The sequence below is a fragment of the Pleurodeles waltl genome, chromosome 7 (genome assembly GCF_031143425.1).
Source record: "Pleurodeles waltl isolate 20211129_DDA chromosome 7, aPleWal1.hap1.20221129, whole genome shotgun sequence".
NCBI classification, from domain to species: domain Eukaryota; kingdom Metazoa; phylum Chordata; class Amphibia; order Caudata; family Salamandridae; genus Pleurodeles; species Pleurodeles waltl.
In genome coordinates, this window is record NC_090446.1 from 944,546,562 (window position 1) to 944,618,650 (window position 72,089).

Consider the following 72,089-nt stretch of genomic DNA (forward strand, 5'->3'; position numbering starts at 1 on the left):
TATGTGTCACTGGGATCCTGCTGGTCAGGACCCCAGTGCTCATAGGTTTGTGGCCTATATGTATGTGTCACTGGGACCCTGTCACACAGGGCCCCAGTGCTCATAGGTGTGCATGTATATGTTCCCTGTGTGGTGCCTAACTGTCTCACTGAGGCTCTGCTAACCAGAACCTCAGTGGTTATGCTCTCTCATTACTTTCAAATTGTCACCAACAGGCTAGTGACCAATTTTACCAATTTACATTGGCTTACTGGAACACCCTTATAATTCCCTAGTATATGGTACTGAGGTACCCAGGGTATTGGGGTTCCAGGAGATCCCTATGGGCTGCAGCATTTCTTTTGCCACCCATAGGGAGCTCTGACAATTCTTACACAGGCCTGCCACTGCAGCCTGAGTGAAATAACGTCCACGTTATTTCACAGCCATTTTACACTGCACTTAAGTAACTTATAAGTCACCTATATGTCTAACCTTTACCTGGTAAAGGTTAGGTGCAAAGTTACTTAGTGTGAGGGCACCCTGGCACTAGCCAAGGTGCCCCCACATTGTTCAGAGCCAATTCCCTGAACTTTGTGAGTGCGGGGACACCATTACACGCGTGCACTACATATAGGTCACTACCTATATGTAGCTTCACAATGGTAACTCCGAATATGGCCATGTAACATGTCTATGATCATGGAATTGCCCCCTCTATGCCATCCTGGCATAGTTGGCACAATCCCATGATCCCAGTGGTCTGTAGCACAGACCCTGGTACTGCCAGACTGCCCTTCCTGGGGTTTCACTGCAGCTGCTGCTGCTGCCAACCCCTCAGACAGGCAGCTGCCCTCCTGGGGTCCAGCCAGGCCTGGCCCAGGATGGCAGAACAAAGAACTTCCTCTGAGAGAGGGTGTGACACCCTCTCCCTTTGGAAAATGGTGTGAAGGCAGGGGAGGAGTAGCCTCCCCCAGCCTCTGGAAATGCTTTGTTGGGCACAGATGTGCCCAATTCTGCATAAGCCAGTCTACACCGGTTCAGGGACCCCTTAGCCCCTGCTCTGGCGCGAAACTGGACAAAGGAAAGGGGAGTGACCACTCCCCTGACCTGCACCTCCCCTGGGAGGTGTCCAGAGCTCCTCCAGTGTGCTCCAGACCTCTGCCATCTTGGAAACAGAGGTGCTGCTGGCACACTGGACTGCTCTGAGTGGCCAGTGCCACCAGGTGACGTCAGAGACTCCTGCTGATAGGCTCCTTCAGGTGTTAGTAGCCTTTCCTCTCTCCTAGGTAGCCAAACCCTCTTTTCTGGCTATTTAGGGTCTCTGTCTCTGGGGAAACTTTAGATAACGAATGCACGAGCTCAGCCGAGTTCCTCTGCATCTCCCTCTTCACCTTCTGATAAGGAAACGACCGCTGACCGCGCTGGAAGCCTGCAAACCTGCAACATAGTAGCAAAGACGACTACTGCAACTCTGTAACGCTGATCCTGCCGCCTTCTCGACAGTTTTCCTGCTTGTGCATGCTGTGGGGGTAGCCTGCCTCCTCTCTGCACCAGAAGCCCCGAAGAAATCTCCCGTGGGTCGACGGAATCTTCCCCCTGCAACCGCAGGCACCAAAAAGCTGCATCACCGGTCCCTTGGGTCTCCTCTCAGCACGACGAGCGAGGTCCCTCGAATCCAGCGATGCTGTCCAAGTGACCCCCACAGTCCAGTGACTCTTCAGCCCAAGTTTGGTGGAGGTAAGTCCTTGCCTCACCTCGCTGGGCTGCATTGCTGGGAACCGCGACTTTGCAGCTACTCCGGCCCCTGTGCACTTCCGGCGGAAATCCTTCGTGCACAGCCAAGCCTGGGTCCACGGCACTCTAACCTGCATTGCACGACTTTCTAAGTTGGTCTCCGGCGACGTGGGACTCCTTTGTGCAACTTCGGCGAGCACTGTTTCACGCATCCTCGTAGTGCCTGTTTCTGGCACTTCTCCGGGTGCTACCTGCTTTAGTGAGGGCTTTTTGTCTTGCTCGACGTCCCCTCTCTCTGCAGGTCCAATTTGCGACCTCCTGGTCCCTCCTGGGCCCCAGCAGCGTCCAAAAACGCCAAACGCATGATTTGCGTGTAGCAAGGCTTTTTGGCATCTTTCCGGTGGGAAAACACTTCTGCACAACTCTCCAAGGCGAGTGGGATCCGTCCACCAAAGGGGAAGTCTCTAGCCCTTTTCGTTCCTGCAGAAACCTCAGCTTCTTCTGTCCAGTCGAAGCTTCTTTGGACCCGCAGCTGGCATTTCCTGGGCATCTGCCCATCTACGACTTGCTTGTGACTTTTGGACTTGGTCCCCTTGTTCCACAGGTACCCTAGATTGGAAATCCACAGTTGTTGCATTGCTGGTTTGTGTCTTTCCTGCATTATTCCTCTAACACGACTCTTTTGTCCTTAGGGGAACTTTAGTGCACTTTGCACTCACTTTTCAGGGTCTTGGGGAGGGTTATTTTTCTAACTCTCACTATTTTCTAATAGTCCCAGCGACCCTCTACAAGGTCACATAGGTTTGGGGTCCATTCGTGGTTCGCATTCCACTTCTGGAGTATATGGTTTGTGTTGCCCCTATCCCTATGTTTCCCCATTGCATCCTATTGTAACTATACATTGTTTGCACTGTTTTCTAAGACTATACTGCATATTTTTGCTATTGTGTATATATATCTTGTGTATATTTCCTATCCTCTCACTGAGGGTACACTCTAAGATACTTTGGCATATTGTCATAAAAATAAAGTACCTTTATTTTTAGTATAACTGTGTATTGTGTTTTCTTATGATATTGTGCATATGACACTAAGTGGTACTGTAGTAGCTTCACACGTCTCCTAGTTCAGCCTAAGCTGCTCTGCTAAGCTACCATTATCTATCAGCCTAAGCTGCTAGACACCCTATACACTAATAAGGGATAACTGGGCCTGGTGCAAGGTGCAAGTACCCCTTGGTACCCACTACAAGCCAGTCCAGCCTCCTACATTGGTTGTGCAGTGGTGAGATAAGTGCTTGAGACTACTTACCACTCTTGTCATTGCACTTTTCATAAGAGAAAAATATACAAAACAAGGTCAGTGTATATACACATAGCCAAAAAAGTTTAGCATTTCCTCTTTTCACTCTTTTCTAAGTGCTGAAAAGTACTTCTAAACTTTCAAAAAGTTCTTAAAAGTTTAAAAAGTTTTTTCTGTCTTTCCAAAAAGTTCTGAAAACTTTTTTTCTCTTTTTCTATCACTTTAACTCTCTCTAAAAAAATGTCTGGCACAGGAAAAAATGTTGAACTGTCCAAACTTGCATATGATCACCTTAGCTGGAAAGGAGCAAGGAGTCTCTGCATAGAGAGAGGTTTGAGTGTAGGGAAGAATCCTTCCTTAGAACTGTTAATTAATATGCTTAGAGTACAGGATAAGGCCATAAGTGACCAATCTGTAGAAAAAGTAGCTAATGGTTCTCAATCTGATCCAGGGACTCCCCCAGGAAAAGGTTCAGGAAAGAAACTTCTCAGCCTGCCCATTACTAGACAGTCTAGCATAGTTGGTACAGAGGTTGAATCACACCATACTAATGGTGTGCTCTCACATTATACTGGTAGCCAAGCTGTTAGGGTGCCCTCTGTAAGGGACAGGTCTCCTTCTGTTCATTCCCATCATACCTCTGTATCTAGAAATGTCCCTCCCACCCACCCTGATGACAGATTGTTAGAAAGGGAGCTCAATAGATTGAGAGTGGAACAAACCAGACTGAAGCTTAAGAAGCAACAGCTGGATTTGGATAGACAGTCTTTAGAAATAGAGAGGGAAAGACAGAAGTTGGGTTTAGATACCCATAGTGGCAGCAGCAGTATTCCCCATAGTCATCCTGCAAAAGAGCATGATTCCAGGAATCTGCACAAGATAGTTCCCCCTTATAAGGAGGGGGATGACATTAACAAGTGGTTTGCTGCACTTGAGAGGGCCTGTGTTGTACAGGATGTCCCTCAAAGGCAGTGGGCTGCTATCCTATGGCTATCATTTAGTGGAAAAGGTAGGGATAGGCTCCTTACTGTGAAAGAAAATGATGCCAATAATTTTACAGTTCTTAAGAATGCACTCCTGGATGGTTATGGCTTAACCACTGAACAGTACAGGATAAAGTTCAGAGAGACCAAAAAGGAGTCTTCACAGGACTGGGTTGATTTCATTGACCATTCAGTGAAGGCCTTGGAGGGGTGGTTACATGGCAGTAAAGTTACTGATTATGAAAGCCTGTATAACACAATCCTGAGAGAGCATATACTTAATAATTGTGTGTCTGATTTGTTGCACCAGTACCTGGTAGACTCTGATCTGACCTCTCCCCAAGAATTGGGAAAGAAGGCAGACAAATGGGTCAGAACAAGGGTGAACAGAAAAGTTCATACAGGGGGTGACAAAGATGGCAATAAGAAGAAAGATGGTGAAAAATCCCAAGATAAGCATGGGGATAAGGGTAAAACCAAAGATCCCACTTCAAATCTTAAACACTCTTCAGAGGGTGGGGATAAAACAAATTCTTCCTCTTCTTCCCAACCTGCACACATTAAAAAGCCTTGGTGCTTTGTGTGTAAAAACAGAGGCCATAGGCCAGGGGATAAGTCCTGTCCAGGTAAACCCCCTGAGCCTACCACCACTAATACATCAAGCTCTAGTGCCCCTAGCAGTAGTGGTACTAGTGGTGGGACTGCTGGCAACAGTCAAGCAAAGGGTGTAGTTGGGTTCACTTATGGGTCCATAGTGGAAACTGATGTAATCAGTCCCAAGACAGTTTCTGTCACACCTAGTGGCATTGGCCTTGCCACACTGGCTGCTTGTCCCCTTACAATGGATAAGTACAGGCAGACAGTTTCAATAAATGGTGTTGAGGCCTTGGCCTACAGGGACACAGGTGCCAGTTTCACTTTGGTGACTGAAAACCTAGTGCACCCTGATCAACACATCATTGGACAACAGTATAAGATTATTGATGTCCATAACTCCACTAAGTTTCTTCCCTTAGCTATAATTCAGTTTAGTTGGGGTGGAGTTACTGGCCCTAAGCAGGTGGTGGTATCACCTAGCTTACCTGTAGACTGTCTCTTAGGTAATGACCTAGAGGCCTCAGGTTGGGCTGATGTAGAGTTTTATGCCCATGCAGCCATGCTGGGCATCCCTGAGGAATTGTTCCCTCTCATTTCTACTGAAATGAAAAAGCAAAGGAGAGAAGGCCTGAAAACTCAGGAACCCTCTCCATCAACAGGTAAAAAGGGTATCACAGTATCCCCTAACCACCCTACCATTCAGGATACCATTCCTGTGGTGGGAGAAACCTCTCCTGGGGTGGCACCTGTTCCAAGGGAATCATCAGTTGGCAAAACTGTACTCCCTGAGGTGGAAGTACCTCTCTGTGGGATAACTAACATTGGTGAGAAAAAGAGCACCATTTTAGTTAACATGGAGCATCCCTCCAACCCTCCCAGAGAAACTTTAGTGCAGAAACTCTGCACTGCCTCACAACACTTAGGACAGCATCCCTGCCCTAGTGTGGAGCTTATAGGACAGCATCCCTGCCCTGCTCCAACCCAAGAGAAACAGCATCCCTGATCTCTCTTCCAGCCATATGGACAAAGTTTTTGCCCAGCTATGGCTTTTCTGAGACAGCATCCCTGTCTGGCATTTCCATCACTACAAATAGGTTCAGTGGACAATTCCCACTGCTCTAAACTAAAACTTACTGATAGAAACTCTGAAAATACATCTTCACATTGTTGCTTAGCTAAAAAACTTCAAACAGGGTGGTTTACATCCCCACAGGGAAGTAACCATATAGTGGATGATAAAGGGAGTAACCAGTCTATTGCAGAGCTACTCTCTACTTATCACCACTTAGACAATAAAGTCTCAACTGGCCAAGGTTAGCCTTATTGTCCTTCGTTTGGGGGGGGTTGTGTGAGAAGGTAGCCTCTTTCTAGCCTTGTTACCCCCACTTTTGGCCTGTTTGTGAGTGTATGTCAGGGTGTTTGTCACTGTTTTCACTGTCTCACTGAGATCCTGATAGCCAGGCCTCAGTGCTCATAGTGAAAACACTAGGTTTTCAGTATGTTTGTTATGTGTCACTGGGATCCTGCTGGTCAGGACCCCAGTGCTCATAGGTTTGTGGCCTATATGTATGTATCACTGGGACCCTGTCACACAGGGCCCCAGTGCTCATAGGTGTGCATGTATATGTTCCCTGTGTGGTGCCTAACTGTCTCACTGAGGCTCTGCTAACCAGAACCTCAGTGGTTATGCTCTCTCATTACTTTCAAATTGTCACCAACAGGCTAGTGACCAATTTTACCAATTTACATTGGCTTACTGGAACACCCTTATAATTCCCTAGTATATGGTACTGAGGTACCCAGGGTATTGGGGTTCCAGGAGATCCCTATGGGCGGCAGCATTTCTTTTGCCACCCATAGGGAGCTCTGACAATTCTTACACAGGCCTGCCACTGCAGCCTGAGTGAAATAACGTCCGCGTTATTTCACAGCCATTTTACACTGCACTTAAGTAACTTATAAGTCACCTATATGTCTAACCTTTACCTGGTAAAGGTTAGGTGCAAAGTTACTTAGTGTGAGGGCACCCTGGCACTAGCCAAGGTGCCCCCACATTGTTCAGAGCCAATTCCCTGAACTTTGTGAGTGCGGGGACACCATTACACGCGTGCACTACATATAGGTCACTACCTATATGTAGCTTCACAATGGTAACTCCGAATATGGCCATGTAACATGTCTATGATCATGGAATTGCCCCCTCTATGCCATCCTGGCATAGTTGGCACAATCCCATGATCCCAGTGGTCTGTAGCACAGACCCTGGTACTGCCAGACTGCCCTTCCTGGGGTTTCACTGCAGCTGCTGCCAACCCCTCAGACAGGCAGCTGCCCTCCTGGGGTCCAGCCAGGCCTGGCCCAGGATGGCAGAACAAAGAACTTCCTCTGAGAGAGGGTGTGACACCCTCTCCCTTTGGAAAATGGTGTGAAGGCAGGGGAGGAGTATCCTCCCCCAGCCTCTGGAAATGCTTTGTTGGGCACAGATGTGCCCAATTCTGCATAAGCCAGTCTACACCGGTTCAGGGACCCCTTAGCCCCTGCTCTGGCGCGAAACTGGACAAAGGAAAGGGGAGTGACCACTCCCCTGACCTGCACCTCCCCTGGGAGGTGTCCAGAGCTCCTCCAGTGTGCTCCAGACCTTTGCCATCTTGGAAACAGAGGTGCTGCTGGCACACTGGACTGCTCTGAGTGGCCAGTGCCACCAGGTGACGTCAGAGACTCCTGCTGATAGGCTCCTTCAGGTGTTAGTAGCCTTTCCTCTCTCCTAGGTAGCCAAACCCTCTTTTCTGGCTATTTAGGGTCTCTGTCTCTGGGGAAACTTTAGATAACGAATGCACGAGCTCAGCCGAGTTCCTCTGCATCTCCCTCTTCACCTTCTGATAAGGAAACGACCGCTGACCGCGCTGGAAGCCTGCAAACCTGCAACATAGTAGCAAAGACGACTACTGCAACTCTGTAACGCTGATCCTGCCGCCTTCTCGACTGTTTTCCTGCTTGTGCATGCTGTGGGGGTAGCCTGCCTCCTCTCTGCACCAGAAGCCCCGAAGAAATCTCCCGTGGGTCGACGGAATCTTCCCCCTGCAACCGCAGGCATCAAAAAGCTGCATCACCGGTCCCTTGGGTCTCCTCTCAGCACAACGAGCGAGGTCCCTCGAATCCAGCGATGCTGTCCAAGTGACCCCCACAGTCCAGTGACTCTTCAGCCCAAGTTTGGTGGAGGTAAGTCCTTGCCTCACCTCGCTGGGCTGCATTGCTGGGAACCGCGACTTTGCAGCTACTCCGGCCCCTGTGCACTTCCGGCAGAAATCCTTTGTGCACAGCCAAGCCTGGGTCCACGGCACTCTAACCTGCATTGCACGACTTTCTAAGTTGGTCTCCGGCGACGTGGGACTCCTTTGTGCAACTTCGGCGAGCACCGTTTCACGCATCCTCGTAGTGCCTGTTTCAGGCACTTCTTCGGGTGCTACCTGCTTCAGTGAGGGCTCTTTGTCTTGCTCGACGTCCCCTCTCTCTGCAGGTCTAATTTGCGACCTCCTGGTCCCTCCTGGGCCCCAGCAGCGTCCAAAAACGCCAAACGCACGATTTGCGTGTAGCAAGGCTTGTTGGCGTCTTTCCGGCGGGAAAAAACTTCTGCACGACTCTCCTAGGCGAGTGGGATCCGTCCACCAAAGGGGAAGTCTCTAGCCCTTTTCGTTCCTGCAGAAACCTCAGCTTCTTCTGTCCAGTCGAAGCTTCTTTGCACCCGCAGCTGGCATTTCCTGGGCATCTGCCCATCTACGACTTGCTTGTGACTTTTGGACTTGGTCCCCTTGTTCCACAGGTACCCTAGATTGGAAATCCACAGTTGTTGCATTGCTGGTTTGTGTCTTTCCTGCATTATTCCTCTAACACGACTCTTTTGTCCTTAGGGGAACTTTAGTGCACTTTGCACTCACTTTTCAGGGTCTTGGGGAGGGTTATTTTTCTAACTCTCACTATTTTCTAATAGTCCCAGCGACCCTCTACAAGGTCACATAGGTTTGGGGTCCATTCATGGTTCGCATTCCACTTCTGGAGTATATGGTTTGTGTTGCCCCTATCCCTATGTTTCCCCATTGCATCCTATTGTAACTATACATTGTTTGCACTGTTTTCTAAGACTATACTGCATATTTTTGCTATTGTGTATATATATCTTGTGTATATTTCCTATCCTCTCACTGAGGGTACACTCTAAGATACTTTGGCATATTGTCATAAAAATAAAGTACCTTTATTTTTAGTATAACTGTGTATTGTGTTTTCTTATGATATTGTGCATATGACACTAAGTGGTACTGTAGTAGCTTCACACGTCTCCTAGTTCAGCCTAAGCTGCTCTGCTAAGCTACCATTATCTATCAGCCTAAGCTGCTAGACACCCTGTACACTAATAAGGGATAACTGGGCCTGGTGCAAGGTGCAAGTACCCCTTGGTACCCACTACAAGCCAGTCCAGCCTCCTACAGTACAGGAGTTTTAAAGTTAACAATTTGACAGCTTTGCTAAAGATTCATACTGTGTAAGTTGTTTGATACTTTCGAGTGCCCACTTTGGTCTCCCCGTTCTGGAGTTAGCACAGCTGTGGGTTCAGCGTATAATACTGTACTCACCAATTGGGCCACCAAGTCTTTCCACAGTAAAACTGCTGATTCTTGTGTTTTACTGTCAAGGCATGTAAAATACATATCCTGTCTGTGCCATAAGTTGCAACCTGCCGTTAGGGCTTGGTAAGCCTGCCAGAGGGTTGGCTTACACACATGTATAGGGGAAGTGGTGGCTTTGTCATTGCTTTCATTGGCAAAGATGGGGTAGCAGTGCAGCACTGCTCTGCCAGTTTGCAGTGGTGGACTGGGTGACTTGTTGTACTTGGGGGACACTCTAGGGTGGCACAATCAGTCCTTCAATCCCTGGGGTGCCCCTCTAACTTACATGACCTGGGTGCCATTTACTAGGGACTTACAGGTGAGTTAACCATTTCCAATAGGGTATAGCCAATTCAACACACACTTTAGAGTCAGGTCACTGGCACTGAGGTCTGATTAGCAGGCCTCATTGCATTCTTTTAATAGAAAATCCAGAAGCATCAGTTGAAAAACATGGGCAGTGACCATACAAATAGAGACATTTCCTTGCAATTATCTAACCTGACTTTGGTTCTGTACCTCTCAAAAATCCTTATTTATTTGGGTTTGTTTATGTAAGCAGGGCAAAAACAGCAAGCGAGTGAAATCAGTAAGCCTCAATAGCCTTATTTTTAGAAAAGTATAGGTTGAGCATGACCTCAATTAAAAACTCCCTGGCTTGATGTGCTGTGAATGAACCATACAACTGTATCACAGGGGTAGAGTTTAGACCCATCCACTCATTGTCAGAAACTGAAAAAGGTTAATGATTTGGGTGGCCTACTGTTTTATACCTTTTCAAACTTATGATGTCAAAAGAGGCATCAATAAGTACACTGTGCAGCCACTGCTTTTTTAACTTAATTTTATCAGCTACACAAGCCTACACAAACGAATTAGGACTGACACAGGAGTTCCAACTTTGAGAATTACTAGCAACTGTGAGAATTGGTACCAACTATGCAAATTATAAGCAACTGGCTTCACTGGGCATGTAGTGATCTGCCTTCTCTTCAGGTATGTAAGTAGCCCTTTGTTCTGACCTTAGTCTCTGTTGCCAGACACTACACCCATAATACTGTTATCGGCTATTCCCCGTGCTTTCCCTGAGTCTCTGGCAATCTGAGCTGGATCATTATATCATATCTTTAATGATAGCTGATTTCAGCTTCCTCGCCATGCACCACTCCTTCTAGGCATTTCTGCAGATGGCACAGCGGTGATGGTTGGAACGTGGAGTGGCTGTGGTCCGTTGAGCAGAGGTCAGAGTCACAAACAAAAGTTGCCACCCAAACAGAGAAATGCTCGTTAGATAACGTAAGGCAGTGGTACACACTCGCAAAACCAAATAACGATGCTTTTGATGACGACTGACAATAATACTAAGCATGTGAATCTAGCTACTGTTTCCTCACTTCATCAGTCCCTTTATTGATACGGCCAACACTCCAAGTACTCATCTTCATTATAGGGATTCAGTGTTTCTCATTGTGAGAAGGTAGCCTCTTTCTAGCATGGTTACCCCCAGTTTTGGCCTGTTTGTGAGTGTGTGTTAGTATGTTTTTACTGTGTCACTGGGATCCTGCTAGCCAGGACCCCAGTGCTTATAGATAAAAACCTATATATCAGTATGTTTTCCCTGTATCACTGGGATACTGCTAGCCAGGACCCCCGTGCTCATAGTTTGTGGCCTGAATGTGTATACCTGTGTAGTGCCTAACTGTGTCAGTGAGGCTCTGCTAATCAGAACCTCAGTGCTTATGCTCTCTCTGCCTTTAAATCTGTCACTAGAGGCTAGTGACTACATTTACCAATTTCAATTGGCACACTGGAATACCCTTATAATTCCCTAGTCTATGGTACCTAGGTACCCAGGGTATTCGGGTTCCAGGAGCTCCATATGGGCTGCAGCATTTCTTTTGCAACCCATAGGGAGCTCAGACAAACCTTTACACAGGACTGCCATTACATACTGAGTGAAATAACGCACACGTTATTTCACAGCCATTTTCACTGCACTTAAGTAACTTATAAGTCACCTATATGTCTAAACTTCACTTGCTGAAGGTTAGGTGCAAAGTTACTAAGTTTGAGTGCACCCTTGCACTAGCAAAGGTGCCCCCACATAGTTCAGGGCCATTTCCTCGGACTTTGTGAATGCGGGGACACCATAACACGCGTGCATTACATATAGGTCAATACCTATATGTAGCTTCACAATGGTAACTCCGAATATGGCCATGTAACATGTCTAAGATCATCGAATTGTCCCCCATTCCAAATTTGGGATTGGGAAGCCAATTCCATGCATCCTGTGTGCCCCACTATGGACCCCCAGTACTGTCAAACCAGCTCTCTGGGGTTTTCTCTGCAGCTATAGCTGCTGCCACCCCACAGACAGGGTTCTGCCCTCCTGGGGTCTGGGCAGCCCAGTCCGAGGAAGGCAGAACAAAGCATTTCCTCTGAGAGCAGGATGTTACACCCTCTCCATTTGGAAGTAGGTTTTAAAGGCTGGGGAAATGCTTTGAAGGACACAGATGGTGCCCTTCTTGCATAAGCCAGTCTACACCGGTTTAGGGAACCCCCAGTCCCTTCTCTGGCCCGAAACTAGACAAAGGAAAGGGAAGGGACCACTCCCTTGTCCATCACCACCCCCGGGGTGGTGCCCAGAGCTCCTCCAGTGTGTCCCAGACCTCTGCCATCTTGTTTCCCTAGGTGTGAGGGCACTCTGGAGGACTCTGAGTGGCCAGTGCCAGCAGGTGACATCAGAGACCCCTCCTGATAGGTGCTTACCTGACTAGGTGGCCAAACCTTCTCTGAGGGCTATTTAGGGTCTCTCTAGTGGGTTTTCCTCAGATAACGACTTGCAAGAATTCCCCAGAGTTCCTCTGCATCTCTCTCTTCGACTTCTGCCAAGGATCGACCGCTGACTGCTCCAGGACGCCTATAAAACTGCAACAAAGTAGCAAGAAGACTACCAGCGACATTGTAGCGCCTAATCCTGCCGGCTTTCTTGACTGTTTCCTGAGGGTGCATGCTCTGGGGGCTGCCTGCCTTCACCCTGCACTGAAAGCCACGTAGAAATCTCCTGTGGGTTGACGGAATCTTCCCCCTGCTCCAGCAGCCACCAAACTTCAGCTTCACCGGTACTCTGGGTCCCCTCTCATCCTGACGAGCGTGGTGCCTGGAACACAGGTGGTAGACCCAAGTGACCCAGACTGTCCAGTGGTCCTACTGTCCAAATTTGGAGGAGGTAAGTCCTTGCCTCCCCTCACCAGACAGTAATCCTGTGCACCGCGTGAACTGCAGCTACAAGGGCTTCTGTGCACAATTCCACGAAATTCTGCATGCTCAGCCGTGCCTAGGTCCCCAGCACTCTGTCCTGCGATGCTCAGCTCCCTGAGTTGATCTCCGGTGTCATGGGACCTCATTTTGCAGTGTTGAGACGACCACCATGTTCAGACTTCTTGAACACATGTTCAAGGACTTCTGCAGGTGCTTCCTACTTGTGTGTGGGCTCTCTACATTGCTGAGGGCCCCTTCTGTCTCCTCTCTCAAGTGGCGACATCCTGGTCCTTCCTGGGCCTGGGCAGCACTCTTTTTCTTTAACTGCAACTCTTGCAGCTAGCAAGGCTTGTTTGCAGTATTTTGCCAAGGAAACAACTCTGCATCCTCCACCATGCTGTGGGACATCTTCTGCACAAAGGAGAAGTTCCTAGCACCTTTCGTTGTTGCAGAATCTTCAGCTTCTTCCATCAGGAGGCAGCCATTTTGCACCTTCATCTGGGGTTTAAAGGGCTCCTGCCCCCCCCCCGGACACTTTCGCGACTCTTGGACCTGGTCCCCTTCCTTTGCAGGTCCTCAGGTCCAGGAATCCGTCTTCAGTGCTTTGCAGTCTGTTGTGGTCCTTGCAAAATCCCTTATCTCGACGTTAGTGTGTTTCTGGGGAAATAGTAGTACTTCACTCCTACTTTCCAGGGTCTTGGGGTGGGGTATCGTGGACACCCTTAGTGTTTTCTTACACTCCCAGTGAGCCCCTACACACTACACTAGGCCTGGGGTCCATTTGTGGTTCGCATTCCACTTTCTTAATATATGGTTTGTGTTGCCCCTAGGCCTATTGCATCCTATTGAATTCTACAGTGTTTGCACTTCTTTCTGACTGTTTTACTTACCTGATTTGGTCTGTTGTGTATATTTTGTGCATTTTACTTACCTCCTAAGGGAGTATATCCTCTGAGATATTTTTGGCACATTGTCACTGTAGGAGGCTGGACTGGCTTGTAGTGAGTACCAAGGGGTACTTGCACCTTGCACCAGGCCCAGTTATCCCTTATTAGTGTATAGGGTGTCTAGCAGCTTAGGCTGATAGATAATGGTAGCTTAGCAGAGCAGCTTAGGCTTAACTAGGAGACGTGTGAAGCTACTACAGTACCACTTAGTGTCATATGCACAATATCATAAGAAAACACAATACACAGTTATACTAAAAATAAAGGTACTTTATTTTTATGACAATATGCCAAAGTATCTTAGAGTGTACCCTCAGTGAGAGGATAGGAAATATACACAAGATATATATACACAATAGCAAAAATATGCAGTATAGTCTTAGAAAACAGTGCAAACAATGTATAGTTACAATAGGATGCAATGGGGAAACATAGGGATAGGGGCAACACAAACCATATACTCCAAAAGTGGAATGCGAACCACGAATGGACCCCAAACCTATGTGACCTTGTAGAGGGTCGCTGGGACTATTAGAAAATAGTGAGAGTTAGAAAAATAACCCTCCCCAAGACCCTGAAAAGTGAGTGCAAAGTGCACTAAAGTTCCCCTAAGGACAAAGAAGTCGTATTAGGGGAATAATGCAGGAAAGACACAAACCAGCAATGCAACAACTGTGGATTTCCAATCTAGGGTACCTGTGGAACAAGGGGACCAAGTCCAAAAGTCACAAGCAAGTCGGAGATGGGCAGATGCCCAGGAAATGCCAGCTGCGGGTTCAAAGAAGCTTCGACTGGACAGAAGAAGCTGAGGTTTCTACAGGAACGAAAAGGGCTAGAGACTTCCCCTTTGGTGGACGGATCTCTCTCGCCGTAGAAAGTCGTGCAGAAGTGTTTTCCTGCCGAAAGAACGCCAACAAGCCTTGCTAGCTGCAAATCGTGCGGTTAGCGTTTTTGGACGCTGCTGAGGTCCAGGAGGGACCAGGAGGTCGAAAATTGGAACAGCAGAGAGAAGGGACGTCGAGCAAGACAAGGAACCCTCTCTGAAGCCCATAGCACCCAGAGAAGTGCCAGAAACAGGCACTAAAAGGATGCATGAAACGGTGCTCACCGAAGTTGCACAAAGGGGTCCCACGTCGCCGAAGACCAACTTAGAAAGTCGTGCAATGCAGGTTAGAGTGCCGTGGACCCAGGCTTGGCTGTGCACAAAGGATTTCCGCCGGAAGTGCATAGGGGCCGGAGTAGCTGCAAAAGTCGCGGTTCCCAGCAATGCAGCCCAGCGAGGTGAGGCAAGGACTTACCTCCACCAAACTTGGACTGAAGAGTCACTGGACTGTGGGGGTCACTTGGACAGAGTTGCTGGATTCGAGGGACCTCACTCGTCGTGCTGAGAGGAGACCCAAGGGACTGGTAATGCAGCTTTTTGGTGCCTGCGGTTGCAGGGGGAAGATTCCGTCGACCCACGGGAGATTTCTTCGGAGCTTCTGGTGCAGAGAGGAGGCAGACTACCCCCACAGCATGCACAAGCAGGAAAACAGTCGAGAAGGCGGCAGGATCAGTGTTACAGAGTTGCAGTAGTCGTCTTTGCTACTATGTTGCAGGTTTGCAGGCTTCCAGCGCGGTCAGCAGTCGATTCCTTGGCAGAAGGTGAAGAGAGAGATGCAGAGGAACTCGGATGAGCTCTTGCATTCGTTATCTAAAGTTTCCCCAGAGACAGAGACCCTAAATAGCCAGAAAAGAGGGTTTGGCTACCTAGGAGAGAGGATAGGCTAGCAACACCTGAAGGAGCCTATCACAAGGAGTCTCTGACGTCACCTGGTGGCACTGGCCACTCAGAGCAGTCCAGTGTGCCAGCAGCACCTCTGTTTCCAAGATGGCAGAGGTCTGGAGCACACTGGAGGAGCTCTGGACACCTCCCAGGGGAGGTGCAGGTCAGGGGAGTGGTCACTCCCCTTTCCTTTGTCCAGTTTCGCGCCAGAGCAGGGCTAAGGGGTCCCCTGAACCGGTGTAGACTGGCTTATGCAGAATTGGGCACATCTGTGCCCAACAAAGCATTTCCAGAGGCTGGGGGAGTCTACTCCTCCCCTGCCTTCACACCATTTTCCAAAGGGAGAGGGTGTCACACCCTCTCTCAGAGGAAGTTCTTTGTTCTGCCATCCTGGGCCAGGCCTGGCTGGACCCCAGGAGGGCAGATGCCTGTCTGAGGGGTTGGCAGCAGCAGCAGCTGCAGTGAAACCCCAGGAAGGGCAGTTTGGCAGTACCAGGGTCTGTGCTACAGACCACTGGGATCATGGGATTGTGCCAACTATGCCAGGATGGCATAGAGGGGGCAATTCCATGATCATAGACATGTTACATGGCCATATTCGGAGTTACCATTGTGAAGCTACATATAGGTAGTGACCTATATGTAGTGCACGCGTGTAATGGTGTCCCCGCACTCACAAAGTTCAGGGAATTGGCTCTGAACAATGTGGGGGCACCTTGGCTAGTGCCAGGGTGCCCTCACACTAAGTAACTTTGCACCTAACCTTTACCAGGTAAAGGTTAGACTTATAGGTGACTTATAAGTTACTTAAGTGCAGTGTAAAATGGCTGTGAAATAACGTGGATGTTATTTCACTCAGGCTGCAGTGGCAGGCCTGTGTAAGAATTGTCAGAGCTCCCTATGGGTGGCAAAAGAAATGCTGCAGCCCATAGAGATCTCCTGGAACCCCAATACCCTGGGTACCTCAGTACCATATACTAGGTGTGAGAAAGTAGCCTCTTTCTAGCCTTGTTACCCCCACTTTTGGCCTGTTTGTGAGTGTATGTCAGGATGTTTGTCACTGTTTTCACTGTCTCACTGGGATCCCGATGGCTAGGCCCCAGTGCTCATAGTGAAAACACTATGTTTTCAGTATGTTTGTTATGTGTCACTGGGACCCTGCTAGTCAGGACCCCAGTGCTCATAAGGTTGTGGCCTATATGTATGTGTCACTGGGACCCTGTCACACAGGGCCCCAGTGCTCATAGGTGTGCATGTATGTGTTCCCTGTGTGGTGCCTAACTGTCTCACTGAGGCTCTGCTAACCAGAACCTTAGTGGTTATGCTCTCTCATTACTTTTAAATTGTCACTAACAGGCTAGTGACCAATTTTACCAATTCACATTGGCTTACTGGAACACCCTTATAATTCCCTAGTATATGGTACTAAGGTACCCAGGGTATTGGGGTTCCAGGAGATCCCTATGGGCTGCAGCATTTCTTTTGCCACCCATAGGGAGCTCTGACAATTCTTACACAGGCCTGCCACTGCAGCCTGAGTGAAATAACGTCCACGTTATTTCACAGCCATTTTACACTGCACTTAAGTAACTTATAAGTCACCTATATGTCTAACCTTTACCTGGTAAAGGTTAGGTGCAAAGTTACTTAGTGTGAGGGCACCCTGGCACTAGCCAAGGTGCCCCCACATTGTTCAGAGCCAATTCCCTGAACTTTGTGAGTGCGGGGACACAATTACACGTGTGCACTACATATAGGTCACTACCTATATGTAGCTTCACAATGGTAACTCCGAATATGGCCATGTAACATGTCTATGATCATGGAATTGCCCCCTCTATGCCATCCTGGCATAGTTGGCACAATCCCATGATCCCAGTGGTCTGTAGCACAGACCCTGGTACTGCCAAACTGCCCTTCCTGGGGTTTCACTGCAGCTGCTGCTGCTGCCAACCCCTCAGACAGGCATCTGCCCTCCTGGGGTCCAGCCAGGCCTGGCCCAGGATGGCAGAACAAAGAACTTCCTCTGAGAGAGGGTGTGACACCCTCTCCCTTTGGAAAATGGTGTGAAGGCAGGGGAGGAGTAGCCTCCCCCAGCCTCTGGAAATGCTTTCTTGGGCACAGATGTGCCCAATTCTGCATAAGCCAGTCTACACCGGTTCAGGGACCCCTTAGCCCCTGCTCTGGCGCGAAACTGGACAAAGGAAAGGGGAGTGACCACTCCCCTGACCTGCACCTCCCCTGGGAGGTGTCCAGAGCTCCTCCAGTGTGCTCCAGACCTCTGCCATCTTGGAAACAGAGGTGCTGCTGGCACACTGGACTGCTCTGAGTGGCCAGTGCCACCAGGTGACGTCAGAGACTCCTGCTGATAGGCTCCTTCAGGTGTTAGTAGCCTATCCTCTCTCCTAGGTAGCCAAACCCTCTTTTCTGGCTATTTAGGGTCTCTGTCTCTGGGGAAACTTCAGATAACGAATGCAAGAGCTCATCCGAGTTCCTCTGCATCTCTCTCTTCACCTTCTGATAAGGAAACGACTGCTGACCGCGCTGGAAGCCTGCAAACCTGCAACATAGTAGCAAAGACGACTACTGCAACTCTGTAACGCTGATCCTGCCGCCTTCTCGACTGTTTTCCTGCTTGTGCATGCTGTGAGGGTAGCCTGCCTCCTCTCTGCACCAGAAGCTCCGAAGAAATCTCCCGTGGGTCGACGGAATCTTCCCCCTGCAACCGCAGGCACCAAAAAGCTGCATTACCGGTCCCTTGGGTCTCCTCTCAGCACGACGAGCGAGGTCCCTCGAATCCAGCAACTCTGTCCAAGTGACCCCCACAGTCCAGTGACTCTTCAGTCCAAGTTTGGTGGAGGTAAGTCCTTGCCTCACCTCGCTGGGCTGCATTGCTGGGAACCGCGACATTGCAGCTACTCCGGCCCCTGTGCACTTCCGGCGGAAATCCTTCGTGCACAGCCAAGCCTGGGTCCACGGCACTCTAACCTGCATTGCACGACTTTCTAAGTTGGTCTCCGGCGACGTGGGACTCCTTTGTGCAACTTCAGCGAGCACCGTTTCATGCATCCTCGTAGTGCCTGTTTCTGGCACTTCTCAGGGTGCTACCTGCTTCAGTGAGGGCTCTTTTTCTTGCTCGATGTCCCCTCTCTCTTCAGGTCCAATTTGCGACCTCCTGGTCCCTCCTGGGCCCCAGCAGCATCCAAAAACGCCAAACGCACGATTTGCAACTAGCAAGGCTTGTTGGCGTCCTTCCGGTGGGAAAACACGTCTGCACGACTCTCCAAGGCGAGTGGAATCCGTCCACCAAAGGGGAAGTCTCTAGCCCTTTTCGTTCCTGCAGAAACCTCAGCTTCTTCTGTCCAGTAGAAGCTTCTTTGCACCCACAGCTGGCATTTCCTGGGCATCTGCCCATCTCCGACTTGCTTGTGACTTTTGGACTTGGTCCCCTTGTTCCACAGGTACCCTAGATTGGAAATGCACAGTTGTTGCATTGCTGGTTTGTGTCTTTCCTGCATTATTCCTCTAACACGACTTCTTTGTCCTTAGGGGAACTTTAGTGCACTTTGCACTCCCTTTTCACGGTCTTGGGGAGGGTTATTTTTCTAACTCTCACTATTTTCTAATAGTCCCAGCGACCCTCTACAAGGTCACATAGGTTTGGGGTCCATTCGTGGTTCGCATTCCACTTTTGGAGTATATGGTTTGTGTTGCCCCTATCCCTATGTTTCCCCATTGCATCCTATTGTAACTATACATTGTTTGCACTGTTTTCTAAGACTATACTGCATATTTTTGCTATTGTGTATATATATCTTGTGTATATTTCCTATCCTCTCACTGAGGGTACACTCTAAGATACTTTGGCATATTGTCATAAAAATAAAGTACCTTTATTTTTAGTATAACTGTGTATTGTGTTTTCTTATGATATTGTGCATATGACACTAAGTGGTACTGTGGTAGCTTCACACGTCTCCTAGTTCAGCCTAAGCTGTTCTGCTAAGCTACCATTATCTATCAGCCTAAGCTGCTAGACACCCTATACACTAATAAGGGATAACTGGGCCTGGTGCAAGGTGCAAGTACCCCTTGGTACTCACTACAAACCAGTCCAGCCTCCTACACTAGGGAATTATAAGGGTGTTCCAGTAAGCCAATGTGAATTGGAAAAATTGGTCACTAGCCTGTTAGTGACAATTTGTAAAGAGAGAGCATAACCACTGAGGTTCTGGTTAGCAGAGCCTCAGTGAGACAGTTAGGCACCACACAGGGAACACATACATATAGGCCACAAACTTATGAGCACTGGGGTCCTGACTAGCAGGGTCCCAGTGACACATAACAAACATACTGAAAACATAGGGTTTTCACTATGAGCACTGGGCCCTGGCTAGCAGGATCCCAGTGAGACAGTGAAAACACCCTGACATACACTCACAAACAGGCCAAAAGTGGGGGTAACAAGGCTAGAAAGAGGCTACTTTCTCACAGTCACTAAAATAAAGTACCTTTATTTTTAGTAACTCTGAGTATTGTCTTTCTTATAATATAGTACCTATATGATATAAGTGGTATTGCATGAGCTTTGCATGTCTCCTAGTTCAGCCTTGGCTGCTCTGCTATAGCTACCACTATCAGCCTAAGCTGCTAGAACACGACTTCTCTACTAATAAGGGATAACTGGACCTGGCACAAGGTTAAGTACCACTATAAGCCAGGCCAGCCTCCTACACTCATCCTTTGGTTTTTTACGAGGACTAGATTAGAAAAAGCCAAGACTGGGCACACGGGAACAGAGTCTAACAGCCCCAGAATTCCAAGCTTATTTTCCTAAGCTATTACAGATCTGCAGCACTTGTCTTGTTCGTTTATAATAAACTTAGTATCTTTGGCTAGCAGTACTGCATTTACTACAAAGGATAGAATTTACTAATGCTCCTAGCAGCCTCGTGCAACCCCTGGTTAACCTCTTTGGAAAGCTGTCTTTGTCGCTGTCCAGGCCTCATCCCTATAAATGCTTGGCACTCTCCTAAAGATTTAAGGTAGTCTTTATTTGTTTTCTCTCTTTTTCTCCTTCCTTCTCTTCGTCAGTTTCAACATATACTTTTCTTTTGCACACACAAACCGTCTACATTATTTTCTGGCCTTTATTTCTATCTTTATTTTATGTTTTTTTTCTTCTTCTATTCGTCTCGCAATGTACACTGGAAAATGAACGCACATACTGTACTTTGTATTCTAGTGCATGCCGTTACATCACACATTATAGTCCTGTAAACGACAAATACCTTGAGGTTGCTCAGGTAAGGTAGCCAGTACTTTTCCATGAGTTCATTTCTATATTTCTTGACGAAGTAGCCAACATAAGAGACAAATGCAGAAATCAGTAGGACATCGCCACACAATGTCTTTTCCTGCTCCTGGAACATCGTTACACACTGAGCCCAGCGTACATTTTCAGATGCCAGTCCTCCAACCAGTCTAAAGTGAATCAACAACAACTTATGAGTACAAAGCAAAGAAGAAAATTGAGTCAGATCTCAGCCTGGTAGTCTTTAATGACTTTTACAACAACAACTGAAAAAGCAGGCCCATGTTTTTCAATTGAATGTTCATTTGACTATTTGTTGTGTGTGAGTGTGTGAAAGGATGATTCAGTGAATGTGAGAACGAGTTAATCAGTGGATGAACAGAAGGATTAATGAGAGAGCGTATGGATGATGAATGTGTGCAAAGACACATTTATGGGCCATGGATCAGTGAGTGAGTGCATCAACAGCTGAATGAATGAGTGAACCCTAAATGAATGAGTGAGTGAGCGTATGGATGCATGAAGAACAAGTTACTTACCTTCGGTAACGATTTCTCTGGTAGAGACATATTCTAGATTCAGATTCCTTATCTTAGAATTCCCCCAGGCGTCAGACTGGATCCGAAGATTTTTCTTCAAACAGTACCCTTGCACACCGTCAGGTGGATTCGGTCAATTCCGCGTCCGTTGTGGTCACTGTGATGTCGCAGTCGTACTTAAGCACCACCCTTGCGTGCTGACGTCAGTTTTTATTTTCAAGACTTTCCATGCCAGTAGCGCAGAGCCATGAACACTGAAATTGGTGTGCCGGAGCTAGGGCCCTAAAAGAGAAATCCCTATCCCTAGAAATCAGTACGCAAGCGGGGAGGATGGGTGGGTCAGTAAGTAATCTGCAACTAGAATATGTCTCTACCAGATAGTTCATTACCAAAGGTAAGTAACCTGTTCATCTGATAGATACTTCTAGTTGCAGATTCCTTACCTTAGAATAGATACCCAAGCAATACCATCCCCGGTGGTGGGCTGCGAACCAAGATCATACTAGGGACTGAACAACCAAAGTAGCCATCTCTGCAGACCTGACTGTCCAGGCACTAATGTTTTGTGAACGTGTACAGAGATGCCCAAGTTGCTGCCTGACAGATATCCAGGACAGGAACTCCATGTGCTAACGCTGTGGTAGCAGCAGTTGCTCTGGTTGAGTGAGCAAACAAGACCTCAGGGGGTTGCTTCTGTAGGAAAGTACCCTCTTTTTGGCATGGCACCTAGACTTTTTGTCTGCTATCAGTGTGCTTAGACTGTTTTCACTCAGATCCTCCTAACTAGGACCCCAGTGATTGTGCTTTCTCCCTCCAAATGTGGTTGCAAGGAACTTTGTACACTCCAACATTGGCATACTGGTGTCACCTTATAAGTCCCTAGTATATACTATACTACTTAGATATCCAGGGTGTAGGAGGCTGGCCTGGCTTATAGTGGGTACCTGATGGTACTTACACTTTGTGCCAGGTCCAGTTATCCCTTATTAGTAGATTAGTAGTGTTCTAGCAGCTTAGGCTGATAGAGGTAGCTATAGCAGCGCAGCTTAGGCTGAACTAGGAGACATGCAAAAATCCTACTATACCACTAATATCATATAGCACTATATCATAAGAATCACAATACTCAGTGTTACCAAAAATAAAGGTACTTTATTTTAGTGACAATGTGTCAGAAATATCTCAGAGGATATACTCCCTTAGAAGGTAAGTAAAATACACAAAATATACACACAAACCAAAATCAGGTAAGTAAACAGTTAGAGAAGTAGAGCAAACACTGTAGAATACAATAGGATTCTGTGAGGGCTCCCTACGTTGCTGGGTGCCCCCTCTGTCTCCTCATCCAAGTGGCGACATCCTGGTCCCTCCTGGGCCACAGCAGCATCCAAAAACCCTAACCGCGACCCTTGCAGCTAGCAAGGCTTGTTTGACGTCTTTCTGCATGGGAACACCTCTGCAAGCTTCATCGTGACGTAGGACATCCATCCTCCAAAGGGGAAGTTCCTAGTCCTCTTCTTTCTTGCAGAACTCCAAGCTTCTTCCATCCGGTGGCAGCTTCCTTGCACCCTCAGCTGGCATTTCCTGGGCTCCTGCCCACTCTCGACAGTGTCGCGACTATTGGACTTGGTCCCCTTGTCTTACAGGTACTCAGGTCCGGAAATCCACTGTTGTTGCATTGCTGGTGTTTGTTCTTCCTGCAGAATCCCCCTATCACGACTTCTGTGCTCTCTGGGGGTAGTAGGTGCACTTTACACCTACCTTTCAGGGTCTTGGGGTGGGCTATTTTTCTAACCCTCACTGTTTTCTTACAGTCCCAGTGTAGGAAAGTACCATCTTGCCTGGCATGTTACCCCCATATTTCACTGTATATATGTTGTTTTAGTGTATGTGTCACTGGGACCCTGCCAGCCAGGGCCCCAGTGCTCATAAGTGTGCCCTGTATGTGTTCCCTGTGTGATGACTAACTGTCTCACTGAGGCTCTGCTAACCAGAACCTCACTGGTTATGCTCTCTCTGCTTTCCAAATTGTCACTAACAGGCTAGTGACCAATTTCACCAATTCACATTGGCATACTGGAACACCCTTATAATTCCCTAGTATATGGTACTGAGGTACCCAGGGTATTGAGGTTCCAGGTGATCCCTATGGGCTGCAGCATTTCTTGTGATACCCATAGGGAGATCTGACAATTCTTACACAGGCCTGCCAGTGCAGCCTGAGTGAAATAACGTCCATGTTATTTCACAGCCATTTACCACTGTACTTAAGTAACTTATAAGTCACCTATATGTCTAACCTTTACCTGGTAAAGGTTGGATGCTAAGTTACTTAGTGTGTGGGCACCCTGGCACTAGCCAAGGTGCCCCCACATTGTTCAGGGCAAATTCCCCGGACTTTGTGAGTGCGGGGACACCATTACACGCGTGCACTGTACATAGGTCTCTACCTATGTACAGCATCACAATGGTAACTCCGAACATGGCCATGTAATATGTCTAGAATCATGGAATTGTCACCCCAATGCCATTCTGGCATTGGGGGGACAATTCCATGATCCCCCGGGTCTTTACCACAGAACCCGGGTACTGCCAAACTGCCTTTCCCGGGGTTTCACTGCAGCTGCTGCCAACCCCTCAGACAGGTTTCTGCCCTCCTGGGGTCCAGCCAGGCCTGGACCAGGAAGGCAGAACAAAGGACTTCCTCAGAGAGAGAGTGTTACACCCTCTCCCTTTGGAAATAGGCGTCAGGGCTGGGGAGGAGTAGCCTCCCCCAGCCTCTGGAAATGCTCTGATGGGCACAGATGGTACCCATCTCTGCATAAGCCAGTCTACACCGGTTCAGGGATCCCCCAGCCCTGCTCTGGCGCGAAACTGGACAAAGGAAAGGGGCGTGACCACTCCCCTGACCTGCACCTCCCAGGGGAGGTGCCCAGAGCTCCTCCAGTATGCCCCAGAGCTCTGCCATCTTGGAAACAGACGTGTTGCTGTCACACTGGACTGCTCTGAGTGGCCAGTGCCAGCAGGTGACGTCAGAGACTCCTTCTGATAGGCTCTTCCATTTCTTACTAGCCTATCTTCCTTCCTAGGTAGCCAAACCTCCACTTCTGGCTATTTAGGGTCTCTGCTTTGGGGAATTCATCAGATACCGAATGCAAGAGCTCACCAGAGTTCCTCTGCATCTCTCTCTTCACCTTCTGCCAAAGGATCAACCGCTGACTGCTCAGGACACCTGCAAAACCGCAACAAAGTAGCAAAGACGACTACTGCAACCTTGTATCGCTTCATCCTGCCGGCTTTCTCGACTGTTTCCTGGTGGTGCATGCTCTGGGGGTAGCCTGCCTCCTTCTTGCACCAGGAGCTCTGAAGAAATCTCCCATGGGTCGACGGAATCTTCCCCCTGCAACCGCAGGCAACAAAAGACTGCATCAACGGTCCTCTGGGTCCCCTCTCAGCACGACGAGCGTGGTCCCTGAAACTCAGCAACTCTGTCCAAGTGACTCCCACAGTCCAGTGACTCTTCAGTCCAAGTTTGGTGGAGGTAAATCCTTGCCTCCCCACGATAGAATGCATTGCTGGGTGCCGCGTGATTTGCAGCTGCTCCGGCTCCTGTGCAGTCTTCCAGGATTTCCTTCATGCACAGCCAAGCCTGGGTCCCCGACACTCTAACCTGCAGTGCACAACCTTCTGAGTTGTCCTCCGGCGTCGTGGAACTCCGTTTTCTGACTTCGGGTGAACTCCGGTTCACTCCTCTTCCAAGTGCCTGTTCCGGTACTTCTGCGGGTGCTGCCTGCTTCTGTGAGGGCTCCCTGACTTGCTGGGTGCCCCTTCTGTCTCCTCATCCAAGTGGCGACATCCTGGTCCCTCCTGGGCCACAGCAGCATCCAAAAACCCTAACTGCGACCCTTTCAGATAGCAAGGCTTGTTTGCGGTCTTTCTGCGTGGGAACACCTCTGCAAGCTTCTTCACGACGTGGGACATCCATCCTCCAAAGGGGAAGTTCCTAGTCCTCTTTGTTCTTGCAGAACACCAAGCTTCTTCCACCCAGTGGCAGCTTCCTTGCATCCACAGCAGGCATTTCCTGGGCATCTGCCCACTCTCGACACTGTCGCAACTCTTGGACTTGGTCCCCTTGTCTTACAGGTACTCAGGTCCGGAAATCCACTGTTGTTGCATTGCTGGTGTTGGTCTTCCTTGCAGAATCCCCCTATCACGACTTCTGTGCTCTCTGGGGGTTGTAGGTGCACTTTCCACCTACCTTACAGGGTCTTGGGGTGGGCTATTTTTCTAACCCTCTCTGCTTCCTTACAGTCCCAGCGACCCTGTACAAGCTCACATAGGTTTGGGGTCCATTCGTGGTTCGCATTCCACTTTTGGAGTATATGGTTTCTGGTGCCCCTATACCTATGTGTTCCTATTGCAATCTACTGTAACTTTACATTACTTGCATTACTTCCTTTTGCTATTACTGCATATTTTTGGTACTGTGTACATATATCTTGTGTATATTTGACATCCTCATACTGAGGGTACTCACTGAGATACTTTTGGCATACTGTCATAAAAATAAAGTACCTTTATTTTTAGTATATCTGTGTATTGTGTTTTCTTATGATATTGTGCATATGACACCAGTGGTATAGTAGGAGCTTTGCATGTCTCCTAGTTCAGCCTAAGCTGCTCTGCTATAGCTACCTTCTATCAGCCTAAGCTGCTAGAAACACCTCGTCTACACTAATAAGGGATAACTGGACCTGGTACAGAGTGTAGGTACCCCTTGGTACCCACTAAAAGCCAGGCCAGCCTCCTACATTGGTCGTGCAGCGGAGGGATAAGTACTTGCAACTACTTACCACTTTGTCATTGTGTACTTTTCATAAGAGAATAATATACAAAACAAATTCAGTGTATGTACACCTAACCAAAAAGTTTTGCTTTTCTTCTCTTAGACTATCTGCTAAGTGCTGAAAAGTACTTCTAAACTTTCTAAAAGTTTCAAAAAAGTTGAAAAAGTTTTTTTTCTTGTTCTTTAAAAAGTCCTGAAACTTTTTCTCTCTTTTATCTGTCTCTAAACCTTCTTCTATCATGTCTGGTGTAGGAACTCCTCTTATGATAGTCAATTCAACATATGACAATCTTAACTTTAAGAGCCTAAGGAGTCTCTGCATTGATAGAGGTTTAGTGGTAGGAAAGAACCGTTCTAGAGAATTTCTATCTAACATGCTCATTGAGAATGATAGGGCCCAGGGTGGGACTTCATCAGAAAGGTTAGTAGATAACTCACACTCAGATCCAGGGGAGACCCTAGTGGGAGTGGTACAGGGTTCTCTTCCAAACCTGCCCCCTAGCAGACCTCACAGCAATGCTGGTAGTAATAGAAGCTCACATCATAGTAGGGAGGGTTTTATTCCTGAAGGCCAGGTTGTTAGAGTGCCAGTTGTTAGGGACAGGTCTCCTTCTGTTCATTCCAATATTTCTTCCATGTCAAAACATTCCGAACCCACCCACCCTGATGACAAAATGTTAGAAAGGGAACGCAATAAGTTGAGAGTGGAAGAGACCAGGCTGAAGCTTAAACAGCAACAGCTGGCTCTAGACAGGGAATCCCTAGACTGAGAGAAGGAGAGACAGAGATTGGGGTTAGGACCCCATGGTGGCAGCAGCAGTATTCCTGATAGCAATCCTGTGAGAGAGCATAATTCCAGAGATCTGCACAAGATAGTTCCCCCTACAAGGAGGGGGATGACATTAGCAAGTGGTTTGCTGCACTTGAGAGGGCCTGTATGGTACAGGAGGTCCCTCAAAGGCAGTGGGCTGCTATCCTATGGCTATTTTTTCAATTGAAAGGGTAGGGATAGGCTCCTTACTGTGAGAGAAAGTGATGTCAATAATTTTGCAGTTTTGAAGGATGCACTCCTGGATGGATTTGGCTTAACCACTGAGCAATACAGGATTAAGTTCAGAGAAACCAGAAAAGAGTCCTCACAAGACTGGGTAGACTTTGTTGACTATTCAGTGAAGGCCTTGGAGGGGTGGTTACATGGCAGTAAAGTTTCTGACTATGAAAGCCTGTACAATCTAATCCTGAGAGAGCATATTCTGAATAACTGTGTGTCTGATTTGTTACACCAATATCTAGTGGACTCAGATCTGACCTCTCCCCAAGAATTGGGAAAGAAGGCAGACAAATGGGTCAGAACAAGAGTGAACAGAAAAGTTAATACAGGGGGTGACAAGGATGGCAAGAAGAAGGATGGTATGTCTTCAGACAAGGGTGGGGACAAATCTAAAAATGAGTCTTCATCAGGCCCACAAAAACACTCTTTCCAAATCCTCTTCTAATCAAGTCAAAAAGCCTTGGTGCTATTTATGTAAAGTAAAAAGCCATTGGACAACTGATGCCAGTTGTCCAAAGAAAAGCCCCAAACCTCCCACTACCACAACCCCTACTGCAACCTCTAGTGCCCCTAGTAATAGCAGTGGTGGTGGGAGCAAACCTACTAATAGCCAATCCAAGGGAGTAGCTGGGCTCACTTTTGGTAATTTAGTTGGGGTTGGTGTTGTTAGGGAGACCACAGAGGCTGTGCTAGTCTCTGAAGGTGCCATTGATTTGGCCACCTTGGTTGCTTGTCCCCTTAATATGGATAAGTACAAGCATCTTCCCCTAATAAACATTGTTGAGGTTCAGGCCTACAGAGACACAGGTGCCAGTGTTACCATGGTAATAGAGAAACTGGTACACCCTGAACAACACCTACTTGGTCACCAGTACCAAGTGACAGACGCTCATAACAACACTCTTATCCACCCCATGGCCGTGGTGAATCTCAACTGGGGGGGGGGGTTACTGGTCCAAAGAAAGTTGTGGTTGCCTCAGATTTACCTGTAGACTGTTTACTAGGAAATCATTTAGAGACATCAGCTTGGGCAGAAGTGGAGTTGGAGGCTCATGCAGCAATGCTGGGCATTCCTGGGCATATTTTTGCTTTGACAAGGGCTCAGGCCAAAAAGCAAAAAGGACAGGGTGACTTGGATCCTGGAACAATGAACCAAGTGCTCCCTAAAGTTAGGGTTAGTAAGGGTAAATCCCTACCCACTATCCCTCCCTCTACAGATGATTCTACTTCTGAGGAAGAAGAATTTCCTCCCTGTGCAGAACCTTCACCATATGAGCTGGCAGCAGAAACTGCTGAGCTTTTGGGTGGAGGGGGACCTGCCAGGGAAGAGCTGAGTGTGGCACACCAACACTGTCCCACATTAGAGGGTCTCAGACAGAAAGCTGTCAAACAGCAAAATGGGGATGTCAGTGACTCGCATAGAGTTTACTGGGAGGACAACCTTTTGTACACAGAGGCAAGGGATTCAAAACCTGGAGCAGCCAGGAGATTGGTCATTCCCCTGCAGTACAGAGAGTTCCTCCTAACTCTGGCACATGACATTCATTTGGCTGGACATTTGGGTCAGATTAAAACATGGGAAAGGCTTTTCCCCCTGTTTCACTGGCCTAGGATGTCAGAGGACACAAAAGGCTTTTGTAAATCTTGCGTGACCTGCCAAGCCAGTGGCAAGACTGGTGGCACCCCAAAGGCTCCCCTTATTCCACTGCCTGTGGTTGGGGTTCCCTTTGAAAGGGTAGGGGTTGACATAGTTGGCCCCCTTGACCCTCCTACTGCTTCAGGCAATAGGTTTATCTTGGTGGTAGTGGACCATGCCACAAGATATCCTGAAGCAATTCCTCTAAGGACCACTACAGCACCTGCAGTGGCAAAAGCCCTCCTGGGAATCTTTTCCAGGGTGGGTTTCCCAAAAGAGGTTGTATCAGACAGGGGTAGCAACTTTATGTCTACATACTTGAAGGCCATGTGGAAGGAATGTGGTGTAACATACAAATTCACCACACCTTATCATCCACAAACAAATGGACTGGTAGAGAGGGTTAATAAAACCCTCAAAGGTATGATAATGGGACTCCCTGAAAAACTCAGGAGGAGATGGGATGTCCTGTTACCTTGCCTCCTTTTTGCTTACAGGGAGGTACCCCAGAAAGGAGTGGGCTTTAGCCCCTTTGAACTCCTCTTTGGGCACCCTGTAAGAGGTCCCCTAACACTTGTAAAGGAGGGTTGGGAACAACCTTTAAAAGCTGCTAAGCAAGACATAGTGGACTATGTACTCGGTCTAAGATCCAGAATGGCTGAGTACATGAAAAAGGCCAGTAAAAACCTTCAGGCCAGCCAAGAGCTCCAGAAGCACTGGCATGACCAGAAGGCTGTTCTGATTCAGTACCAACCAGGACAGAAGGTGTGGGTGTGGGAGCCTGTGGCCCCAAGAGCACTCCTAGACAAATGGAGTGGAACCCATCTGTAGGAAAGTACCATCTTGCCTGGCATGTTACCCCCATTTTTCACTGTATATATCTTGTTTTAGTTGTATGTGTCACTGGGACCCTGGTAACCCAGGGCCCCAGTGCTCATAAGTGTGCCTGAATGTGTTACCTGTGTAGTGACTAACTGTCTCACTGAGGCTCTGCTAATCAGAACCTCAGTGGTTATGCTCTCTCATTTCTTTCCAAATTGTCACTAACAGGCTAGTGACCAATTTTACCAATTTACATTGGCTTACTGGAACACCCTTATAATTCCCTAGTATATGTTACTGAGGTACCCAGGGTATTTGGGTTCCAGGAGATTCCTATGGGCTGCAGCATTTCTTTTGCCACCCATAGGGAGCTCTGACAATTCTTACACAGGACTGCAGCCTGAGTGAAATAACGTCCACGTTATTTCACAGCCATTTTACACTGCACTTAAGTAACTTATAAGTCACCTATATGTCTAACCTTTACCTGGTAAAGGTTAGGTGCAAAGTTACTTAGTGTGAGGGCACCCTGGCACTAGCCACGGTGCCCCCACATTGTTCAGGGCCAATTCCCCGGACTTTGTGAGTGCGGGGACACCATTACACGCGTGCACTACATATAGGTCACTACCTATATGTAGCTTCACAATGGTAACTCCGAATATGGCCATGTAACATGTCTATGATCATGGAATTGCCCCCTCTATACCATCCTGGCTTAGTTGGCACCATCCCATGATCCCAGTGGTCTGTAGCACAGACCCTGGTACTGCCAAACTGCCCTTCCTGGGGTTTCACTGCAGCTGCTGCTGCTGTCAACCCCTCAGACAGGCAGCTGCCCTCCTGGGGTCCAGCCAGGCCTGGCCCAGGATGGCAGAACAAAGGACTTCCTCTGAGAGAGGGTGTTACACCCTCTCCCTTTGGAAAATGGTGTGAAGGCAGGGGAGGAGTAGCCTCCCCCAGCCTCTGGAAATGCTTTGTTGGGCACAGATGTGCCCAATTCTGCATAAGCCAGTCTACACCAGTTCAGGGGACCCCTTAGCCCTGCTCTGGCGCGAAACTGGACAAAGGAAAGGGGAGTGACCACTTCCCTGACCTGCACCTCCCCTGGGAGGTGTCCAGAGCTCCTCCAGTGTGCTCCAGACCTCTGCCATCTTGGAAACAGAGGTGCTGCTGGCACACTGGACTGCTCTGAGTGGCCAGTGCCACCAGGTGACGTCAGAGACTCCTTGTGATAGGCTCCTTCAGGTGTTGCTAGCCTATCCTCTCTCCTAGGTAGCCAAACCCTCTTTTCTGGCTATTTAGGGTCTCTGTCTCTTGGGATTCCTTAAATAACGAATGCAAGAGCTCATCCGAGTTCCTCTGCATCTCTCTCTTCACCTTCTGCCAAGGAATCGACTGCTGACCGCGCTGGAAGCCTGCAAAACTGCAACATAGTAGCAAAGACGACTACTGCAACTCTGTAACGCTGATCCTGCCGCCTTCTCGACTGTTTTCCTGGTGGTGCATGCTGTGGGGGTAGTCTGCCTCCTCTCTGCACTAGAAGCTCCAAAGAAATCTCCCGTGGGTTGACGGAATCTTCCCCCTGCAACCGCAGGCACCAAAAAGCTGCATTACCGGTCCCTTGGGTCTCCTCTCAGCACGACGAGCGAGGTCCCTCGAATCCAGCAACTCTGTAAAAGTGACCCGCACAGTCCAGTGACTCTTCAGTCCAAGTTTGGTGGAGGTAAGTCCTTGCCTCACCTCGCTAGACTGCATTGCTTGGAACCGTGACTTTTGCAGCTACTCCGGCCTCCGTGCACTTCCGGCGGAAATCCTTTGTGCACAGTCCAGCCTGGGTCCACGGCACTCTAACCTGCATTGCACGACTTTCTAAGTTGGTCTCCGGCGACGTGGGACTCCTTTGTGCGACTTCGGGTGAGCACTGTTTCATGCATCCTCGTAGTGCCTGTTTCTGGCACTTCTCCGGGTGCTACCTGCTGCTAAGAGGGCTCCTTGTCTTGCTCGACGTCCCCTCTACCGCCTGGTCCAATTTGCGACCTCCTGGTCCCTCTTGGGCCACAGCAGCGCCCAAAAATGCTAACCGCACAATTTGCCGCTAGCAAGGCTTGTTGGCGTTATTTCGGCGGGAAAACATTTCTGCACGACTCTCCACGGCGAGAGGGATCCGTCCACCAAAGGGAACGTCGCTAGCCCTTTTCGTTCCTGCTGAAACCTCAGCTTCTTCTGTCCAGTAGAAGCTTCTTTGCATCCACAGCTGGCATTTCCTGGGCATATGCCCATCTCCGACTTGCTTGTGACTTTTGGACTTGGTCCTCTTGTTCCACAGGTACCCTAGATTGGAAATCCATTGTTGTTGCATTGTTGGTTTGTGTCTTTCCTGCATTATTCCTCTAACACGACTTCTTTGTCCTTAGGGGAACTTTAGTGCACTTTGCACTCACTTTTCAGGGTCTTGGGGAGGGTTATTTTTCTAACTCTCACTATTTTCTAATAGTCCCAGCGACCCTCTACAAGGTCACATAGGTTTGGGGTCCATTCGTGGTTCGCATTCCACTTTTGGAGTATATGGTTTGTGTTGCCCCTATCCCTATGTGTCCCCATTGCATCCTATTGTAACTATACATTGTTTGCACTGTTTTCTAAGACTATACTGCATATTTTTGCTATTGTGTATATATATCTTGTGTATATTTTCTATCCTCTCACTGAGGGTACACTCTAAGATACTTTGGCATATTGTCATAAAAATAAAGTACCTTTATTTTTAGTATAACTGTGTATTGTGTTTTCTTATGATATTGTGCATATGACACTAAGTGGTACTGTAGTAGCTTCACACGTCTCCTAGTTCAGCCTAAGCTGCTCTGCTAAGCTACCATTATCTATCAGCCTATGCTGCTAGACACCCTATACACTAATAAGGGATAACTGGGCCTGGTGCAAGGTGCAAGTACCCCTTGGTACTCACTACAAGCCAGTCCAGCCTCCTACATTGGTTGTGCAGCGACGGGATAAGTGCTTTGAGACTGCTTACCACTCTTGTCATTGTACTTTTCATAAGAGAAAAATATACAAAAGAAGTTCAGTGTATATACACATAGCCAAAAAGTTTTGCATTTCCTCTTTTCACTCTTTTCTAAGTGCTGAAAAGTACTTCTAACTTTCTAAAAAGTTCTAAAAAGTTTTTAAAGTTTTTTTTCCAGTCTTTCTAAAAGCTCTGACAAACTTTTTTCTCTTTTTCTATCACTTTAACTCTCTCTAAAAATGTCTGGCACAGGCCAAAATGTTGATCTGTCTAAACTTGCATATGATCACCTTAGCTGGAAAGGAGCAAGGAGTCTCTGCATAGAGAGAGGTTTGAGTGTAGGGAAGAATCCTTCCCTGGAATTGTTACTTAACATGCTTAGAGAACAAGATAAGGCAAGAAGTGCCCCATCTGTTGAAAAAGTAGCTAATGGTTCCCAATCTGATCCAGGGACTCCCAAAGGAAAAGATTCAGGAAAGAAACTTTCTAGCCTGCCCATTACTAGACAGTCTAGCATAGTTGGTAATGATGAAGAGCCACACCATACAAATAGTGTTGTCTCACATCATAGCAAAAGCATTTATTCACACCACAGTGGTACTGATGTTTCTGTTAGCCAAGCTGTTAGGGTGCCCTCTGTAAGGGACAGGTCTCCTTCTGTCCATTCTCACCATACTTCTGTTTCAAGGCATGTCCCTCCCACCCACCCTGATGACAGATTGTTAGAAAGGGAGCTCAATAGATTGAGAGTCGAACAAACCAGACTGAAGCTCAAGAAGCAACAGCTGGATTTGGATAGACAGACTTTAGAAGTAGAGAAGGAGAGACAGAAACTGGGTTTAGAAACCCATGGTGGCAGCAGCAGTATTCCCCCTAGTCATCCTGCTCAAGAGCATGATTCCAGGAATCTGCATAAGATAGTTCCCCCTTATAAGGGGGGGGGTGACATTAACAAGTGGTTTGCTGCACTTGAGAGGGCCTGTGTTGTACAGGATGTCCCTCAAAGGCAGTGGGCTGCTATCCTATGGCTATCATTTAGTGGAAAAGGTAGGGATAGGCTCCTTACTGTGAAAGAAAGTGATGCCAATAATTTTACAGTTCTTAAGAATGCACTCCTGGATGGTTATGGCTTAACCACTGAACAGTACAGGATAAAGTTCAGAGAGACCAAAAAGGAGTCTTCACAAGACTGGGTTGATTTCATTGACCATTCAGTGAAGGCCTTGGAGGGGTGGTTACATGGCAGTAAAGTTACTGATTATGACAGCCTGTATAACTTGATCCTGAGAGAGCATATTCTTAATAATTGTGTGTCTGATTTGTTGCACCAGTACTTGGTGGACTCTGATCTGACCTCTCCCCAAGAATTGGGAAAGAAGGCAGACAAATGGGTCAGAACAAGGGTGAACAGAAAAGTTCATACAGGGGGTGACAAAGATGGCAACAAAAAGAAGGATGGTAAGTTTTCTGACAAGGGTGGGGACAAATCTAAAAATGAGTCTTCATCAGGCCCACAAAAACACTCTGGGGGGGGGGGGGGTGGGGGTCCAAATCCTCCTTTAATCAAAACAAAGAAAAGAAACCATGGTGCTATTTATGTAAAGTAAAAGGCCATTGGACAACAGATCCCAGTTGTCCAAAGAAAAGCACCAAGCCTCCTACCACTACAACCCCTACTGCTACACCTAGTGTCCCTACTAACAGCAGTGGTGGTGGGAGCAAACCTACTAATAGCCAATCCAAGGGAGTAGCTGGGCTCACTATTGGTAACTTAGTTGGGGTTGGCCTTGTTAGGGAGGCCACAGAGGCTGTGTTAGTCTCTGAGGGGGCTATTGATTTAGCCACCTTAGTTGCTTGTCCCCTTAATTTGGATAAGTACAAGCAGCTACCCCTAATAAATGGTGTTGAGGTTCAGGCCTACAGGGACACTGGAGCCAGTGTGACTATGGTCATAGAGAAACTGGTCCACCCTGAACAACACCTACTTGGTCACCAGTACCAAGTAACCGATGCTCACAACAACACACTTAGCCACCCCATGGCTGTTGTAAATCTCAACGGGGGGGGGGGGTTACTGGTCCAAAGAAAGTTGTGGTAGCCACAGATTTACCTGTAGACTGTCTACTAGGAAATGATTTGGAGACATCAGCTTGGTCAGATGTGGAGTTGGAGGCCCATGCAGCAATGCTGGGTATCCCAGGGCATATTTTTGCTTTAACCAGGGCTCAGGCCAAAAAGCAAAAAGGACAGGGAAGCTTGGATCCTGGAACAATGGACCAAGTGCTCCCTAAAGCTAGGGCTAGTAGAAGCAAACCACTTCCTACTATCCCTCCCTCTACAGTGGATTCAACTTCTGAGGAAGAAGAATTCCCTCCCTGTGCAGAACCTACACCAGAGGAGCTTGAAGCAGACACTGCTGAGCTTTTGGGTGAAGGAGGGCCTGCCAGGGAGGAGCTGAGTGTGGCCCAGCAAACCTGTCCCACATTAGAGGGTCTAAGACAGCAAGCTGTCAAACAGGCTAATGGGGATGTCAGTGACTCTCACAGAGTTTACTGGGAGGACAACCTCTTGTACACTGAGCATAGGGATCCTAAACCTGGAGCTGCCAGGAGATTAGTGATTCCTCAGGAGTACAGAAAATTCCTCCTAACTCTAGCCCACGACATTCCCCTAGCTGGACACCTGGGACAAATGAAAACTTGGGACAGACTTGTCCCCTTGTTTCATTGGCCTAGGATGTCTGAGGACACAAAGGAATTTTGTAAGTCCTGTGAAACCTGTCAAGCCAGTGGCAAGACAGGTGGCACTCCAAAGGTACCCCTTATTCCACTGCCTGTGGTTGGGGTTCCCTTTGAAAGGGTAGGGGTTGACATAGTTGGCCCCCTTGACCCTCCTACTACTTCAGGCAATAGGTTTATCTTGGTGGTAGTGGACCATGCCACAAGATATCCTGAAGCTATTCATTTAAGGGCCACTACAGCACCTGCAGTGGCAAAGGCCCTCCTAGGAATATTTTCCAGGGTGGGCTTCCCAAAGGAAGTAGTATCAGACAGGGGAAGCAATTTCATGTCTGCATACTTAAAGGCCATGTGGAAGGAGTGTGGTGTAACTTACAAGTTCACACCACCCTATCATCCACAAACAAATGGACTGGTGGAGAGATTTAATAAAACTCTTAAAGGCATGATTATGGGTCTCCCTGAAAAACTCCGCAGGAGATGGGATATCCTTCTACCATGCCTCCTTTTTGCCTACAGGGAGGTACCCCAGAAAGGGGTGGGCTTCAGCCCCTTTGAACTTCTTTTTGGACACCCTGTTAGGGGTCCACTCACACTTGTAAAGGAGGGTTGGGAACAACCTTTAAAAGCTCCTAAGCAGGATATTGTTGATTATGTACTTGGCCTCAGATCAAGGATGGCTGAGTACATGAAAAAGGCCAGCAAAAACCTTCAGGCCAGCCAAGAGCTCCAGAAGCAATGGCATGATCAGAAGGCTGTTTTGGTTCAGTACCAACCAGGGCAGAAAGTGTGGGTCTTGGAGCCTGTGGCCCCAAGAGCACTCCAAGATAAATGGAGTGGTCCCCACACAAATGTTGAGAAAAAGGGTGAAGTCACCTATTTAGTTGACTTAGGCACTGCAAGGAGTCCCCTTAGGGTACTCCATGTAAACCGCCTGAAACCCTACTATGACAGGGCTGATCTCACCCTGCTCATGGCAACTGATGAGGGACAGGAAGAAGACAGTGATCCTCTACCTGATCTCTTCTCTTCCACAGAACAAGATGCTCTTCTGGAAGGTGTAGTTTTGGCTGATTGTCTTACTGCTGAGCAGAAAGACCATTGCATAAATCTCCTGGGTCAGTTTTCTGAACTCTTCTCTACTGTGCCAGGTACCACTTCTTGGTGTGAGCACACTATAGATACTGGAGACAGCTTGACTGCCAAAAGTAAAATCTATAGGTGTAGGAGGCTGGACTGGCTTGTAGTGAGTACCAAGGGGTACTTGCACCTTGCACCAGGCCCAGTTATCCCTTATTAGTGTATAGGGTGTCTAGCAGCTTAGGCTGATAGATAATGGTAGCTTAGCAAAGCAGCTCAGGCTGAACTAGGAGACGTGTGAAGCTACTACAGTACCACTTAGTGTCATATGCACAATACCATAAGAAAACACAATACACAGTTATACTAAAAATAAAGGTACTTTATTTTTATGACAATATGCCAAAGTATCTTAGAGTGTACCCTCAGTGAGAGGATAGGAAATATACACAAGATATATATACACAATAGCAAAAATATGCAGTATAGTCTTAGAAAACAGTGCAAACAATGTATAGTTACAATAGGATGCAATGGGGAAACATAGGGATAGGGGCAACACAAACCATATACTCCAGAAGTGGAATGCGAACCACGAATGGACCCCAAACCTATGTGACCTTGTAGAGGGTCGCTGGGACTATCAGAAAATAGTGAGAGTTAGAAAAATAACCCTCCCCAAGACCCTGAAAAGTGAGTGCAAAGTGCACTAAAGTTCCCCTAAGGACAAAATAGTCGTGTTAGAGGGAGAATGCAAGGAAAACACAAATCAGCAATGCAACAACGATGGATTCCTGTCTGAGGGTACCTGTGGAACAAGAGGACCAAGTCCAAGAGTCACAAGCAGCTCGGAGATGGGCAGATGCCCATGAAATGCCAGCGGTTGGTGCAAAGAAGCTCTTACTAGGCTGAAGAACTGTGAATACTGCAGGAACGACAAGGGCTAGAGACTTCCCCTTTGGAGGATGGATCCCCCACGCCTTGGAGAGTCGTGCAGAAGTGTTTTCCCGCCGGATGGACGCCAACAAGCCTTGCTACACGCAAATCGTGCGTTTGCCGTTTTTGGACGCTGCTGGGGCCCAGGAGGGACCAGGAGGTCGCAAATTGGACCTGCAGAGAGAAGGGACGTCGAGCAAGACAAAGAGCCCTCAATGAAGCAGGTAGCACCCGGAGAAGTGCCAGAAACAGGCACTACGAGGATGCGTGAAACGGTGCTCGCCGAAGTTGCACAAAGGAGTCCCACGTCGCCGGAGACCAACTTAGAAAGTCGTGCAATGCAGGTTAGAGTGCCGTGGACCCAGGCTTGGCTGTGCACGAAGGATTTCCGCCGGAAGTGCACAGGGGCCGGAGTAGCTTGCAAAGTCGCGGTTCCCAGCAATGCAGCCCAGCGTGGTGAGGCAAGGACTTACCTCCACCAAACTTGGGCTGAAGAGTCACTGGACTGTGGGGGTCACTTGGACGGTGTCGCTGGATTCGAGGGACCTCGCTCGTCGTGCTGAGAGGAGACCCAAGGGACCGGTAATGCAGCTTTTTGGTGCCTGCGGTTGCAGGGGGAAGATTCCGTCGACCCACGGGAGATTTCTTCGGAGCTTCTGGTGCAGAGAGGAGGCAGACTACCCCCACAGCATGCACAAGCAGGAAAACAGTCGAGAAGGCGGCAGGATCAGCGTTACAGAGTTGCAGTAGTCGTCTTTGCTACTATGTTGCAGGTTTGCAGGCTTCCAGCGCGGTCAGCGGTCGATTCCTTATCAGAAGGTGAAGAGGGAGATGCAGAGGAACTTGGCTGAGCTCATGCATTCGTTATCTGAAGTTTCCCCAGAGACAGAGACCCTAAATAGCCAGAAAAGAGGGTTTGGCTACCTAGGAGAGAGGAAAGGCTACTAACACCTGAAGGAGCCTATCAGCAGGAGTCTCTGACGTCACCTGGTGGCACTGGCCACTCAGAGCAGTCCAGTGTGCCAGCAGCACCTCTGTTTCCAAGATGGCAGAGGTCTGGAGCACACTGGAGGAGCTCTGGACACCTCCCAGGGGAGGTGCAGGTCAGGGGAGTGGTCACTCCCCTTTCCTTTGTCCAGTTTCGCGCCAGAGCAGGGGCTAAGGGGTCCCTGAACCGGTGTAGACTGGCTTATGCAGAATTGGGCACCTCTGTGCCCAACAAAGCATTTCCAGAGGCAGGGGGAGGCTACTCCTCCCCTGCCTTCACACCATTTTCCAAAGGGAGAGGGTGTCACACCCTCTCTCAGAGGAAGTTCTTTGTTCTGCCATCCTGGGCCAGGCCTGGCTGGACCCCAGGAGGGCAGCTGCCTGTCTGAGGGGTTGGCAGCAGCTGCAGCTGCAGTGAAACCCCAGGAAGGGCAGTTTGGCAGTACCAGGGTCTGTGCTACAGACCACTGGGATCATGGGATTGTGCCAACTATGCCAGGATGGCATAGAGGGGGCAATTCCATGATCATAGACATGTTACATGGCCATATTCGGAGTTACCATTGTGAAGCTACATATAGGTAGTGACCTATATGTAGTGCACGCGTGTAATGGTGTCCCCGCACTCACAAAGTTCAGGGAATTGGCTCTGAACAATGTGGGGGCACCTTGGCTAGTGCCAGGGTGCCCTCACACTAAGTAACTTTGCACCCAACCTTTACCAGGTAAAGGTTAGACATATAGGTGACTTATAAGTTACTTAAGTGCAGTGTAAAATGGCTGTGAAATAACGTGGACGTTATTTCACTCAGGCTGCAGTGACAGGCCTGTGTAAGAATTGTCAGAGCTCCCTATGGGTGGCAAAAGAAATGCTGCAGCCCATAGGGATCTCCTGGAACCCCAATACCCTGGGTACCTCAGTACCATATACTAGGGAATTAGAAGGGTGTTCCAGTAAGCCAATGTGAATTGGTAAAATTGGTCACTAGCCTGTTAGTGACAATTTAAAAGTAATGAGAGAGCATAACCACTGAGGTTCTGGTTAGCAGAGCCTCAGTGAGACAGTTAGGCACCACACAGGGAACATATACATGCACACCTATGAGCACTGGGGCCCTGTGTGACAGGGTCCCAGTGACACATACATATAGGCCACAAACCTATGAGCACTGGGGTCCTGACCAGCAGGATCCCAGTGACACATAACAAACATACTGAAATCATAGTGTTTTCACTATGAGCACTGAGGCCTGGTTATCAGGATCCCAGTGAGACAGTGAAAACAGTGACAAACACCCTGACATATACTCACAAACAGGCCAAAAGTGGGGGTAACAAGGCTAGAAAGAGGCTACTTTCTCACAATAGGCAGCCTGACCATGTCAGAGACTGCATAAAGCAAGAGGTGCAGAAAATGTTAGAAATGGGAGTGGTTGAGCACTCTGAAAGTCCATGGGCTTCTCCTGTGGTACTTGTACCAAAACCCCATTCCAAAGATGGAAAGAAGGAAATGCGGTTTTGTGTAGACTATAGAGGTCTCAACCTGGTAACCAAAACTGATGCTCACCCTATACCCAGGGCAGATGAGCTCATAGATACACTGGCATCTGCCAAGTATCTAAGCACTTTTGATTTGACTGCAGGGTATTGGCAGATCAAATTGTCAGAAGATGCTAAACCTAAAACTGCATTCTCAACCATTGGAGGCCATTACCAATTTACAGTAATGCCTTTTGGTTTGAAAAATGCACCTGCCACTTTTCAAAGGTTGGTGAACACAGTCCTGCAAGGGCTGGAGGCTTTCAGTGCAGCATATTTGGACGATATAGCTGTCTTTAGCTCCAGCTGGGATGATCACCTGGTCCACCTATGGAAGGTTTTGGAGGCCCTGCAAAAGGCAGGCCTCACTATCAAGGCTTCAAAGTGCCAGATAGGGCAGGGTAAGGTGGTTTATCTGGGACACCTTGTTGGTGGGCAACAGATTGCCCCACTGCAGGGGAAAATCCAAACAATTAATGATTGGATTCCCCCTACCACTCAGACTCAGGTGAGAGCCTTCCTAGGCCTCACTGGGTATTACAGGAGGTTCATTAAGAACTATGGCTCCATTGCAGCCCCTCTTAATGACCTCACATCCAAAAAAAATCCTAAAAAGGTATTATGGACAGCAAACTGTCAGAAAGCTTTTGAGGAGCTGAAGCAGGCCATGTGCTCTGCACCTGTCCTGAAAAGCCCTTGTTACTCTAAAAAATTATATGTCCAAACTGATGCATCTGAATTAGGAGTAGGGCCAGTCCTATCACAACTTAATTCTGAGGGCCAGGATCAACCTGTTGCTTTTATTAGTAGAAGGTTGACCCCTAGAGAAAAGCGTTGGTCTGCCATAGAGAGGGAGGCCTTTGCTGTGGTCTGGGCTCTGAAGAAGTTGAGGCCATACCTTTTTGGCACTCACTTCATTGTTCAGACAGACCACAAACCTCTACTTTGGCTAAAACAAATGAAAGGTGAAAATCCTAAATTGTTGAGGTGGTCCATATCTCTACAGGGAATGGACTATACAGTGGAACATAGACCTGGGAGTAGCCACTCCAATGTAGATGGACTCTCCAGATATTTCCACTTAGACAATGAAGACTCATCAGGTCATGGCTAGTCTTATTGTCCTTCGTTTGGGGGGGGGGGTTGTGTAGGAAAGTACCATCTTGCCTGGCATGTTACCCCCATTTTTCACTGTATATATGTTGTTTTAGTTGTATGTGCCACTGGGACCCTGGTAACCCAGGGCCCCAGTGCTCATAAGTGTGCCTGAATGTGTTACCTGTATAGTGACTAACTGTCTCACTGAGGCTCTGCTAATCAGAACCTCAGTGGTTATGCTCTCTCATTTCTTTCCAAATTGTCACTAACAGGCTAGTGACCAATTTTACCAATTTACATTGGCTTACTGGAACACCCTTATAATTCGCTAGTATATGGTACTGAGGTACCTAGGGTATTGGGGTTCCAGGAGATTCCTATGGGCTGCAGCATTTCTTTTGCCACCCATAGGGAGCTCTGACAATTCTTACACAGGCCTGCCACTGCAGCCTGAGTGAAATAACGTCCACGTTATTTCACAGCCATTTTACACTGCACTTAAGTAACTTATAAGTCACCTATATGTCTAACCTTTACCTGGTAAAGGTTAGGTGCAAAGTTACTTAGTTTGAGGGCACCCTAGCTCTAGCCAAGGTGCCCCCACATTGTTCAGGGCCAATTCCCCGGACTTTGTGAGTGCGGGGTCACCATTACACGCGTGCACTACATATAGGTCACTACCTATATGTAGCTTCACAATGGTAACTCCGAATATGGCCATGTAACATGTCTATGATCATGGAATTGCCCCCTCTATACCATCCTGGCATAGTTGGCACAATCCCATGATCCCAGTGGTCTGTAGCACAGACCCTGGTACTGCCAAACTGCCCTTCCTGGGGTTTCACTGCAGCTGCTGCTGCTGCCGACCCCTCAGACAGGCAGCTGCCCTCCTGGGGTCCAGCCAGGCCTGGCCCAGGATGGCAGAACAAAGGACTTCCTCTGAGAGAGGGTGTTACACCCTCTCCCTTTGGAAAATGGTGTGAAGGCAGGGGAGGAGTAGCCTCCCCCAGCCTCTGGAAATGCTTTCTTGGGCACAGATGTGGCCAATTCTGCATAAGCCAGTCTACACCGGTTCAGGGGACCCCTTAGCCCTGCTCTGGCGCGAAACTGGACAAAGGAAAGGGGAGTGACCACTCCCCAGACCTGCACCTCCCCTGGGAGGTGTCCAGAGCTCCTCCAGTGTGCTCCAGACCTCTGCCATCTTGGAAACAGAGGTGCTGGTGGCACACTGGACTGCTCTGAGTGGCCAGTGCCACCAGGTGACGTCAGAGACTCCTTGTGATAGGCTCCTTCAGGTGTTGCTAGCCTATCCTCTCTCCTAGGTAGCCAAACCCTCTTTTCTGGCTATTTAGGGTCTCTGTCTCTTGGGATTCCTTAGATAACGAATGCAAGAGCTCATCTGAGTTCCTCTGCATCTCTCTCTTCACCTTCTGCCAAGGAATCGACTGCTGACCGCGCTGGAAGCCTGCAAAACTGCAACATAGTAGCAAAGACGACTACTGCAACTCTGTAACGCTGATCCTGCTGCCTTCTCGACTGTTTTCCTGGTGGTGCATGCTGTGGGGGTAGTCTGCCTCCTCTCTGCACTAGAAGCTCCCAAGAAATCTCCCGTGGGTTGACGGAATCTTCCCCCTGCAACCGCAGGCACCAAAAAGCTGTATTACCGGTCCCTTGGGTCTCCTCTCAGCACAACGAGCGAGGTCCCTCGAATCCAGCAACTCTGTCCAAGTGACCGCCACAGTCCAGTGACTCTTCAGTCCAAGTTTGGTGGAGGTAAGTCCTTGCCTCACCTCGCTAGACTGCATTGCTGGGAACCGCGACTTTTGCAGCTACTCCGGCCTCCGTGCACTTCCGGCGGAAATCCTTTGTGCACAGTCCAGCCTGGGTCCACGGCACTCTAACCTGCATTGCACGACTTTCGAAGTTGGTCTCCGGCGACGTGGGACTCCTTTGTGCGACTTCGGGTGAGCACCGTTTCACACATCCTTGTAGTGCCTGTTTCTGGCACTTCTCCGGGTGCTACCTGCTGCTAAGAGGGCTCCTTGTCATGCTTGACGTCCCCTCTACGTTCTGGTCCAATTTGCGACCTCCTGGTCCCTCTTGGGCCACAGCAGCATCCAAAAACGCTAACCGCATGATTTGCCGCTAGCAAGGCTTGTTGGCATTCTTTCGGCGGGAAAACACTTCTGCACGACTCTCCACGGCGAGTGGGATCCGTCCACCAAAGAGAACGTCTCTAGCTCTTTTCTTTCCTGCAGAAACCTCAGCTTCTTCTGTCCAGTAGAAGCTTCTTTGCATCCACAGCTGGCATTTCCTGGGCATATGCCCATCTCCGACTTGCTTGTGACTTTTGGACTTGGTCCTCTTGTTCCACTGGTACCCTAGATTGGAAATCCATTGTTGTTGCATTGTTGGTTTGTGTCTTTCCTGCATTATTCCTCTAACACGACTTCTTTATCCTTAGGGGAACTTTAGTGCACTTTGCACTCACTTTTCAGGGTCTTGGGGAGGGTTATTTTTCTAACTCTCACTATTTTCTAATAGTCCCAGCGACCCTCTACAAGGTCACATAGGTTTGGGGTCCATTCGTGGTTCGCATTCCACTTTTGGAGTATATGGTATGTGTTGCCCCTATCCCTATGTGTCCCCATTGCATCCTATTGTAACTATACATTGTTTGCACTGTTTTCTAAGACTATACTGCATATTTTTGCTATTGTGTATATATCTCTTGTGTATATTTTCTATCCTCTCACTGAGGGTACACTCTAAGATACTTTGGCATATTGTCATAAAAATAAAGTACCTTTATTTTTAGTATAACTGTGTATTGTGTTTTCTTATGATATTGTGCATATGACACTAAGTGGTACTGTAGTAGCTTCACACGTCTCCTAGTTCAGCCTAAGCTGCTCTGCTAAGCTACCATTATCTATCAGCCTATGCTGCTAGACACCCTATACACTAATAAGGGATAACTGGGCCTGGTGCAAGGTGCAAGTACCCCTTGGTACTCACTACAAGCCAGTCCAGCCTCCTACACCATCTCATTGTTGAAAAGAAGGGCGAGGTCACCTACTTGGTTGACCTGGGCACTGCAAGGAGTCCCGTTAGGGTGCTCCATGTCAATCGCATGAAACCCTACTATGACAGGGCTGATCTCACCCTGCTCATGGCAACAGATGAGGGACAGGAAGAAGAGAGTGCCCCTCTCCCTGATCTCTTCTCTTCCACAGAAGAGGATGCTCTAGTGGAAGGTGTAGTTTTGGCAGACTGTCTTACTGCTGAGCAGAAAGACAACTGTATAAATCTCCTAGGTCAGTTTTCTGAACTCTTTTCAACTGTGCCAGGCACCACATCTTGGTGTGAACACACAATTGATACTGGTGACAGCTTGCCTGTCAAAAGTAAAATCTATAGGCAGCCTGACCATGTTAGGGACTGCATAAAGCCAGAAGTTCAGAAAATGCTTGAACTGGGAGTGGTTGAACACTCTGAAAGCCCATGGGCCTCTCCTGTGGTGCTTGTACCAAAGCCTCACACAAAAGATGGAAAAAGGGAGAGGAGGTTTTGTGTAGATTACAAAGGTCTCAACCAGGTAACAAAAACTGATGCTCACCCTATACCCAGGGCAGATGAGCTCATAGATACACTGGCATCTGCCAAGTATCTAAGCACCTTTGATTTGACTGCAGGGTATTGGCAGATCAAGTTATCAGAGGTTGCTAAAGCAAAAACTGCATTTTCGACTATTGGAGGGCACTAGCAATTCACAGTAATGCCCTTTGGTTTGATAAATACACCTGCCACTTTTCAGAGGTTGGTGAATACAGTCCTGCAAGGGTTGGAGGCTTTTAGTGCAGCATATCTGGATGATATAGCTGTCATTAGCTCCACCTGGGATGATCACCTGGTCCACCTGTGGAAAGTTTTGGAGGCCCTGCAAAAGGCAGGCCTCACTATCAAGGCTTCAAAGTGCCAGATAGGGCAGGGGAAAGTGGTTTATTTGGGACACCTGGTAAGTGGAGAACAGATTGCACCACTTCAGGGGGAAATCCAAACTGTCATAGATTTGGTTCCTCCTACAACACAAACCGAGGTGAGAGCCTTCCTAGGCCTCACTGGGTATTACAGGAGATTCATTAAAAATGATGGCTCCATTGCAGCCCCACTTAATGATCTCACTTCCAAGAAGATGCCTAAAAAGGTATTGTGGACAGTTAGCTGTCAGAAAGCTTTTGATGAGCTGAAACAGGCCATGTGCACTGCACCTGTCCTAAAACGCCCATGTTACTCCAAGAAATTCATTGTTCAAACTGATGCATCTGAATTAGGGGTAGGGGCAGTCTTGTCACAACTCAATTCTGAGGGCCAGGATCAACCTGTTGCTTTTATCAGCAGGAGGTTGCCCCCTAGAGAAAAGTGTTGGTCTGCCATAGAGAGGGAGGCTTTTGCTGTGTTCTGGGCACTGAAGAAGTTGAGGCCATACCTGTTTGGCACTCACTTCATTGTTCAGACAGACCACAAACCTCTACTTTGGCTAAAACAAATGAAAGGTGAAAACCCTAAATTGTTGAGGTGGTCCAAATCTCTACAGGGGATGGACTATACAGTGGAACATGGACCTGGGAGTACCCACTCCAATGCAGATGGACTCTCCAGATATTTCTGTAGGAAAGTACCATCTTGCCTGGCATGTTACCCCCAAATTCCACTGTATATATGTTGTTTTAGTGTATGTGTCACTGGGACCCTGCCAGCCAGGGCCCCAGTGCTCATAAGTGTGCCCTGTATGTGTTCCCTGTGTGATGACTAACTGTCTCACTGAGGCTCTGCTAACCAGAACCTCAGTGGTTATGCTCACTCTTCTTTCTAAATTGTCACTAACAGGCTAGTGACCAATTTCACCAATTCACATTGGCATACTGGAACACCCTTATAATTCCCTAGTATATGGTACTGAGCTACCCAGGGTATTGGGGTTCCAGGAGATCCCTATGGGCTGCAGCATTTCTTTTGCCACTCATAGGGAGATCTGACAATTCTTACACAGGCCTGCCAGTGCAGCCTGAGTGAAATAACGTCCACGTTATTTCACAGCCATTTACCACTACACTTAAGTAACTTATAAGTCACCTATATGTCTAACCTTCACCTGGTGAAGGTTGGGTGCAAAGTTACTTAGTGTGAGGGCACCCTGGCACCAGCCAACGTGCCCCCAAATCGTTCAGGGCAAATTCCCTGGACTTTGTGAGTGCAGGGACACAATTACACGGGTGCACTGTATATAGGTCTCTACCTATGTACAGCGTCACAATGGTAACTTTGAACATGGCCATGTAATATGTCTAGGATCATGGAATTGTCACCCCAATGCCATTCTGGCATTGGGGGGACAATTCCATGATCCCCCATGTCTCTAGCACAGAACCCGGGTACTGCCAAACTGCCTTTCCCGGGGTTTCACTGCAGCTACTGCTGCTGCCAACCCCTCAGCCAGGTTTCTGCCCTCCTGGGGTCCAGCCAGGCCTGGCCCAGGAAGGCAGAACAAAGGACTTCCTCAGAGAGAGGGTGTTACACCCTCTCCCTTTGTAAATAGGTGTCAGGGCTGGGGAGGAGTAGCCTCCCCCAGCCTCTGGAAATGCTTTGATGGGCACAGATGGTGCCCATCTCTGCAAAAGCCAGTCTACACCGGTTCAGGGATCCCCCAGCGCTGCTCTAGCGCAAAACTGGATAAAGGAAAGGGGAGTGACCACTCCCCTGACCTGCACCTCCCAGGGGAGGTGCCCAGAGCTCCTCCAGCGGGCCCAAGACCTCTGCCATCTTTGATTCAGAGGCGTGCTGGCACACTGGACTGCTCTGAGTGGCCAGGGCCAGCAGGTGATGTCAGAGACTCCTTCTGATAGGCTCTTACCTGTGTTACTAGCCTATCCTCCTTCCTAGGTAGCCAAACCTCCTTTTCTGGCTATTTAGGGTCTCTGCTTTGGGTAATTCTTCAGATACCGAATGCAAGAGCTCACCAGAGTTCCTCTGCACTTCTCTCTTCACCTTCTGCCAAAGGATCGACCGCTGACTGCTCAGGACGCCTGTAAAACCGCAACAAAGTAGCAAAGACGACTACTGCAACCTTGTATCGCTTCATCCTGCCGGCTTTCTCACCTGTTTCCTGGTGGTGCATGCTCTGGGGGTAGTCTGCTTCCTTCATGCACCTTCTTGGAGCTCTGAAGAAATCTCCTGTGGGTCGACGGAATCTTCCCCCTGCAACCGCAGGCAACAAAAGACTGCATCACTGGTCCTCTGGGTCCCCTCTCAGCACAACGAGCGTGGTCCCTGGAACTCAGCAACTCTGTCCAAGTGACTCCCACAGTCCAGTGACTTTTCAGTCCAAGTTTGGTGGAGGTAAGTCCTTGCCTCCCCACGCTAGACTGCATTGCTGGGTACCGCATGATTTGCAGCTACTCCGGCTCCTGTGCACTCTTCCAGGATTTCCTTCGTGCACAGCCAAGCCTGGGTCCCCGACACTCTAACCTGCAGTGCACAACCTTCTGAGTTGTCCTCCGGCATCGTGGGACTCCCTTTTCTGACTTCAGGTGGACTCCGGTTCACTCCTCTTCCAAGTGCCTGTTCCGGTACTTCTGCGGGTGCTGCCTGCTTCTGTGAGGACTCCCTGACTTGCTGGGCGCCCCCTCTGTCTCCTCATCCAAGTGGCGACATCCTGGTTCCTCCTGGGCCACAGCAGCATCCAAAAACCCTAACTGCAACCCTTGCAGCTAGCAAGGCTTATTTGCGGTCTTTCTGCATGGGAGCACCTCTGCAAGCTTCTTCATGACGTGGGACATCCATCCTCCAAAGGGGAAGTTCCTAGTCCTCTTCGTTCTTGCAGAACACCAAGCTTCTTCCACCCAGTGGCAGCTTCCTTGCATCCTCAGCTGGCATTTCCTGGGCATCTGCCCTCTCTCGACATTGTCGCGACTCTTGGACTTGGTCCCCTTGTTTCACAGGTACTCAGGTCTGGAAATCCACTGTTGTTGCTTTGCTGGTGTTGGTCCTCCTGGCACAATCCCCCTATCACGACTTCTGTGCCCTCCGGGGTTTGTAGGTGCACTTTACACCTACCTTTCAGGGTCTTGGGGTGGGCTATTTTTCTAACCCTCACTGTTTTCTTACAGAGACCCTCTACAAGCTCACATAGGTTTGGGGTCCATTCGTGGTTCGCATTCCACTTTTGGAGCATATGGTTTGTGTTGCTCCTATACCTATGTGCTCCTATTGCAATCTACTGTAACTTTACATTGCTTGCATTACTTCCTTTTGCTATTACTGCATATTTTTGGTATTGTGTGCATATATCTTGTGTATATTTGGCATCCTCATACTGAGGGTACTCACTGAGATACTTTTGGCATATTGTCATAAAAAGAAAGTACCTTTATTTTTAGTATATCTGTGTATTGTGTTTTCTTATGATATTGTGCACATGACACCAGTGGTATATTAGGAGCTTTTCATGTCTCCTAGTTCAGACTAAGCTGCTTTGCCATAGCTACCTTCTATCAGCCTAAGCTGCTCGAAACACCTCTTCTACACTAATAAGGGATAACTGGACCTGGCACAAGGTGTAAGTACCTCTGGTACCCACTACAAGCCAGGCCAGCCTCCTACATCCCTGCACTCAGAAAGTCCGCGGAAATTGCCCTGAACAATGTAGGAGCACATTGGCTAGTGCCTGGGTGCCCTCACACTTAGTAACTTTGCACCTAACCATCACTAAGTGAGGGTTTGACATATAGGTGACTTATAAGTCACTTAAGTGCAGTGTAAAATGGCTGTGAAATAACGTGGACGTTATTTCACTCAGGCTGCAGTGGCAGTCCTGTGTAAGAATTGTCTGAGCTCCCTATGGGTGGCAAAAGAAATACTGCAGCCCATAGGGATCTCCTGGAACCCCAATACCCTGGGTACCTAGGTACCATATACTAGGGATTTATAAGGGTGTTCTAGTGTGCCAATCAGAATTGGTAAAATGGTCACTAGCCTGCAGTGACAATTTTAAAGACAGAGAGCGCATAAGCAATGAGGTTCTGATTAGCAGAGCCTCAGTGACACAGTTAGGCACCTCACAGGGAACATATTCAGGCCACAAACTATGAGCACTGGGGTCCTGGCTAGCAGGATCCCAGTGAGACATATAAAACACCCTGACATATACTTACAAACAGGTCAAAATTGGGGATAACAAAGCTAGAAAGGGGCTACCTTCCTACGCAGGGCATTGAAACACCAGGGGTCCCCATGGGCTGCAGCATGCATTGTGTCACCCATGGGAGCCCAAGCAAAATTAGTCTGCAGACCTGCCATTGCACCCTGCATGAAACGGTGCATTCATCCTTTTACCAAAGGTCACTACATCAGGTCACCCCTATGGTAGGCCCTCCTAGCCCAGAGGGAAGGGTGCAAGTCCCTGTGTGTGAGGGCACCACTGCATGTGCAGAGGTAGCCCTAGGAACTCCAGTTCCACTGCACTGGACCTCGTAAGTCGGGAAAGCCATTTTACTCATGTACTAGACACAATAAGTATTTAGCTGCATAACAGTAACTCCGAACCTGGGCATATTTGGTATCAAAGAAGTCGGAATCATACCCAAATACTAATACCAATATTGGTTGTATGATTCCATGCACTCTGGGGGATCCTTAGAGGAGCCCCCAGTACTGCTCCTACCAGTCTTTCAGTGTTTTCCAAGGAGTCCGTGCTGCTGCAGTCCCTCAGACAGGTTTCTGCCCTCCTGCTGCTTGACCAGCTCAGACAGGACAAAGGAATTCCTGTGGGAGAGGGAGGCAAAACCCTCTCCCTTGGAAATAGGTGTTACATGGCTTGGGAGGGGTAACCTCCCCGAGTCACCGGTTTGCTTTGAAGGGCACATTAGGTGCTCCTAACCTCCTTGCTTAAACTGGTTTGCACCAGTCCAGGGACCCCTGGTCCCTGCTCTGGCGCAAAACTGGACAAAGGAAAGCGAAGTGACCACTCCCCTGTCCGTCACCACCCCAGGGGTGGTTCCCAGAGCTCCTCGATGTGGCCACTTGATTCTGCAATATTGAAACAAAGATGTGCAGAGGCCCCTAGGAGCATCTGAGTGGCCGGTCAGGCAGGTAACGCCAGAGACCCCTCCTGATACGTGGTCACCGTGCAAGGTGACCAAACCCTCTTTAAAGGCTATTTAGGGACTCCCCAGATTCGACGTGCAAGACTCCATCAGGATTCCTATGCATCGTTTACTTCTGCTCCTAGCCACTGGAACTGCAACTGGACACCTCAGGAACCGACAAGACTAACTTCCGAGATGACCTCGCCTTGCAACATTGTTTCCCAGGCTCCTTCCAGCAAGTGCAACATTTCCCCAGCTGTGCATCCTCTGGGGTCGGCATAACAGCTGCACCAAGAAGTAGGAAGAAATCTTCCTTGGAGTGAAGGAGTCACTACCATGCATCTGCAGGCACCTACAGCAACGATGTCCGGATGCATGGATCTGCTCTCCTCTGAACTGCGTGGATCCTGCATCACAGGTGGTAGTCTGGAGTGGTCCCCTTGGTCCTCTCTGCCCGCTGTCCAACTTGAGTGACGGTGAGCCCTTGCCTCCCCATGTAGGGCAGTATCCCTGTGCACCGCGACTCTTGGAGCGACCAAGCCTTGTTGACTCCTGCTCCAAGGGATCTTCAGACTTAAACTAGCCCCGGCCTCCAGCACTCCATACTTGCAAGGTCAGATTCCTTTCTGCTGCTCCAGATACGTGGGATTCCTTTCCAGGTGTGCTAATTGGGCCTTACTGCAACTTATTGTGCCTACTGCTAGTGGGATGCCTGTGGGGGCTGCGTCTGCTTCTGCTTCTGCTGGCTCTCCCAACTGCTGAGGGTCAACCCGGACTCCCCTCAAAGGGTTGAGTCCCCTGAACCTTGCCGCTCCTCTTCAGCCTTGCCACTCTTCTTTTCCCTCCTCTTGCATTTGCCAAGCCTTGTTGGTGGTTCTCCTAACCACTGACCATCTGCGACAAGACAACTGACGTGGGACACCATAGGCACCGCTCCAAGGACTCCTCTTCAGCTCCTGGGCTCCACAGTTAGTCTTCTTCCCACATCAACCCAAATCTTCATCCACAGAAAAGTGAGTAGTGGCCCATGATCCGACTAGAAACCCCATTGTGGGCTGGACTCTGTCCCAATCTTTTGCAGGTCCTCTTCTTCCACAATCCACCTTTGGGTTCCTCTGGTCTGGTCCTGTTCTTGTACAGTCCATTTTAAGTTCTCTAGTAAGTGCTTGGAAAAACCAGGTACTTACCTCTGCTCTCCTGGTCGTTGGGGATAACTGAGATATTCACCTCTTGGGGTCCGAGTTCTCCCAGCTCCCCTCTAACTACTTCATATCCTTGGGTGGGGTACTTCACTTTGCATTCCACTATTTTAGTATATGGTTAGGCCCTCCCCTAGGGCCTTAGCTATTTTATAATTCTTGCAAATGCTTGTTTTCTATGCTAATTTCTGATGACTATTTTGTGTGTGTGTGTATATTTATGTATACACATATATATATATATATATATATATATGTATATATATTATACTTATCTCCGGTTTGGGGGACTGCCTATTAGTAATCTAGTGTAGTGTTACTGTAACAAACTATCTTTTTTGTAACACTGTGTGGTTCCTTTTATGTGTGATACGTTACTCTGTGGCTACTGTGGTATTGCATAAGCTTTGCATGTCTCCTAGATAAGTATTGGCTGCTCATCCACAGCTACCTCTAGAGAGCCCTGGCGTCCTAGACACTATCTTCATTCACTAATAGGGGTTGCCTGGACCTGGTATAAGGTGCCAACACCATAGGTGTCCACCACATACCAAGCCAGCTTCCTACAGCTTCTTTGCCAGAGCTTAGCACATTTTTATGAAGATCAATGCCCATCGTGAGATGGTACGCTTCTGCACCGCCTTCCCTTTCTTCAAGAAGAGTTGATTGTCCACTCTGAAATCTTTAGTACGATTGGGGTAGACCGCCAAAGCTCTTTTTGGATCCAGATGGTGGAGTCTTTCGTCTTCATGAGAGGGATGTGGGGGTGCGTAAAAAGTAGACAAGGTGATGGATTGGCCCACGTGAAAAGCGGTAAGAACCTTGTAGGAAGCACCACTTTGTCAGGGTGGACAGACAAAAATGGTGGCTTGGAAGAAAGAGCTTGAAGCTCATTCACTCTGCAAGCAGAGGTGATGGCAATAAGAAAAACAGCCTTGATGGTTAAGAGCTGCCAGGGAAAATTGTGCAGTGGCTCAAAAGGGGCACACATGAGGTAAGTCAGGACCATGTTCAAGTCCCATTAGGGCATAATGAACAGGGTTGGAGGAAAGAAATGGTTAAGTCCCTTAAGGAACCTTCCAAAAATGGGAGATATGAATAAGAAAGGTTGGTCTGGCAATCTAAGAAAGGCAGAGATGGCCGATAAATAACCTTAAAGGGTGCCCAAAGCAGAGCCCTGCTGGGCCAAAGAAAGGATGAACAAGCGAACCTCAAAGACAGGTGCAGAAAGGGGGTCAACAGACTTGTTGGTACACCATGTCACATTTATGCCAGTGACAGATGTATACTGTTCTGGTAGAGGGACGCAAAACTGTTGAATGTCACCGGTCAATCTCCACATATGTAGGCGAAGATTGGACAGGTTCGGGTGTAGAAACATCCTCTGCTGCTGCAACAGAAGATCCTCCCGAAGGGGCAGTCTGAGGAGGATCCGTAGCCATGCTCATTAGCTCTGGACACCATACTCTTCGTACCCAGACCGGAGCCACAAGGATTACTTGGGGCCAGGTCATTCTTGATCTTCTTTAGAACTCTGGACAGCAGTGGTATTGATGGGAAGGCGTAAACGAGGCCCGACTTCCACTTGAGATGAAAAGCGTCACTGAGCATGTGTCACCTTGGAAACTCCAACGTGCAAAACAGCTGACATTACGCATTCTCTTCCCACTGCTGAAAGAGACTTTGCGTCACCTCCGGATGGAGACGCCATTCGTGATCGACTATGCATCGGCGCCTGAGTTTGTCTACTCTGGCGTTCAGAGCGCCTGCCAGATGTTGAACCACCAGGGTGATGTCCTGATGTTCCAGTGAAGTCCAGAGGTGTAGGTCCTCTTGACAAAGGGTCTATGACCCCACTCCACCCTGCTTGTTGCAGTACCACATGGCGGTAGTATTATCCATGAACACTTTCATCACTTTCCCTTTCAGAGAGGGAAGGAATGCTTTCAATGCAAGTCTGATCGCCCGGAGCTCCAAAAGATTTATGTGGCGTCTGGATTCCATAAGAGACCTCTGATCTCCACCTCTCCCGTGTGGCCGCCCCATCCCAGAAGTGACACATCTGTCACTACTGTGATATCTGGTTGGGGAAGGGAGAGGGATCTACTGCTGATCCAATCAAGTTTGGAAAGCTACCACTGCAGGTCTTTCGCAGTTTCCTCAGAGATCTGGACCATGTCAGAGAGATTCCCCTGATGCTGCGACTATTGGAACTTCAGGTCTCACTGCAAAGCCAGCATATGCCCATCTGGCATGTGTTACCAGCAGTATGCATGAGGCCATGAGGCCCAGCAGCCTCAGTCATTCTCACCAAAATACAGGATAGAGGTTGAAATACCAGAATCATAGCCTGAATATTCTAGAACCGCTTTTCAGGGGTATAGGCCCGAAACTGCACTGTGTACAGAACAGCTCAGAAGAAAGGGAGAGTGTAGAAAAGCATTCTCTTTTGGCATGGTTAACCCCACTTTTTGCCTACTCTCAGTGTGTTTTGACTGTTCACTGGGATCCTGATAACCAGGACTTCAGTGACTGTGCTCTCTCCCCCTAAATTTGGTTGTCCCTGACTTTCGTACACACTACGGTCGCATACTGGTGCCCCCATGTAAGCCTCTAGTTTATATGGTACCCAGGTTTCAAGGGCATTGGGGCAACAGGGGTTCACCATGGGCCGCTGCATGTATTGTGCCACCCATAGGATACCATGCAATAGGTGTGTAGGAGGCTGGCCTGGCTTGTAGTGGGTACCAGAGGTACTTACACTTTGTGCAAGGTCCAGTTATCCCTTATTAGTGTAGAAGAGGTGTTTCTTGCAGGTTAGGCTGATAGAAGGTAGCTATAGCAGAGCAGCTTAGGCTGAACTAGGAGACATGCAAAGCTTCTACTATACCACTGGTGTCATATGCACAATATCATAAGAAAACACAATACACAGATATACTAAAAATAAAGGTATTTTATTTTTATGACAATATGCCAAACGTATCTCAGTGAGTACCCTCAGTATGAGGATGCCAAATATACACAAGATATATGTACACAATACCAAAATTATGCAGATAATAGCAAAAGGAAGTAATGCAAGCAATGTAAAATTACAGTGGATTGCAATAGGATCACATAGGTATAGGGGCAACACAAACCATATACTCCAAAAGTGGAATGTGAGCCACGAATGGACCCCAAACCTATGTGAGCTCGTAGAGGGTCGCTGGGACTATAAGAAAACAGTGAGAGTTAGAAAAATAGCCCACCCCAAGACCCTGTAAGGTAGGTGTAAAGTGCACCTACAACCCCCAGAGAGCACAGAAGTCGTGATAGGGGGATTCTGCAAGGAAAACCAACACCAGCATCGCAACAACAGTGGATTTCCGGAATGGAGTATCTGTAAGACCAGGGGACCAAGTCCAAGAGTCGCGACAGTGTCGAGAGTGGGCAGGAGCCACGGAAATGCCAGCTGAGGGTGCAAGGAAGCTGCAACTGGATGGAAGAAGCTTGGTGTTTTGCAAGAACGAAGAGGACTAGGAACTTCCTCTTTAGAGGATGGATGTTCCACTTCGTGAAGAAGCTTGCAGAGGTGTTCCCACGCAGAAAGACCGCAAACAAGCCTTGCTAGCTGCAAGGGTCTCAATTAGGGTTTTTGGATGCTGCTGTAGCCCAGGAGGGACCAGGATGTCGCCACTTGAATGAGGAAACAGGGGGGGCACCCAGCAAGTCAGGAAGCCCTCACACAAGCAGGCAGCACCCGCAGAAGTACCAGAACAGGCACTTAGAAGAGGAGTGAACCGGAGTCCACCCGAAGTCAGAAAAGGGAGTCCCACGACGCCAGAGGACAACTCAGAAGGTTGTGCACTGCAGGTTAGAGTGTCGGGGACCCAGGCTTGACTGTGCACAAAGGAAATCCTGGAAGAGTGCACAGGAGCCGGAGCAGCTGCAAATCACGCGGTACCCAGCAATGCAGTCTAGCGTGGGGAGGCAAGGACTTACCTCCACCAAACATGGACTGAAGAGTCACTGGACTGTGGGAGTCACTTGGACAGAGTTGCTGAGTTCCAGGGACCACGCTTGTCATGCTGAGAGGGGACCCAGAGGACCGGTGATGCAGTCTTTTGTTGCCTGCGGTTGCAGGGGGAAGATTCTGTCGACCCACAGGAGATTTCTTCAGAGCTCCTGGTACAGAAAGGAGGCAGGCTACCCCCAGACCATGCACCACCAGGAAACAGTCAAGAAGGCGGCAGGAGAAGCGATACAAGGCTGCAGTAGACGTCTTTGCTACTTTGTTGCGGTTTTGCTGGCGTCCTGAGCAGTCAGCGGTCGATCCTTTGACAGAAGGTGAAGAGGGAGATGCAGAGGAACTCTGGTGAGCTCTTGCATTCGGTATCTGAATGTAGGAGGCTGGACTGGCTTGTAGTGAGTACCAAGGGGTACTTGCACCTTGCACCAGGCCCAGTTATCCCTTATTAGTGTATAGGGTGTCTAGCAGCTTAGGCTGATAGATAATTGTAGCTTAGCAGAGCAGCTTAGGCTGAACTAGGAGACGTGTGAAGCTACTGCAGTACCACTTAGTGTCATATGCACAATATCATAAGAAAACACAATACACAGTTATACTAAAAATAAAGGTACTTTATTTTTATGACAATATGCCAAAGTATCTTAGAGTGTACCCTCAGTGAGAGGATAGGAAATATACACAAGATATATATACACAATAGCAAAAATATGCAGTATAGTCTTAGAAAACAGTGCAAACAATGTATAGTTACAATAGGATGCAATGGGGAAACATAGGGATAGGGGCAACACAAACCGTATACTCCAAAAGTGGAATGCGAACCACAAATGGACCCCAAACCTATGTGACCTTGTAGAGGGTCGCTGGGACTATTAGAAAATAGTGAGAGTTAGAAAAATAACCCTCCCCAAGACCCTGAAAAGTGAGTGCAAAGTGCACTAAAGTTCCCCTAAGGACAAAGAAGTCGTGTAAGAGGAATAATGCAGGAAAGACACAAACCAACAATGCAACAACTGTGGATTTCCAATCTAGGGTACCTGTGGAACAAGGGGACCAAGTCCAAAAGTCACAAGCAAGTCGGAGATGGGCAGATGCCCAGGAAATGCCATCTGTGGGTGCAAAGAAGCTTCAACTGGACAGAAGAAGCTGCAGTTTCTGCAGGAACGCAAAGGGCTAGAGACTTCCCCTTTGGAGGACGGATCCCACTCGCCTTTTAGAGGCGTGCAGAAGTGTTTTCCCGCCGAAAGAACGCCAACAAGCCTTGCTAGCTGCAAATCGTGCAGATAGCGTTTTTGGATGCTGCTGTGGCCCAGGAGGGACCAGGAGGTCGCAAATTGGACCAGGAGGTAGAGGGGACGTCGAGCAAGACAAGAAGCCCTCTTAGCAGCAGGTAGCACCCGAAGAAGTGCCAGAAACAGGCACTACGAGGATGCGTGAAACGGTGCTCACCCAAAGTCGCACAAAGAAGTCCCACGTCGCCGGAGAACAACTTAGGAGGTCGTGCAATGCAGGTTAGAGTGCCGTGGACCCAGGCTGGACTGTGCACAAAGGATTTCTGCTGGAAGTGCACGGAGGCCGGAGTAGCTGCAAAAGTCACGGTTCCCAGCAATGCAGTCTAGCGAGGTGAGGCAAGGACTTACCTCCACCAAACTTGGACTGAAGAGTCACTGGACTGTGGGGGCCACTTGGACAGAGTTGCTGGATTCGAGGGACCTCGCTCGTCGTGCTGAGAGGAGACCCAAGGGACCGGTAATGCAGCTTTTTGGTGCCTGCGGTTGCAGCGGTAAGATTCCGTCGACCCACGGGAGATTTCTTCTGAGCTTCTAGTGCAGAGAGGAGGCAGACTACCCCCACAGCATGCACCACCAGGAAAACAGTCGAGAAGGCGGCAGGATCAGCGTTACAGAGTTGCAGTAGTCGTCTTTGCTACTATGTTGCAGGTTTGCAGGCTTCCAGCGCGGTCAGCAGTCGATTCCTTGGCAGAAGGTGAAGAGAGAGATGCAGAGGAACTCTGCTGAGCTCTTGCATTCGTTATCTAAAGTTTCCCCAGAGACAGAGACCCTAAATAGCCAGAAAAGAGGGTTTGGCTACCTAGGAGAGAGGATAGGCTAGCAACACCTGAAGGAGCCTATCAGAAGGAGTCTCTGACGTCACCTGGTGGCACTGGCCACTCAGAGCAGTCCAGTGTGCCAGCAGCACCTCTGTTTCCAAGATGGCAGAGGTCTGGAGCACACTGGAGGAGATCTGGACACCTCCCAGGGGAGGTGCAGGTCAGGGGAGTGGTCACTCCCCTTTCCTTTGTCCAGTTTTGTGCCAGAGCAGGGCTAAGGGGTCCCCTGAACCGGTGTAGACTGGCTTATGCAGAATTGGGCACATCTGTGCCCAACAAAGCATTTCCAGAGGCTGGGGGAGGCTACTCCTCCCCTGCCTTCACACCATTTTCCAAAGGGAGAGGGTGTCACACCCTCTCTCAGAGGAAGTTCTTTGTTCTGCCATCCTGGGCCAGGCCTGGCTGGACCCCAGGAGGGCAGATGCCTGTCTGAGGGGTTGGCAGCAGCTGCAGTGAAACCCCAGGAAGGGCAGTTTGGCAGTACCAGGGTCTGTGCTACAGACCACTGGGATCATGGGATTGTGCCAACTATGCCAGGATGGCATAGAGGGGGCAATTCCATGATCATAGACATGTTACATGGCCATATTTGGAGTTACCATTGTGAAGCTACATATAGGTAGTGACTTATATGTAGTGCACGTGTGTAATGGTGTCCCCGCACTCACAAAGTTCAGGGAATTGGCTCTGAACAATGTGGGGGCACCTTGGCTAGTGCCAGGGTGCCCTCACACTAAGTAACTTTGCACCTAACCTTTACCAGGTAAAGGTTAGACATATAGGTGACTTATAAGTTACTTAAGTGCAGTGTAAAATGGCTGTGAAATAACGTGGACGTTATTTCACTCAGGCTGCAGTGGCAGACCTGTGTAAGAATTGTCAGAGCTCCCTATGGGTGGCAAAAGAAATGCTGCAGCCCATAGGGATCTCCTGGAACCCCAATACCCTGGGTACCTCAGTACCATATACTAGGGAATTATAAGGGTGTTCCAGTAAGCCAATGTAAATTGGTAAAATGGTCACTAGCCTGTTAGTGACAATTTGGAAAGATATGAGAGAGCATAACCACTGAGGTTCTGATTAGCAGAGCCTCAGTGAGACAGTTAGTCACTGCACAGGTAACACATTCAGGCACACTTATGAGCACTGGGGCCCTGGGTTACCAGGGTCCCAGTGACACATACAACTAAAACAACATATATACAGTGAAAAATGGGGGTAACATGCCAGGCAAGATGGTACTTTCCTACACAACCCCCCCCCAAACGAAGGACAATAAGACTAGCCATGACCTGATGAGTCTTCATTGTCTAAGTGGAAATATCTGGAGAGTCCATCTGCATTGGAGTGGCTACTCCCAGGTCTATGTTCCACTGTATAGTCCATTCCCTGTAGGGATATGGACCACCTCAACAATTTAGGATTTTCACCTTTCATTTGTTTTAGCCAAAGTAGAGGTTTGTGGTCTGTCTGAATAATGAAGTGAGTGCCAAACAGGTATGGCCTCAACTTCTTCAGAGCCCAGACGACAGCAAAGGCCTCCCTCTCTATGGCAGACCAACTCTTTTCTCTAGGGGTCAACCTCCTACTAATAAAAGCAACAGGTTGATCCTGGCCCTCAGAATTAAGTTGTGATAGGACTGCCCCTACTCCTAATTCAGATGCATCAGTTTGGACATAGAATTTTTTAGAGTACCAAGGGCTTTTCAGGACAGGTGCAGAGCACATGGCCTGCTTCAGCTCCTCAAAAGCTTTCTGACAGTTTGCTGTCCATAATACCTTTTTAGGCATTTTCTTGGATGTGAGGTCATTAAGAGGGGCTGCAATGGAGCCATAGTTCTTAATGAACCTCCTGTAATACCCAGTGAGGCCTAGGAAGGCTCTCACCTGAGTCTGAGTGGTAGGGGGAACCCAATCAATAATTGTTTGGATTTTCCCCTGAAGTGGTGCAATCTGTTGCCCACCAACAAGGTGTCCCAGATAAACCACCTTCCCCTGCCCTATCTGGTACTTTGAAGCCTTGATAGTGAGGCCTGCCTTCTGCAGGGCCTCCAAAACTTTCCATAGGTGGACCAGGTGATCATCCCAGCTGGAGCTAAAGACAACTATATCGTCCAAATATGCTGCACTGAAAGCTTCCAGCCCTTGCAGGACTGTGTTCACCAACCTTTGAAAAGTGGCAGGTGCATTTTTCAAACCAAAAGGCATTACAGTAAACTGGTAATGGCCTCCAATGGTAGAAAATGCAGTCTTGGGTTTAGCATCTTCTGACAATTTGATCTGCCAATACCCTGCAGTCAAATCAAAAGTGCTTAGATACTTGGCAGATGCCAGTGTATCTATGAGCTCATCTGCCCTGGGTATAGGGTGAGTGTAGGAGGCTGGACTGGCTTGTAGTGAGTACCAAGGGGTACTTGCACCTTGCACCAGGCCCAGTTATCCCTTATTAGTGTATAGGGTGTCTAGCAGCTTAGGCTGATAGATAATGGTAGCTTAGCAGAGCAGCTTAGGCTGAACTAGGAGACGTGTGAAGCTACTACAGTACCACTTAGTGTCATATGCACAATATCATAAGAAAACACAATACACAGTTATACTAAAAATAAAGGTACTTTATTTTTATGACAATATGCCAAAGTATCTTAGAGTGTACCCTCAGTGAGATGATAGGAAATATACACAAGATATATATACACAATAGCAAAAATATGCAGTATAGTCTTAGAAAACAGTGCAAACAATGTATAGTTACAATAGGATGCAATGGGGAAACATAGGGATAGGGGCAACACAAACCATATACTCCAAAAGTGGAATGCGAACCACGAATGGACCCCAAACCTATGTGACCTTGTAGAGGGTCGCTGGGACTATTAGAAAATAGTGAGAGTTAGAAAAATAACCCTCCCCAAGACCCTGAAAAGTGAGTGCAAAGTGCACTAAAGTTCCTCTAAGGACAAAGATGTCGTGTTAGAGGAATAATGCAGGAAAGACACAAACCAGCAATGCAACAACTGTGGATTTCCAATCTAGGGTACCTGTGGAACAAGGGGACCAAGTCCAAAAGTCACAAGCAAGTCGGAGATGGGCAGATGCCCAGGAAATGCCAGCTGCGGGTGCAAAGAAGCTTCTACTGGACAGAAGAAGCTGAGGTTTCTGCAGGCACGAAAAGGGCTAGAGACTTTCCCTTTGGTGGACGGATCCCACTCGCCGTGGAGAGTCGTGCAGAAGTCTTTTCCCGCCAAAAGAATGCCAACAAGCCTTGCTAGCTGCAAATCGTGCGGTTAGCGTTTTTGGACGCTGCTGAGGCCCAGGAGGGACCAGGAGATCGCAAATTGGACCAGCAGAGAGAGAGGACGTCGAGCAAGACAAGGAGCCCTCTCTGAAGCAGGTAGCTCCCAGAAAAGTGCCAGAAACAGGCACTACAAGGATGCGTGAAACGGTGCTTGCCGAAGTTGCACAAAGGAGTCCCACGTCGCCGGAGACCAACTTAGAAAGTCGTGCAATACAGGTTAGAGTGCCGAGGACCCAGGCTTGGCAGTGCACAAAGGATTTCCGCCGGAAGTGCACAGGGGCCGGAGTAGCTGCAAAGTCGAGGTTACCAGCAATGCAGCCCAGCGAGGTGAGGCAAGGACTTACCTCCACCAAACTTGGACTGAAGAGTCACTGGACTGTGGGGGTCACTTGGACAGAGTTGCTGGATTCGAGAGACCTCGCTCGTCGTGCTGAGAGGAGAACCAAGGGACCGGTAATGCAGCTTTTTGGTGCCTGCGGTTGCAGGGGGAAGATTCCGTCGACCCACAGGAGATTTCTTCGGAGCTTCTGGTGCAGAGAGGAGGCAGACTACCCCCACAGCATGCACAAGCAGGAAAACAGTCGAGAAGGCGGCAGGATCAGCGTTACAGAGTTCCAGTAGTCGTCTTTGCTACTATGTTGCAGGTTTGCAGGCTTCCAGCGCGGTCAGCAGTCGATTCCTTATCAGAAGGTGAAGAGAGAGATGTAGAGGAACTCGGATGAGCTCTTGCATTCGTTATCTGAAGTTTCCCCAGAGACAGAGACCCTAAATAGCCAGAAAAGAGGGTTTGGCTACCTATGAGAGAGGATAGGCTAGCAACACCTGAAGGAGCCTATCACAAGGAGTCTCTGACGTCACCTGGTGGCACTGGCCACTCAGAGCAGTCCAGTGTGCCAGCAGCACCTCTGTTTCCAAGATGGCAGAGGTCTGGAGCACACTGGAGGAGCTCTGGACACCTCCCAGGGGAGGTGCAGGTCAGGGGAGTGGTCACTCCCCTCTCCTTTGTCCAGTTTCGCGCCAGAGCAGGGCTAAGGGGTCCCCTGAACCGGTGTAGACTGGCTTATGCAGAATTGGGCACATCTGTGCCCAACAAAGCATTTCCAGAGGCTGGGGGAGGCTACTCCTCCCCTGCCTTCACACCATTTTCCAAATGGAGAGGGTGTAACACCCTCTCTCAGAGGAAGTTCTTTATTCTGCCATCCTGGGCCAGGCCTGGCTGGACCCCAGGAGGGCAGATGCCTGTCTGAGGGGTTGGCAGAAGCAGCAGCTGCAGTGAAACCCCAGGAATGGCAGTTTGGCAGTACCAGGGTCTGTGCTACAGACCACTGGGATCATGGGATTGTGCCAACTATGCCAGGATGGCATAGAGGGGGCAATTCCATGATCATAGACATGTTACATGGCCATATTTGGAGTTACCATTGTGAAGCTACATATAGGTAGTGACCTATATGTAGTGCACGCTATAATGGTGTCCCCGCACTCACAAAGTTCAGGGAATTGGCTCTGAACAATGTGGGGGCACCTTGGCTAGTGCCAGGGTGCCCTCACACTAAGTAACTTTGCACCTAACCTTTACCAGGTAAAGGTTAGACATATAGGTGACTTATAAGTTACTTAAGTGCAGTGTAAAATGGCTGTGAAATAACGTGGACGTTATTTCACTCAGGCTGCAGTGGCAGGCCTGTGTAAGAATTGTCAAAGCTCCCTATGGGTGGCAAAAGAAATGCTGCAGCCCATAGGGATCTCCTGGAACCCCAATACCCTGGGTACCTCAGTACCATATACTAGGGAATTATAAGGGTGTTCCAGTAAGCCAATGTAAATTGGTAAAAATGGTCACTAGCCTGTTAGTGACAATTTGGAAAGAAATGAGAGAGCATAACCACTGAGGTTCTGATTAGCAGAGCCTCAGTGAGACAGTTAGTCACTACACAGGTAACACATTCAGGCACACTTATGAGCACTGGGGCCCTGGGTTACCAGGGTCCCAAGGACACATACAACTAAAACAACATATATACAGTGAAAAATGGGGGTAACATGCCAGGCAAGATGGTACTTTCCTACACAACCCCCCCCCAAACGAAGGACAATAAGACTAGCCATGACCTGATGAGTCTTCATTGTCTAAGTGGAAATATCTGGAGAGTCCATCTGCATTGGAGTGGCTACTCCCAGGTCTATGTTCCACTGTATAGTCCATTCCCTGTAGGGATATGGACCACCTCAACAATTTAGGATTTTCACCTTTCATTTGTTTTAGCCAAAGTAGAGGTTTGTGGTCTGTCTGAACAATGAAGTGAGTGCCAAACAGGTATGGCCTCAACTTCTTCAGAGCCCAGACCACAGCAAAGGCCTCCCTCTCAATGGCAGACCAACGCTTTTCTCTAGGGGTCAACCTCCTACTAATAAAAGCAACAGGTTGATCCTGGCCCTCAGAATTAAGTTGTGATAGGACTGCCCCTACTCCTAATTCAGATGCATCAGTTTGGACATAGAATTTTTTAGAGTAACAAGGGCTTTTCAGGACAGGTGCAGAGCACATGGCCTGCTTCAGCTCCTCAAAAGCTTTCTGACAGTTTGCTGTCCATAATACCTTTTTAGGCATTTTCTTGGATGTGAGGTCATTAAGAGGGGCTGCAATGGAGCCATAGTTCTTAATGAACCTCCTGTAATACCCAGTGAGGCCTAGGAAGGCTCTCACCTGAGTCTGAGTGGTAGGGGGAACCCAATCAATAATTGTTTGGATTTTCCCCTGAAGTGGTGCAATCTGTTCCCCACCAAAAAGGTGTCCCAGATAAACCACCTTACCCTGCCCTATCTGGCACTTTGAAGCCTTGATAGTGAGGCCTGCCTTTTGCAGGGCCTCCAAAACTTTCCACAGGTGGACCAGGTGATCATCCCAGCTGGAGCTAAAGACAGCTATATCGTCCAAATATGCTGCACTGAAAGCTTCCAGCCCTTGGAGGACTGTGTTCACCAACCTCTGAAAAGTGGCAGGTGCATTTTTCAAACCAAAAGGCATTACAGTAAACTGGTAATGTCCTCCAATGGTAGAAAATGCAGTCTTAGGTTTAGCATCTTCTGATAATTTGATCTGCCAATACCCTGCAGTCAAATCAAAAGTGCTTAGATACTTGGCAGATGCCAGTGTATCTATGAGCTCATCTGCCCTGGGTATAGGGTGAGCATCAGTTTTGGTTACCAAGTTGAGACCTCTATAGTCTACACAAAACCGCATTTCCTTCTTTCCATCTTTGGAATGGGGTTTTGGTACCAGTACCACAGGAGAAGCCCATGGACTGTCAGAGTGCTCAACTACTCCTAGTTCTAACATTTTCTGGACCTCTTGCTTTCTGCAGTCCCTGACATGATCAGGCTGCCTATAGATCTTACTTTTGACAGGTAAACTGTCTCCAGTATCTATAGTGTGCTCACACCAAGAAGTGGTACCTGGCACAGTAGAGAAGAGTTCAGAGAATTGATCTAGGAGATTTATGCAATTATCTTTCTGCTCAGCAGTAAGACAATCAGCCAAAACTACACCTTCCACAAGAGCATCTTGATCTGTGGAAGAGAAGAGATCAGGTAGAGGATCACTGTCTTCTTCCTGTCCCTCATCAGTTGCCATGAGCAGGGTGAGATCAGCCCTGTCATAGTAGGGTTTCAGGCGGTTGACATGGAGCACCCTAAGGGGACTCCTGGCAGTGCCTAAGTCAACTAAATAGGTGACTTCTCCCTTCTTTTCAACAATTGTGTGGGGACCACTCCATTTATCTTGGAGTGCTCTTGGGGCCACAGGCTCCAAGACCCACACTTTCTGCCCTGGTTGGTACTGAACCAAAACAGCCTTCTGATCATGCCATTGCTTCTGGAGCTCTTGGCTGGCCTGAAGGTTTTTACTGGCCTTTTTCATGTACTCAGCCATCCTTGTTCTGAGGCCAAGTACATAATCCACAATATCCTGCTTAGGAGCTTTTAAAGGTTGTTCCCAACCCTCCTTTACAAGTGTGAGTGGACCCCTAACAGGGTGTCCAAAAAGAAGTTCAAAGGGGCTGAAGCCCACTCCTTTCTGGGGTACCTCCCTGTAGGCAAAAAGGAGGCATGGTAGAAGGATATCCCATCTCCTGCGGAGTTTTTCAGGGAGACCCATAATCATGCCTTTGAGAGTTTTATTAAATCTCTCCACCAGTCCATTTGTTTGTGGATGATAGGGTGTTGTGAACTTGTACGTTACACCACACTCCTTCCACATGGCCTTTAAGTATGCAGACATGAAATTGCTTCCTCTGTCTGATACCACTTCCTTTGGGAAGCCCACCCTGGAAAATATTCCCAGCAGGGCCTTTGCCACTGCAGGTGTGTGAGAAGGTAGCCTCTTTCTAGCCTTGTTACCCCCACTTTTGGCCTGTTTGTGAGTGTATGTCAGGGTGTTTGTCACTGTTTTCACTGTCTCACTGGGATCCTGATAGCCAGGCCTCAGTGCTCATAGTGAAAACACTATGTTTTCAGTATGTTTGTTATGTGTCACTGGGATCCTGCTGGTCAGGACCCCAGTGCTCATAGGTTTGTGGCCTATATGTATGTGTCACTGGGACCCTGTCACACAGGGCCCCAGTGCTCATAGGTGTGCATGTATGTGTTCCCTGTGTGGTGCCTAACTGTCTCACCGAGGCTCTGCTAACCAGAACCTCAGTGGTTATGCTCTCTCATTACTTTCAAATTGAACTAACAGGCTAGTGACCATTTTTACCAATTTACATTGGCTTACTGGAACACCCCTATAATTCCCTAGTATATGGTACTGAGGTACCCAGGGTATTGGGGTTCCAGGAGATCCCTATGGGCTGCAGCATTTCTTTTGCCACCCATAGGGAGCTCTGACAATTCTTACACAGGCCTGCCACTGCAGCCTGAGTGAAATAACGTCCACGTTATTTCACAGCCATTTTACACTGCACTTAAGTAACTTATAAGTCACCTATATGTCTAACCTTTACCTGGTAAAGGTTAGGTGCAAAGTTACTTAGTGTGAGGGCACCCTGGCACTAGCCAAGGTGCCCCCACATTGTTCAGAGCCAATTCCCTGAACTTTGTGAGTGCGGGGACACCATTACACGTGTGCACTACATATAGGTCACTACCTATATGTAGCTTCACAATGGTAACTCCGAATATGGCCATGTAACATGTCTATGATCATGGAATTGCCCCCTCTATGCCATCCTGGCATAGTTGGCACAATCCCATGATCCCAGTGGTCTGTAGCACAGACCCTGGTACTGCCAAACTGCCCTTCCTGGGGTTTCACTGCAGCTGCTGCTGCTGCCAACCCCTCAGACATGCATCTGCCCTCCTGGGGTCCAGCCAGGCCTGGCCCAGGATGGCAGAACAAAGAACTTCCTCTGAGAGAGGGTGTGACACCCTCTCCCTTTGGAAAATGGTGTGAAGGCAGGGGAGGAGTAGCCTCCCCCAGCCTCTGGAAATGCTTTCTTGGGCACAGATGTGCCCAATTCTGCATAAGCCAGTCTACACCGGTTCAGGGACCCCTTAGCCCCTGCTCTGGCGCGAAACTGGACAAAGGAAAGGGGAGTGACCACTCCCCTGACCTGCACCTCCCCTTGGAGGTGTCCAGAGCTCCTCCAGTGTGCTCCAGACCTCTGCCATCTTGGAAACAGAGGTGCTGCTGGCACACTGGACTGCTCTGAGTGGCCAGTGCCACCAGGTGACGTCAGAGACTCTTGCTGATAGGCTCCTTCAGGTGTTAGTAGCCTATCCTCTCTCCTAAGTAGCCAAACCCTCTTTTCTGGCTATTTAGGGTCTCTGTCTCTGGGGAAACTTTAGATAACGAATGCATGAGCTCAGCCGAGTTCCTCTGCATCTCCCTCTTCACCTTCTGATAAGGAATCGACTGCTGACCGCGCTGGAAGCCTGCAAACCTGCAACATAGTAGCAAAGACGACTACTGCAACTCTGTAACGCTGATCCTGCCGCCTTCTCGACTGTTTTCCTGCTTGTGCATGCTGTGGGGGTAGCCTGCCTCCTCTCTGCACCAGAAGCTCCGAAGAAATCTCCCGTGGGTCGACGGAATCTTCCCCCTGCAACCGCAGGCACCAAAAAGCTGCATTACCGGTCCCTTGGGTCTCCTCTCAGCACGACGAGCGAGGTCCCTCGAATCCAGCGACTCTGTCCAAGTGACCCCAACAGTCCAGTGACTCTTCAGCCCAAGTTTGGTGGAGGTAAGTCCTTGCCTCACCTCGCTGGGCTGCATTGCTGGGAACCGCGACTTTGCAGCTACTCCGGCCCCTGTGCACTTCCGGCGGAAATCCTTTGTGCATAGCCAAGCCTGGGTCCACGGCACTCTAACCTGCATTGCACGACTTTCTAAGTTGGTCTCCGTCGACGTGGGACTCCTTTGTGCAACTTTGGCGAGCACCGTTTCACGCATCCTCGTAGTGCCTGTTTCTGGCACTTCTCTGGGTGCTACCTGCTTCAATGAGGGTTCTTTGTCTTGCTCGACGTCTCCTCTCTCCTCAGGTCCAATTTGCGACCTCCTGGCCCCTCCTGGGCCCCAGCAGCGTCCAAAAACGCCAAACGCACGATTTGCACCTAGCAAGGCTTGTTGGCGTCCTTTCGGCAGGAAACACTTTTGCACGACTCTCCAAGGCAAGCGGGATCCGTCCACCAAAGGGGAAGTCTCTAGCCCTTTTCGTTCCTGCAGAAACCTCAGCTTCTTCTGTCCAGTCGAAGCTTCTTTGCACCCGCAGCTGGCATTTTCTGGGCATCTGCCCATCTCCGACTTGCTTGTGACTTTTGGACTTGGTCCCCTTGTTCCACAGGTACCCTAGATTGGAAATCCACAGTTGTTGCATTGCTGGTTTGTGTCTTTCCTGCATTATTCCTCTAACACGACTACTTTGTCCTTAGGGGAACTTTAGTGCACTTTGCACTCACTTTTCAGGGTCTTGGGGAGGGTTATTTTTCTAACTCTCACTATTTTCTAATAGTCCCAGCGACCCTCTACAAGGTCACATAGGTTTGGGGTCTATTCAGGGTTCGCATTCCACTTTGGAGTATATGGTTTGTGTTGCCCCTATCCCTATGTTTCCCCATTGCATCCTATTGTAACTATACATTGTTTGCACTGTTTTCTAAGACTATACTGCATATTTTTGCTATTGTATATATATCTTGTGTATATTTCCTATCCTCTCACTGAGGGTACACTCTAAGATACTTTGGCATATTGTCATAAAAATAAAGTACCTTTATTTTTAGTATAACTGTGTATTGTGTTTTCTTATGATATTGTGCATATGACACTAAGTGGTACTGTAGTAGCTTCACACGTCTCCTAGTTCAGCCTAAGCTGCTTGCTAAGCTACCATTATCTATCAGCCTAAGCTGCTAGACACCCTATACACTAATAAGGGATAACTGGGCCTGGTGCAAGGTGCAAGTACCCCTTGGTACTCACTACAAGCCAGTCCAGCCTCCTACATTGGTTGTGCAGTGGTGGGATAAGTGCTTGAGACTACTTACCACTCTTGTCATTGTACTTTTCATAAGAGAAAAATATACAAAACAAGGTCAGTGTATATACACATAGCCAAAAAGTTTTGCATTTCCTCTTTTCACTCTTTTCTAAGTGCTGAAAAGTAATCCTAAACTTTCAAAAAGTTCTTAAAAGTTTAAAAAGTGTTTTTCTGTCTTTCCAAAAAGTTCTGAAAACTTTTTTTCTCTTTTTCTATCACTTTAACTCTCTCTAAAAAATGTCTGGCACAGGCCAAAGTGTTGATCTGTCCAAACTTGCATATGACAACCTTAGCTGGAAAAGAGCAAGGAGTCTCTGTATAGAGAGAGGTTTGAGTGTAGGGAAGAATCCTTCCTTGGAACTGTTACTTAACATGCTTAGAGAACAGGATAAGGCCATAGGTGCCCCATCTGTTGAAAAAGTACCTAATAGTTCCCAATCTGATTCAGGGACTCCCCCAGGAAAAGATTCACGAAAGAAACTTCCTAGCCTGCCCATTACTAGACAATCTAGCATAGATGGTAATGATGATGAGCCACACCAAATAAATAGTGTTGTCTCACATCATAGCAAAAGCATTTATTCTCACCATACTGGTAGTAATGTTTCTGTAAACCAAGCTGTTAGGTTGGCTTCTGTAAGGGACAGGTCTCCTTCTGTTCATTCCCATCATAGCTCTGTTTCTAGGAATGTCCCTCCCACCAACCCTGATGACAGAATGTTAGAGAGGGAACTCAATAAGTTGAGGGTGGAACAAACCAGACTGAAGCTTAAAAAGCAACAGCTGGATTTGGATAGACAGTCTTTTGAATTAGAGAAGGAAAGACAGAAGTTGGGTTTAGATACCCATGGTGGCAGCAGCAGTATGCCCCATAGTCATCCTGCAAAAGAGCATGATTCCAGGAATCTGCACAAGATAGTTCCCCCTTATAAGGAGGGGGATGACATTAACAAGTGGTTTGCTGCACTTGAGAGGGCCTGTGTTGTACAGGATGTCCCTCAAAGGCAGTGGGCTGCTATCCTATGGCTATCATTTAGTGGAAAAGGTAGGGATAGGCTCCTTACTGTGAAAGAAAATGATGCCAATAATTTTACAGTTCTTAAGAATGCACTCCTGGATGGTTATGGCTTAACCACTGACAGAACAGGATAAAGTTCAGAGAGACCAAAAAGGAGTCTTCACAAGACTGGTTTGATTTCATTGACCATTCAGTGAAGGCCTTGGAGGGGTGGTTACATGGCAGTAAAGTTACTGATTATGAAAGCCTGTATAACACAATCCTGAGAGAGCATATACTTAATAATTGTGTGTCTGATTTGTTGCACCAGTACCTGGTAGACTCTGATCTGACCTCTCCCCAAGAATTGGGAAAGAAGGCAGACAAATGGGTCAGAACAAGGGTGAACAGAAAAGTTCATACAGGGGGTGACAAAGATGGCAATAAGAAGAAAGATGGTGAAAAATCTCAAGATAAGCATGGGGATAAGGGTAAAACCAAAGATCCCACTTCAAATCTTAAACACTCTTCAGAGGGTGGGGATAAAACTAATTCTTCCTCTTCTTCTCAACCCACACACATTAAAAAGCCTTGGTGCTTTGTGTGTTAAAATAGAGGCCATATGCCAGGGGATAAGTCCTGTCCAGGTAAACCCCCTGAGCCTACCACCACTAATACATCAAGCTCTAGTGCCCCTAGCAGTAGTGGTACTAGTGGTGGGACTGCTGGCAACAGTCAAACAAAGGGTGTAGTTGGGTTCACTTATGGGTCCATCATAGAAACTGGGGTAGTCAGTCCCAAGACAGTTTCTGTCACACCTAGTGGCATTGGCCTTGCCACACTGGCTGCTTGTCCCCTTACAATGGATAAGTACAGGCAGACAGTTTCAATAAATGGTGTTGAGGCCTTGGCCTACAGGGACACAGGTGCCAGTTTCACTTTGGTGACTGAAAACCTAGTGCACCCTGATCAACACATCATTGGACAACAGTATAAGATTATTGATGTCCATAACTCCACTAAGTTTCTTCCCTTAGCTATAATTCAGTTTAGTTGGGGTGGAGTTACTGGCCCTAAGCAGGTGGTGGTATCACCTAGCTTACCTGTAGACTCTCTCTTAGGTAATGACCTAGAGGCCTCAGGTTGGGCTGATGTAGAGTTGTATGCCCATGCAGCCATGCTGGGCATCCCTGAGGAATTGTTCCCTCTCATTTCTACTGAAATGAAAAAGCAAAGGAGAGAAGGCCTGAAAACTCAGGAACCCTCTCCATCAACAGGTAAAAAGGGTATCACAGTATCCCCTAACCACCCTACCATTCAGGATACCATTCCTGTGGTGGGAGAAACCTCTCCTGGGGTGGCACCTGTTCCAAGGGAATCATCAGTTGGCAAAACTGTACTCCCTGAGGTGGAAGTACCTCTCTGTGGGATAACTAACATTGGTGAGAAAAAGAGCACCATTTTAGTTAACATGGAGCATCCCTCCAACCCTCCCAGAGAAACTTTAGTGCAGAAACTCTGCACTGCCTCACAACACTTAGGACAGCATCCCTGCCCTAGTGTGGAGCTGATAGGACAGCATCCCTGCCCTGCTCCAACCCAAGAGAAACAGCATCCCTGTTCTCTCTTCCAGCCATATGGACAAAGTTTTTGCCCAGCTATGGCTTTTCTGAGACAGCATCCCTGTCTGGCATTTCCATCACTACAAATAGGTTCAGTGGACAATTCCCACTGCTCTAAACTAAAACTTACTGATAGAAACTCTGAAAATACATCTTCACATTGTTGCTTAGCTAAAAAACTTCAAACAGGGTGGTTTACATCCCCACAGGGAAGTAACCATATAGTGGATGATAAAGGGAGTAACCAGTCTATTGCAGAGCTACTCTCTACTTATCACCACTTAGACAATAAAGTCTCAACTGGCCAAGGTTAGCCTTATTGTCCTTCGTTTGGGGGGGGGGTTGTGTGAGAAGGTAGCCTCTTTCTAGCCTTGTTACCCCCACTTTTGGCCTGTTTGTGAGTGTATGTCAGGGTGTTTGTCACTGTTTTCACTGTCTCACTGGGATCCTGATAGCCAGGCCTCAGTGCTCATAGTGAAAACACTATGTTTTCAGTATGTTTGTTATGTGTCACTGGGATCCTGCTGGTCAGGACCCCAGTGCTCATAGGTTTGTGGCCTATATGTATGTGTCACTGGGACCCTGTCACACAGGGCCCCAGTGCTCATAGGTGTGCATGTATGTGTTCCCTGTGTGGTGCCTAACTGTCTCACTGAGGCTCTGCTAACCAGAACCTCAGTGGTTATGCTCTCTCATTACTTTCAAATTGTCACTAACAGGCTAGTGACCATTTTTACCAATTTACATTGGCTTACTGGAACACCCCTATAATTCCCTAGTATATGGTACTGAGGTACCCAGGGTATTGGGGTTCCAGGAGATCCCTATGGGCTGCAGCATTTCTTTTGCCACCCATAGGGAGCTCTGACAATTCTTACACAGGCCTGCCACTGCAGCCTGAGTGAAATAACGTCCACGTTATTTCACAGCCATTTTACACTGCACTTAAGTAACTTATAAGTCACCTATATGTCTAACCTTTACCTGGTAAAGGTTAGGTGCAAAGTTACTTAGTGTGAGGGCACCCTGGCACTAGCCAAGGTGCCCCCACATTGTTCAGAGCAAATTCCCTGAACTTTGTGAGTGCGGGGACACCATTACACGAGTGCACTACATATAGGTCACTACCTATATGTAGCTTCACAATGGTAACTCCGAATATGGCCATGTAACATGTCTATGATCATGGAATTGCCCCCTCTATGCCATCCTGGCATAGTTGGCACAATCCCATGATCCCAGTGGTCTGTAGCACAGACCCTGGTACTGCCAAACTGCCCTTCCTGGGGTTTCACTGCAGCTGCTGCTGCTG